This window comes from Malaclemys terrapin, chromosome 2 (assembly GCF_027887155.1).
Source record: "Malaclemys terrapin pileata isolate rMalTer1 chromosome 2, rMalTer1.hap1, whole genome shotgun sequence".
Lineage (NCBI taxonomy): Eukaryota > Metazoa > Chordata > Testudines > Emydidae > Malaclemys > Malaclemys terrapin.
The window spans coordinates 210,931,859-211,003,759 of record NC_071506.1 but is presented as its reverse complement, the minus strand read 5'-3'; the positions used below and the strand labels follow the sequence as shown (position 1 = coordinate 211,003,759).

At 44.0% G+C, this 71,901-nt stretch overlaps 2 protein-coding genes and 1 non-coding gene across 3 annotated transcripts; 1 reads left to right on the top strand and 2 right to left on the bottom strand.

The window, feature by feature from the left end:
* Positions 1 to 22,821: 22,821 nt before the first annotated feature.
* RPL14 (ribosomal protein L14) lies at positions 22,822 to 28,465 on the bottom strand. Its single transcript, XM_054019798.1, has 6 exons — positions 28,366 to 28,465; positions 27,250 to 27,351; positions 25,125 to 25,219; positions 24,159 to 24,258; positions 23,649 to 23,702; positions 22,822 to 22,923 (listed from the first exon to the last, which is right to left on the bottom strand). Exons 1-6 carry the CDS (start codon positions 28,366 to 28,368, stop codon positions 22,861 to 22,863), a joined length of 417 nt encoding a protein of 138 aa, XP_053875773.1. The 5' UTR covers positions 28,369 to 28,465; the 3' UTR covers positions 22,822 to 22,860.
* Positions 28,466 to 34,107: 5,642 nt separating this feature from the next.
* On the bottom strand, positions 34,108 to 71,277 carry ENTPD3 (ectonucleoside triphosphate diphosphohydrolase 3). The gene is made up of 11 exons (XM_054016651.1): positions 71,188 to 71,277; positions 70,298 to 70,348; positions 66,018 to 66,145; positions 59,023 to 59,140; positions 53,251 to 53,401; positions 51,861 to 52,020; positions 48,137 to 48,367; positions 46,852 to 47,127; positions 46,637 to 46,747; positions 37,796 to 37,933; positions 34,108 to 35,136 (listed from the first exon to the last, which is right to left on the bottom strand). Exons 2-11 carry the CDS (start codon positions 70,335 to 70,337, stop codon positions 34,903 to 34,905), a joined length of 1,587 nt encoding a protein of 528 aa, XP_053872626.1. The 5' UTR covers positions 70,338 to 70,348; positions 71,188 to 71,277; the 3' UTR covers positions 34,108 to 34,902.
* On the top strand, positions 35,349 to 35,419 carry TRNAG-GCC (transfer RNA glycine (anticodon GCC)). The gene has a single exon. It is a non-coding gene; the product is annotated as a tRNA-Gly (tRNA).
* Positions 71,278 to 71,901: the final 624 nt, after the last annotated feature.

Genomic DNA, 71,901 nt, shown 5'->3' with positions numbered 1-71,901 from the left:
CCAAAGTCCTCACTCGCTTTCCTTTGGTGTGGCAGGGGAAATTAGTTATAACAACCCTTGTAAAGGGAGCACTTTACATCACCGCCTTGCATCTAACCAGCAAGCAGGGGAGCTGGAACAAAGACTCCACCCTTCGCAGCCCCTCTCTGTCCACGTGCTCACGGGGGCGGGGGAGTCACTTGGTGAGCAGGACCTGTGCTCTACAACAATTCTGCCTCAAGGTTTATTTAGGTCTGAGTGTGTGTGGAGGGCGGGGCACACCCACTCCCCGGCTTTCCCAAGTAATTTATGAGCATTTGGAAGATGATCTATTTCCTGAGCTATATCCGGCCTGCCTGGAAACTGCAATGGAGGAAGACACAGATGTAGCAATCCTTTAATTTATAAGATAACCCACCAGGGATTTGTGTCTGCATGGAGTGAGGGTGTGATGCTGCCATCGACAGGTGGGTTTAGAAATGGGACTGAAATTAAATTTTTCCCTTCGAAGCCCTTTATTGACTGATTTCACATCCTTATGAAAGAGTCCAATAGAATATACTAGAGCGTGATATTCTTCCTATAGTGTTCTAAACCAACCAGCAGAATTCTATAGCGGGGTAGAATTCTCTATCAAACTCTATAGGGAGGTTTAAATTTTATACAGGAAGGATGACCCCTGTTCAATACTGTATAAAACTCTGTTGCTGGCATCCATAGCCAATTCTGTAGGAGTTTTCCATAAACTATACCAAACTTAAGCAAAAGAACTGTGCTCATCCACACATTTCTCATTACTGACTTCCTGAGCAGCCAGTTCAAATGAGGAGAGAAAACATTCACCAAAGTGGCAATGAGATGGTGGGAGGTGAGGAGCAGATCTGCTTTTCCCTCCTTGTGGTTGGTGACAGGAGGACAATCCAAAGGCAGATTATTGTAAGTAAGGGTTAGCCAAGCAGACAGGAACCTTGCTAAAGCTTAGGGCACACTGTTCTCTCACAAAAGGTGCTGTACCAAATTAGCAGGAGCACACGGTCAGCATTCCAAACCCAGCTTCGAACGTTAAAATCAGAAAGCAAAATATCTAGGCGGGAACTTTTCAACAGCACAAAGTGGAGTTAGGCTCCCAAGCCCCATTGATTTTCCATGAAAGCTGAGCACCTAGCTTTCCTTTGCGCCTTTGCTAACCTGAGACCCAGGTCACACAGCAAGTCTGTGGCGGAGTCAGGAACTAGACCGCAAATATCCCGGGCCTGACTCCCAATTGCCCTGCCCCTTGTGAAGTTGTTAAAAACCAGTGCAAAGCAGGTGTACAATGCTGTTTTACCCCCCCCCTTTGCACTGATGTAAATGTCTAAACAAGATGTAGGACAACAGAGAATCAGGCCTCCTGAGTCCCAGACCTAGTCCCCACTTCCAGGAGAGCCAGCATAGCCGTACTGGCAAACTTCTCCTGTGGTATATAGACACAGCTTATACCAGAAAAAAAAAAAAAACACTTTTGCCGCTATAGCTTATACCAGTTCCCTGAACAAAATAAGCTAGCCTGGCAAAGGAACTTTTATGCAGTGTTTCTGTACTACAGCTTTTGCTGGTATAGCAATAGCACCAAAAATCACTCCTATCCCACGTGGCTATATTGGAAAAACTTCTAGTGTAGACCCAACCCCAATCTGTTTCATGCCACAGGCTCATCCCTCCTCTCTGGCACTTAACCTCGCCATAAAGGAAAAGCTATAAAGAAAAAGGAGAAATATATTGTCGATTTTTTCACACTACACTTTGTTGGTCTGTTTCTTTCACTGTGAAGTTGAATCAGTTAATTGCCTTGGGTGGCTAAGGCAGTTAATGGGTGGCATAGACTTCAAAGAAACCTACAGAGAACAGAGAGTCATTTTTGCTTCTAGGAGAAGAAAAGTTGAATTATTCTTTTTCATTTGGAAATATGTGAGGTTATAATGAGTTTGGGGGCCTACGAATGCAGCTTCCCACATCCACCAAGGTAATTATAAGCTTGAATGGATTTTTGAGGCCTGAACCCTACCCATATAAATCACTGCCTATCAGCCACTGTTTACAAATTAGCTGCTTAGAAATTCTTAGAATTTCTCATTTTTTTTAGTTAGCTATGATATCTGTCTGTAATGGTCCTAGACTCCTTATTAAATCATAACTTTTGGTGCTGTATGAAAAGCCTTGCTACGGCAGCCTTTCTTAGCAGGAAAGAAGGCGAAATAAAGAGAGGGGCCTCATTTGCAAAGTTTAGTTCTGGATTCCAAACAGCCCAGTGTTTTGGGGTGTTCAGCTTCAGAGTTTGATCCATTAGCAAAATTGAGATCTGGATCTTGGTTCAGATTCTGACAACCTCCCCCCATTCCTGCCACCACTACAGTTTCGGGCAACCCCCCTCAGTGGTCCAACAACCTCTCAGACTTCCAGCTCTCCAGCCATTGCCTTTCTTGGGTGGAGACTTGTGTCTCTCTCTACCTTCCAGACTTCACAGTTTCCTGCTTTACCTGTGTTGTTCCCAGCAGAGACAGGTTGCCCGAGCACAACTGTTTGTTTTCTCTTCAGACTGATAGAGTGATTGTCAACAGTTATAAGCACTACACAGTTCTTTCAGTGCAAAATTACTTAATTCTTAAGGTAAAAGCACTACAGAAAAAATATATTAAAAACTATAAAAGAACCTACATGCATACTAATAAGCTTATTAAAGTTCACCCCAGTTCTAACATGGGCTCAGTCTGCCCCCCCCCCACTAGCCCTGCTGAACCCTAGTCTGTGAGCCCCCCAGCAGCCCCGCATGCCCCGCTTTATCTGTCCCCTCCATATGTGGCTACTAACCTGGCCCCCAGGCAGGGCACTGTGAGGAATGCAGCTTCTGCTCTCTCCCTATTGGCTATTATGGCTGGTGAGTGGCTGCCTTCTGTTCTGATGCCACAACAGCCCCTGGTGGGTGAAAGCAAGGCATAACTGTAGCACTTCTCCAGCAGAATGTTTTCTCTGTGGAGAAAAAAAATCTGTGGGGGACATGAATTCTGCATGTGCACAGTGGCACAGAATTCCCCGAGGAGTAGTGATTACAAGTTCTTCACAGTTCCAGCTACAGAGCTTTCCTTGCAGTTACGAGTTCATCACAGCTTTAGCTTAGAACAAGCACACAGTCTTATAGGGCCTCAGTTGACCCATGTCCTTTCAACCCTTCCCAAAAGATTGGGGGCCATCCATGGACCGGGGATGTTGTCCACTTGCTGGATCAGGAAGAAGGCCCTGAATCAGTTTAAAACCAGGCTGTTTATCCAAAAATCCTTTTTGTGCTGTTCCCTGAAGAATCTAGTTTGAACTAGTGTATGCACATCTCTCCAGGGGGTGGCTTCAAAGGGGCAGATAACAGAGAAAGTATGTTTGCATCTCCTTTCTACTAGAGACGGTATGTACAATGCCACAATAACACATACACAATTGCATATTTAATACAATATGTCCCAAAGGTATTAACCCTAATTCAGTAAGGTTTATCTTAATTCCATAGTTTGTTCAGGATTTTACGGGATATTGTCAGCCTTTCACAAAAATTGAGCTCTGGAGTTGGATTCAGATTCTGACCAACCCCACCACCACACAAGTTCTCTGGAGTTTTTCATGGCAGACAGGACCTGAGTTTCTAATGTAAAAAACAAAGAGGAGAAAAAACTTGATTTTTCTGTGCATGTGGCAGATTTTCTCTAGGTTTTCTTTATACACCATAAACAAACATTTTTATTTTGCCTTCATGCGTCACTTTTAACAATTATTAAGTTTCCATAAACATGCTGAAGAACTTATCCCAATTGAGATGAATGGTGTAAATTCACATTTCTCCTGATGCTATTGTTTCAGTCAGTCAGATCTGGACTCTAAAAAAGCAGCGGGGGGAGAGAACTCACATCCTGAAGGGTATCTTTACAAACAGAGGGGCTAGAATACTTTTTTTAATGAAACCTAAGATTCTGGAGAATACAGCAACATCTGTGGGAAGGCCATAAATCCTCAGCATTTGCAGCTTTTACAGGTCCCACCAGTTTCTGTTGTCCCCTGGTTATCGTTATGACTCAAACACAAACATACGGAGAAAGGGACAAAACAGAGTTATTAAGCCTTTCAGGAATACCTACTCATTCCTATAGCTCAAACCTAGAGTATATACTAAAAGTTCTGTACTGCTTTTCTGACCACAAAATAGTCTTTGCAGGGCACAAGCTGTGACAATTTCAATGAGTATGATTTTTTAAAAGAACAAGATTTTAAATATCTGTCTCAATCACATTGCAAAATTTTCCTCCTGTGAGTGGGCTACTTTAGAAACCACCTTAAAGTTCATCCAGAAGTGATTCTCGCCCATCCAGACCCTATGTGTGTGATGTTTTCTGCCATATTGGGAAACCAGTTTTGAAATGGTTGCCTCGTGTATGATTTTGTAGGCAGCACAATTAAGCTATATAACTCTCTGTACCCTTCCCCATGCTACCCTCTGTGCCAGGAATGCCCTCTCCACACCAGTGCATCAAGCTATTTTTCTAAGTCCCCAGCCCCTTATTAGTCACTTATTTCACAATGCCCCAAAAAGTGAACAGAATATGAATTGTTATTCCTCTAGGTTTATTCCTCTAGTGTGTCCTGTCGCCACTTCTGTCATTTAGATTGTGCTTTCTCTGGGGCAGGAGTAGAGCACTAAGCACAGCACTTACATAATAAATACAATAATCATCATTGTCACTTTGTTAACATTGTTCTTCAGCACCAGATTCGTGTCCCCATCTTTTTGCTAGAAACTGTTTTTACAAACCGTTTTTCTAACATGGCAAAAGACGTAGAGCAGGATTTTTCAGACATGCTCTATATTGGCCCATCTCTGCTCCCATTGAAGTCAAAGTGACTTTAAGGGCCAGTGCTGAGTGCTTTTGAAAATCCCACCTGTAGCCTCAGAGTAAGACTCAGGGAATCTGGTTTTGTTCCAGGGATGTATTTTGTATGTATTTCTTATGCAGATTCATCATTAGGGGTGAAAAATCACCCCTATGGAGAGGTCTTATACACAATTCAAGTCCCAATTTAGCCCTATTTCGAGTGTGCATTGCACAGGTCAAGTTCAACTACATTTGAGCTCATTGCGAACGTTACAGTATGTTGGCATTCCAGGCTATACTTCAGCTTGACATTGATGGTCTCGTTGCTAGAGCGTATTTGTCAAAGGCTTTTAGGGCCTGAGGGCCACAGCACTTAACCCAGATAAGGCAGCTGCTATGAGAGAAAGATTTTGACAGCATGAGCTCTCACCTCCCCAAGGCACTGACTGAAGATATTAACTTGCCCAAGTGGGAGTCCTAAATCTTTCACCCTCTCTTTTGTTCACAGCTGCCTGACCTATTTGTGTAGTAATTGTGGGCCGGTTCATACCCCCATGCAGGAATACCGTCAGTAAATCTTCTTCTCACGCTTCTTTGGGAAAAGGGAGGGAAAGTTCCATTCTCCCTCTGCCCCACACACAGCCCCTCCCTCCCTAGAAGAAAGCAAGGTCTGTCCCACAGAGGCATCCCTGAGTAGGCCTGCTCCCTTCACACATAGGTGATCGAACTAGGGGTGCCGGGGGAGCTGTCGCACTCCCTGGCTTGAAGCTGTTTCCATCCTATATAGGGTTTACAGTTTGGTTCAATGTCTCTCAGCACCCCCACGATACAAATTGTTCCAGCGCCCCTGCCTCCACAGCAGCACTGGCCCTGCTCCCTGAAAGCCTGGCTCCATTAGAGTCACATGCCAGGGGCTCCCTTTAAAAAGCAAGGGGTTCCTCGTGACAGGAGAGTGGAAATGTAATCAAATCTCTGGCTCCCCATGTCCTGCGGAGCAGGGCACATACCAGTTTTCAACTGCGGAAGCCAATGGACTCTGACAGCCATCTCCTCAGCAGGCATCAATCAGTAGTTCCACTGAAGTCAATGGATCTGTGCTAGTTTGCACCAGTTGAGGATATGACCCTGAATGAGGCAAAATGCTTTCTCTTATTCGATGTACACCTTAGACCAGGGGTCTCAAACTCAATTTACTTAAGGGCCAGTGCCAGTACTCAAATCCAACCAGCGGGCCAATGTCACTCATGCCGCCCAGAACCTGCCCCCCCAAAAAACTCCACCCCCCACCTGCCTAAGGTTCTGGGACGGAGTGTGAGTGGGGGAGGAGGTCTGGGGTAGGAGATTGGGGTGCAGGCTCTTGGAGGGAGTTTGGGTGCAGAGGGATGAGAGATTGGGGTCTGGGAGGGAGTTTGGGTGGGGGTGGGGATTGGGTGCAGGCTCTGGGAGGGAGTTTGGGGGCAGGAGGGGATGTGTGGGAAGGGAGTGCAGGCTCTGGGAGGGAGTTTGGGGGCTGTGGGGGTGTGGGAAGGGGAAGAGGGTGCAGGATCTGGGAGGGACTTTGGGGGCAGGAGGGGGTATGTGGGGATGGGGTGTGGGTGCAGGCTCTTGGAGAGGGTTGGGGGTGCGGCGCTTACCTGGAGCTCCAAGGCAGGCCGAGCCGGGGGGGGCGCTCGGGGCAGGGGCAGTGCACGGAGGCACAGCCACACCCCCCAGCCACAGGGAGGAGCTGGTAGCCACTGGAGCAAGCAGGCAGACGCCGCTCAGCTCCGCTGCACTGCCGGGGCCCCTGAAGGGAGAGCACCCGGGTGAGCAGGTGGGGCCAAGGGAGAGACCCAGCCCCAAAACTGCTGGAGCCCCGCAGGCCACATTAGGGAGGCTTGCGAGCCACAGATGGCCCGCGGGCCAGGAGTTTGAGACCCCTGCCTTAGACGATGCCCTGGAATGAGGCCAGGCTTCACAGGAAACAGCTATAGCTACGGGCTCCATAAGGTACTATCTACAACTATGTTAAAGCATGGTTCATGCACAGCTGCAGCCAGACTAATTTATAACATCATTTGGCCAGCTAGTGCACTAAATTGGGTTTGGATAGGCCCATACAGGGTTAAAAAACAGGCTGTAGTTCAAGCAGCGATCTAGGCTAATATGTTTTAAACAATGCTCCCGCCACACCCTTCCACTTGGCCATGTCCACAGCAACCAGCCCAAGTGTGTCATCATAGCCCATTTGAGCTCGGGTTGCCAACTTCGTAATATTTAAAAAACGGACACTTGAACAGGAGTGCTGGAACCTCCCCTGCCTTGAGCCCCTTCCTCCCCCTCCCCTCCACCCCCCCGAGAACCTGCCCCTTCCTCCCAGGCTTCATCCCTGTTCCACCTCTTCCCCTGAGGCCCCGGTCCTGCCCTGTCCCTTCCCCCAAGGCCCTGCCCAAGATTAGCTCCTCTTTCCCCCTCCCTCCGTCGCTCATGCTTTGCCCCTTTCCTCCCCTCCCTGTGTGGGTCAGGAGGGACTCGCCTGCAGAACCGGGGCTGGGAGCTGCAGCTGCCCGATGCAGGTAGGAGGTGGCCCTGGTTGCATAGGGGCTGGCATGGGTGATGACTCCGTGCCTCCCCGCCTCCAGTGACCAGACTTCGGGTGACCGGTCAATAGATCTGGGCACCTGGCCACCCTAATTTGGGCCACAACTAGTCTTAAAAAGGGCTCTAGGGCAGCTGTTAAATAAAGACCATTAGTTGGCCTATTTAGGCAAAGCCTATTGATGAATGAATGCAGTCCTGTTTCCTTGCATGTCAAACCTTGGCCTCTACGGGTATGTCTACACTGCAGTTGGGAGAGGTGTCAGCTCAAACTAGTGCACTGAAAATAGCGGTGTGGCCATTGCCCAGGCCCACCAGACCTCCATGGGTCTGACCTGGGGTGATTAGCCCGAGCCACTACCAGCAGTGCCACAATGGCCACACTGCTTTTTTTAAGCATGCTAGCTGGAGCTGAGCTATGACACGTTTGTCTAACCATGCTAGGAATCACTCCTCCCAGCTGCTGTGTAGGCATACCCTAAGTGCCAGTACTGGTATTCATATAGCTTTGCAGTTACTGGAGCTGGAGGTGAGGACAAGGAGCTGACACAGATTTTGAAATATTAGGAGAGACAGAGAGCAGGCCTGGGTGTGCTATATATTAGTGTCAGGAATGGCAGAGGTCCATAAGTCTATAAGCAAGGAGACTATACACACAAATGTATTCCTGTTATGTCTCCTAGTTCTATGAGAAAATATAAACGCAATAGCAAGAATAAAGGAAAGATAACTTATGAGGGGGCAGAATCAACTGCACAGTGTAACTTTTAAAGGAGGCCATTCCTTTCTAAGAATTACTGTACTAACACTTCATTTTCTTTACCATACTGTGTCTAGACCCCTTGAGAAAATTAATGTGAAAGACGCATGACTATGGAATGCTAAGTCTTCTGTAATATGTTGAATACCAGTGGATTTGAATAGATGGTGTGACCCGGTGTGCCTAGGGCAGCCCTGACTAGAAATGCCAAGGTCAAGGCAGGCTGCAAAAGGGAGAGCAGATACTCCCAAGACTGGAGGGCAACATTGAAGTTAAACTCTCCAACCAGTTACAAACTGTGCTTCTGGTCCCCCACACTGGTTATCAAGAAGCAAAAAAGAAATCACACAGCCCCGTTTATTGCATTCCAGTTCTCTGGCTCCCAGTAAGCACATAGGTCCAGCACAGTGAGAAGTTATTTAAAAAACTCTGCTCAAATATACAAAATGTTCTCCTGACCCCCAAACGGTGAGCCACGTTACAAGGTCAGTATAGGTTTGCATCTTACCCAAAATACCACACTACCAGCCAATCCTTTATAATAAACTTTAGTTTGACACACTAAAGAAAAAAGAAAGAACAAGAAGCAAGATGGTAAAGCAATAACATACATACAAAGACTTCAAAGTCCATATACCAGGTTCTTAGCAGTTTTGGTGAATTTGCTGGCTTGAAAGTCCCTCTGGAACACATCCACAGCTTGGATGGGTCATTCAGTCCTCTGTTTAGAGTTTCATTTGTAGAAAGGTTCCTCCAGAAGTAAGAAGCAGGAATGAAGACAAGATTTGAACTTGAAGACAAGAAGCAGGATTGAAGACCAAATGGAGAAGATGCAGCTGCTTTTTATAGTATTTTGCCATGCAGCTTGAATTTCCTTTGTTCCAAACACAAGCTCTCCTACACATGGCATGGAAAAACCTTTGCGTTCGGTCCATAGGCATGCCCCTACATGCCTGGCTGAGTCATAAGATGTAGTCCCCAGCCCTTTCAATGGGTTCATTGTACAGTTGATGTCCTTTGGTGGGCAATCAAGCAGGCCTGGTGCTGATGCCATTCTGTCTGGGGGGTGTCACCCAGATACAACACAAGTTTGGAAATACAGATATACATACATATCTATAACTTATAATAAAAAGGTGATACACACATATAAACAATATTAACATACTTGGCAAATTATAACATTTTTGCAGATGCCTTACACGGCATATCTGGCACAACTCATTGCAATTTTACAATATTCATAATATCCTAAAGTGTCTCCCAGATTCCATACAGCATCACAGATGGCACAGTGGTTTTCATTGGCTTCATACCCTGCCTCTCTAGAAGGTGAGAGTGACCTACTGGTCTCAAAGGCCTTTTACATTTCAGAGACACCGCGCTGCCGCTAAATGCTTGTGTGTGTACAAGGACAGACTAGAAGGTGTGAGCGGTGGAAAGTTCACTTCTGATGCAATAGACCCGCTGCCAAGTAAACACCAGGCAAGAACACACTTTCAATGCATCTCAACAAGTCTCCAGCTCCAATCAGTGAGATTGTACATAACCGAGGAAAAATAAACACCCTTCAATAACATTTTAACTACAAAAGGGAGAAACAAAACTAAGTGATCTATTTCTTTTAGAAATCCTGGTATGGAAGGGGGCTATTAGCATAAGCTAAGGTTTTGACCTCAGAGCTGCTATATTTTACATGTTAGCACTAGAAAAATGAGGGCAAAAAAACCTCCCTGTCAGCACTGTGGCAGGACAGAAAAAAATATAGGCACTGACACAACTGTACAGCGGTACTTAATCCCAAAGATCTGATCAGGTCTAGAAAAAATCTTATAAACATATAGACTCATGAATGCCTCCTGACAACTTGGCTGTTATAGGAGTGAGGAGTGGTGGCTAGAGGTTAGAGGGGTGAACTGTGATATAGAGGAGAGCTGTGTAAATATCTGATTTTTTATTTCACTGGCAGTTCCAAGAATATCAGGAAAAAAAATGTCAGTTTGGGTCAAACCAAAACCAAACCTATTCAGAATTTTCAGCTTAAGAAAAAAGTTGAAAAAAAATTTCATTTCAGTTCAAACAAAATGTGTCATTTGGGCTGATGTTTAATAAAAGCAAATGAAATACAGGGGTTCTCACACTGAGAGTCGGCACCCCCTCAGGGGGTCATCAGCTGTCAGCCTCCACGCCAAACCCCGCTTTGCAGCCAGCATTTCTAGTGGTGTTAAATATATTAAAAAGTGTTTTTAATTTATAAGAGGGGTTGCATTCAGAGGCTTGCTATGTGAAAGGGGTCACCAGTACAAAAGTTTGAGAACTAGTGGGCTAGAATCACAAAAGTGGAGGAGGATGTGGTGATGGTGGTAGTCAGAGGGCACACACCTGGGATGTGGGATAAATAATTATATGGTCACTGGAGCAGGAACTGGAACCCAGGTGTCCGCCTCTTACAGGAGTGCCCTAACAACCAAGCAATAGCACAATCTCATGCTCTCTCTTTGGCCTAGTGACTATTCAAGTATGTATTACAAAGTGGAATAGCTTCAGCAGGTGAGACAGAGTGCCCCACCCCAGAATATCCTGTAGCCTGATGGTCAAGACACTGCACTACAGTGCAGAGACCTGCATTCAAGTCCCTGCCCCAGAATGGCGAGTCAAACCTGGGTCTCCCACAGCCCAGGGGAGTCTGCTAACAGCTGGACTATTGGATTGGGGGGGAGGAGCCACCAGCACCATTTTTTGAATTCCGTTGTGAATATAGCCCAAGAAATAAAAATGTTTCATTTTGATATTTCCAATTTTTTCTTTTTTGTTTTGTTTCAACCCAAACAATTAGAAGTCAACATAAGTCACACAATGTTGCAATCGACCCAAATCTGCATTTTTTCCCCCTGTGAAATAGTTTTGGCTGAATAATTTTGTCCAGCTCTACTCCTGAGTGCCAATCCTGGCTTTTCCAATAGCTTAAATGGCGTGGAAGCAAGTTCTCTCTTCTTCCCTGGCCTCCTCTGTAAAATAATGTTTTCTCACCACCACCTCACAGGTGTCTTGTCAGTAAAACACTGTCAGAGCCTCGCTGCAAGGCACTACGCAAGTGCAGGGTTATTATTAGTACTGTACTTGCCAGCAGCCCTAAAATGCTGCTGTTGCGGGGATGGCGAAATCTAGCAAAATCCGGCGCCAAGAACTCTTGTGATCACTCGGTCATTCCTATATTTGGATCTGGGTTCCCAAACAAGTGACCTACAAACTATTAGTCCTCTGACAAGAAACTTTAAACTGCATGATTAGAAGATAGCAGGAGTGTTATCAACAAAGGAAGATGGGCTGACTGAGAAACCTAACTGATGCTTTGTCAGGGGTCTTGAGGGCTCCTGACAGTCAGGAGTTTAGCAGGTTCTTTCACTAACTTTTCACAATTGACCCCCAATCTGATGTGTGGCCCAAATGATTTCAGTTTGGTGGCTGCCTCCTCCAAGACTGTCCCTTCCTTAAGCTTCTTCCGAAAATCTCCCACCATTGCCGGAGCTCTGAGAAGCTGCCCTGGTGCTAGCAATGGTGGGAGTTCTATCATAGTCCACTCACCGGCATGGTTACCAACACATTGCCTAAATCTGAGCAAGCCTGGGTGGCAGAGAGGTATAAGTGTCAGTGGCTGGTCTACACTAGCTCTCCCACCATTGCTAGCACCAGGGGAGAGTCCCAAAGCTAAAGTAACGGTGGGAGATTTCCAGAAAAAAGCTCAATCCAGAGAAGGCCCTAGGCCCAGATCCCCAAAGATATTTAGGCACCTAATTCCGTAGATGCTATTTAACTACACATGGCATGCACTGCTGATGCAGAATGGCTACTGTGGCTGAGGGATTGCAGCAGAAACCTTTGGGATCCTCTGGCATAAAGTTATACTGGGGCCCAGTCTTGCAAAGTGCTCAGCTCCTCACATGATCAAGCCCTCACAGTACAATCTGATGCAGTTTTCACTCCCAGCTCAGGAAGAGCCCCAGCTGAAGTGGCAGATTTTCTGCAAAATGGGGTTGAGATGCATTGGGGAAGCTGAGCCAATGAAACTTAAAGGTGAACTGCAGAGTTTAATGAAAGGTTTGTGCTCATTGTGTGCTTCTTATCATGAATAAAGAGGCCTGAAAGGGATTTTAGTCTGAAGTTGTTTTTCCTGGGTTGTTGCTGTTGTTGTTTTAACCTTAGAAATATAAGAAATGTCAAATCTGGTCTTCCCTGATTTTTCTGGAGAACTCCTTAGAGGTCTCAGACAAGAACTGTAAGCTTTTTTCAGCCCTTAATTCAACTGTCTAACAAAAGCATATCAACTCCCAACTGCTTCTCGGGCATTTGAATTACATTTTTAAAATGTTTTTAACATTCTTCTAAAAATGATTTCCCCTTTCTACCAATATTATGTCACTTACTTCATTTTGCTGTTGTCATAAACCCACCAATTATTTAGCCATCCACAGAGTTTTCCAGCATAAGCGAATACCTGAATTTATAATGTAAAAGACAAGCAGGAAAAATAAACAAAAACCTAAAAAAATTTTGAGGGCTCCTTTTTCTCCCTCCTCCCCCAGAAAAACACCCAAGAATCTAGTTTTCCCTTCCTTCCAAGATTACCTTTGAACAGCACCTCGCTGCAAAATGACTGATTCTAACTTGTTCTATTATTCACTCACTTTTATAGGCATGTGACTTATCAAACACTTTTTTGAATGTCTTGGCTGGCAATGTGCTATGAGAAGTAGTTTGTATTCAGATGTTGCGGTATCCCACTGGATGCTTTAAGGTAAGCCTCCTAGTGTAATCTCAGAGATCATATCCTTTTATATTATTTAAATATAAACAATATTGCTTTTTCAAAGCATCTAACATTTTCATCTAAGCTGAATTTCCCCCTGAGACCTGCATCACCCGTGCCTTTATCAATACCATGGAGCAGCAGAACCGCTTCTGGCCCTATCCAGCTCTCAAAGAGAAGCCTGAAGCACATGTCTAGACAATCGTTTATCTCTACCAGCTGTGATGGCAACAATCAATAGCTCAGCTCCTCTTCCACATCAATAGTAAGCAATTAAAGCACAAAAATAGTAACTAGATAAAGCCACAAAAAATACTTTCATACCACAAGGCCATTGGGGAACTGTCTAATAGAATCTTCTATATGAAAATTAGGTCACTGTGTCCTATGAAGAAGGAATTTACTCCATGCTGCGTATAAAAGCATAACTCTGAAGTTGGTAATTAGCACAAAGGGCTAATTTCAGATAAAAGAGCATTACAGAGCTACTTCCGCCTGCAAGCAATGCTTTGAAAGCTTTGTTAAAAAAATAGTTACAAAGATTTGGCAGGGGGATTGTGGCTGTTACAGTATTTGCATTGCCAGGCTGGCACCGGAATCCTGAAACTGACATGAAGCAAGTGATTCAATAAAAGATCGAGTTTTTCATGTATTTACTAGTGTCTCTATCAATAGTTGAATGTTAGGGCTCAACCATGTAGGGGACAAGTGGGGCAAAGCTCCTACTGACATCACTATGAAGTTACAGTTGTCAAGGCTTCTTCAGCCTCCAACGATTAAACCTTTTTTGTGTGCATGCGTGTGTGTGTGTGTAAGGAAGATAAGTAGTATTACAGAAGGACTGCCAAATAATAAATGAATTTAGAACCTATATACCCATATATTTGTGCTGTGATAAAATACTACCATAAATGCAAATATTCTAGGGTAGCCAGGAATGCAATACAGAATCAAGTAAAATCAGTAGTTTAAGTTCAGAGGTATGAAGATCCCAATGCAAGCCCCAAATGTCTGAGCAAGAGATGATGTAGTGCAAATATTCAGACTCAAGCCCAGCCCAATGCCAAGAGTAGAGGAGCTGGTTGGGAAATTTTCAGCAAAATGGCTTTTCGTCAAAACTGACTTTTTGCAGGAAAGGACGAGTTTCAATGAAACCTTCATCAGGAAGGTTTCTCATGTCCAGGCCAGAGTTTTTGATCAGAGAAAGACAGCCTGACTCACCACAGAATATCCAATATCCCAGTGCTTCGGGCACTCTGCTGGGAGATCCAGGTTCAAATCCCTCCTACAAGATAGCTTGAGTGAGACTGACTCTATAGGCTGGTGGTCATAGCACTCAGCTAGGATGTGTAAACCCAAGGTCAAGTCCTTGCTCCAAATCTCCCACAACTCAGGTGAATCCTCTAACCACCAGGCTAGTCTCTCTCTCCCATACATACTTTTTGCAAAAAAATAACAAAAGGTCTTGATTTCGCTCAGGAAAATGTGATGTAGTCTCAAAAATTTTCACAGGACAGGAAAACCATTTCCCTTCCAGCTGTAGTCAAGAGCCCTCCTCTTATTTTGAAAATATTATCAACAGAAACCAAAAGGACAAAGGAACAGGAATTGTAACCTAAGGACCCATAATCAGAGCCAAGACCACTGCCTACCCATTACCTTACTCTGCTTACTTAATAGCGGTCTCCAGGAAATATTTTTGCTTGCAAGTTCTACTCCGCTCACATGCTAATTGAGCTGGGAACAGCAGTTAGGCCTTTTCATCTGCTAAAGGAGAACGGAGGAAATCTCAGAGACTATAAGAAAAAATTATAGAAACATACAGGTCTTAAAATATTGGCCAGCACCTACTAGCTCGAGGTAGACAAGAAAAACAAGGGTGGGCTGGGAGCTTCATCAGCAAAGTACAGCGCCAATGTCCTTGTGAGAAGCCTGTTCTATTTCCACACACTGCTGAGATGAGGGAAGGTGATAAGATTTCTACCAGGTCCCTGGATTCTTTTTGGGAGCACTATATTTCTTATCAACCTCCCGCAGCATCCTGTCCTGGAGGAGCTGTCCATGGAGCCATCTTTAGATGAGGTTACTAAGGCCATTAAGCAGCTGTCTGCTGGCAAGTCTCCAGAACCTGGCAGCATTCCACCTGAAGTGTACAAATATGGAGATGCCCATCTAGTCAGGAAACTCACCAGCCTTTTCAGGACTACATGGGAACAGGAGTATAAGAACGCTTTCATAGTCCATCTGTCCAAAGGTGAAGCATATCCAGCTATGACAACCATTGCGGAATCTCACTGCTGTGTTTAGCAGGGAAGATCCTTGCACAGGTTCTCATCAGGCTTGTCTCTCACCAAGTGGACTCGGGGTATCCAGGTCCCAGCGAGACTTTCGTGCTGGGCGTGGCACCATAGACATGATTTTTGCAGCCCAACAAACTCAAAAGAAGGCTTGTGAACAGAACAAGGACCTGCACATGGCGTTTGTTGACCTGACCCAGGTCTTTGACACAGTGAATTGTGAGGGCTTATGGAAACTGCTTCATAAATTTGGTTGCTGAGAGAAGAGGATTGCTATCATCTGCTTGTTTCACAATGTCATGATGGCCAGGGTGATAGTGTGCAGTGACTCAACAGAAGCCTTCCCTGGCACTAAACAAGGATGCAAGATGGCTCCAGTGCTCTTTGCCATTGTCTTTCAGCCAGGCTCTTGTTTGCATTCCAGGGCTTTATGAGAGCTGTACACATGCAGTTTAGATCAGATGGGGGTCTATTCAATCTACTGCAACTACTGGGCCTGCACCAGAGTCATTGAACATTTATTAAGAGAGCTCCTATTTGGTGACCCACTCTGCCCTCATTGCACATGTGCTCAAGGACATTCGGCTTATCATGAACCACTTTGCCTAGGCCTCAAAATGCTTCAGCTTTGCAGTCAGCTCATGTACTAGCCAGCCCCAGACCATCAGTATCATGAGCACCACAAGCACATCCTCACAGTTGACAGTACACCTCTCAACTCAGTCAGGAAAATCTGCTACCTGGGTAGCATACTTTCCAGCAATGCTATGTTGGAGTATGAGATCATACAGCACATGGCAGTAGTCAGCTTGGCATTTGACAAGCTCACCCACAGGCTCTGGAGGAAGCTGCCTGGGTCCTGGCCACCGGTCTGGGGGGGTGTGTGTGTCTGCATTTTAATTTAATTTTAAATGAAGCGTCTTAAACATCTTAAAAACCTTATTTACTTTACATACAACAATAGTTTAGTTATATATTATAGACTTATAGAACGAGACCTTCTAAAAATGTTAAAATGTATTACCGGCACGTGAAACCTTAAATTAGAGTGAATAAATGAAGACTTGGCACACCACTTCTGAAAAGTTGTCGACCCCTGCTTTATAGTGTGCATACATTGTATTTTATGTATTTTAGAAACAAGATTTTAACAAGCGGAATGTTATCAAAACCACACTGTTCCTCTGTGCAGAGACTTCCTGCAGGTATATTTCACTGAAAATTACATTTACTACCCAAACACAGGGAAAAATGGATTTTTGTTGAAGTTTCATTTAAATATAATTGTCTGAGGTAGAAGACTACAGCAGTAGTAATTCATTTAGTCCACTGCAAACTAGATTTAGACAAGTGAAACTGGCAGATGTTAAGAATGAACTCAGGCTAGATTTTAGTGTAATCTAGAGACAAAAGACTTGAGAGTCCCATTTTCACCCCCTTCACTATTCATTCCTGAGGATTTTTTATTTTAGGACTTTGCTGTTAGCAGCGGTTATAGAAGTAGCCCAAAGTGCCTGCAGACACTGGAGTCTGGTGGCACCTTAAAGACTAACAGATTTATTTGGGCATACGCTTTTGTGGGTAAAAACCTCACTTCTTCAGATGTTAGTCTTTAAGGTGCCACCAGACTCATAGTCTGTATCTACAAAAACAACAAACACGGCTCCCCCCTGATACTTGCAGACACTGATGCGCCCTGAGAGTTGTTTCTCTTTCAGAGGCCATGTTTACTTGTTTTGTGAAAATATCTAACAGTAGTCTGACAGCCTTACTGGATAATTTCAAGTCCACCTGCTTCTCAGTTTCTTACAACCCAACTCTCTCTACTAAACAAGAAACTGCTTCCCCATTTGCCTTGCAAACTACCTTCTATTTTGCAACAAAAGTGAAATATACATCATTTGAGAATATGCTTGCAAATTAGTTTATTTCATGGAAACAAAGGATTGTTTTTCACTGTTTTGCAAATTGAATCCAGCATATTTGCCTACATCAGATGTTGATGAAAAAGACTAGATGCTGTCAGACTGCAATACCTTTTAATTAGTTAAACAGCACCATCTTGTGGCAGGCTCTAGAAACTAAATTCTGTTTGGATTTTCAGGTTTCAGAGTAGCATATATGTGTTGAATTTTTGTAACTGCATTTATCACCGTAGGAATAGGCAGATTAAAAGAAACGTTCTCAACAGCTTCCGCTGTCATATTCATGCAGGAGCAGTGCTTTGACATTGAAAGCACTTTAGTGTTTATACATAGTTAAGAGTTTATATCCTGTCATTTAGCTTTAAACAACAGAGTAGAAATTTAACAAGCTACAAAATGTTATTTCCATTCCCTCCAAATGTTCAGTAGTGCAGCCAACACACCTGCATGACAGAATTTGCGTTTTACAGAAAGGCAGGGTATTGCTAGAAAAACAGCAATAGCTACTGAAAGCGTCAAAAGTGGTAAAGCATTAATTTTTCTAATAGCGACGAACGCGGCTTGAAGTGCAAATGCTAGTAGTACTTAGCACTGCACAAAGGCCGGTACAACCACTGTACAAAAATGGATAAGGTTTGAGCCTGGGCTTCAGTTTATTTTCTATTAGCTATGAATGAAAATGAAGGCTGGATTCTTCATTCCCCTGCTGTCAACTCACTGAAGACACCGTCAACAGCAAAGGTATTACAAGTCTAAGGGTATGTTCACATGGCCAAAAGAGACCTATGGAGGATAGCCTCAGAGCCCAGGCAACTGACTCAGGCTCCTAGGAATTGCAGCATAGGGGTAAAAATAGCAGCATAATCGTTCGGGCGCAGGCTGGAGCCCGGACTCTGAAATCTGGCCAGTGTGGAGGGTCTCAGAGGCTGGGCTCCAGCCTGAGCCCAAACATTTACTATTTATAACCCCACAGCACAATCCCAAATCAGTTCACCGGGGCTCAGACTCGCTGCTGCAGTTTTTTGGGGAGGGTCTTTTTGGTTTTGCAAGTTGAGGTGTACACTAAGTACCTTATCTAAGGTACTTTATGGCCCCCATTACCATAGTGCCTCACAATCTTTAATGTATCCATCCTCAACATTCCTGGAAGGTAGGAAAGTGCTGTATCACCATTTTACAGCTATGGAACAGAGTCAGAGACCCAGGGCTGGTCTACACTTAAAAATTAGTTCAACTTAGCTAGGTCACTCAGGGCTGTGAAAAATTTCACATCCTGTGCAACGTAGTTAGGCTGACCTAATCCTTAATGTAGAGGCAGCTAGTTGACAGAAGAATTATTCTGTCCACCTAGCTACTGCCTCTCCGAGAGGTGCATGAATCTACGTAGATGGAAAAACCCCTTCCATGGACATAGGAAGCATCTATGCCACTACACTACCATAGTTGTGATGCCACAGTGGGCCTTAGTGAAGGTCACCCATGAAGTCTGATGGAACAAGAAACTGAATCTGGGTCTCAAGTTCCAATCTAGCACTCTACCCACTGGACCACCCTTTCTCCCATTGTCACAGCAGCTTTGCCACAGTAGAGTTAACAGCAGGTATTTCCACATTAGAATCGGTCTTTGGAAAACATTGATGGCTGTTCCTATTAAAATACCAGTGAAGAGCTAATGGGAAAAAATTAAAGCAACGTTGTGAATTGAAGAATTGTGCAAAACGTAGCCCTATGTTCCAGTATAACCACTGAACAAATCCTAGGGGTTGTGATTTGGGTATATGCTAATTGTTACACATGTCCTGGATGGTTACAGAATAGCTAATAACCTAGATTCACAGATTCATAGACTTAAGGTCAGAAGGGACCATTATGATCATCTAGTCTGACCTCCTGCACAATGCAGGCCACAGAATCTCACCCACCCACTCCTGGAACAAATCCCTAACCTATGTCTGAGTTATTGAAGTCCTCAAATCGTGGTTTAAAGACCTCAAGGTGCAGAGAATCCTCCAGCAAGTGACTTGTGCCCCATGCTGCAGAGGAAGGCGAAAAACCTCCAGGGCCTCTGCCAATCTTCCCTGGAGGAAAATTCCTTCCCGACCCCAAATATGGTGATCAGTTAAACCCTGAGCATGTGGGCAAGACTCACCAGCCAGCACCCAGGAAAGAATTCTCTGTAGTAACTCAGATCCCACCCCATCAAACATCCCATCACAGACCATTGGGCATATTTACCTAATAATCAAAGATGAATTAATTGCCAAAATTAGGCAATTCCATCATACCATCCCCTCCATAAACTTATCAAGCTTAGTCTTGAAGCCAGATATGTCTTTTGCCCCCACTACTCCCCTTGGAAGGCTGTTCCAGAACTTCACTCCTCTAATGGTTAGAAACCTTCATCTAATTTCAAGTCTAAACTTCCTAGTGTCCAGTTTATATCCATTTGTTCTTGTGTCCACATTGGTACTAAGCTTAAATAATTCCTCTCCCACCCTGATATTTATCCCTCTGATATATTTATAAAGAGCAATCTTATCTCCCCTCAGCCTTCTTTTGGTTAGGCTAAACAAGCCAAGCTCTTTCAGTCTCCTTTCATAAGACAGGTTTTCCATTCCTCGGATCATCCTAGTAGCCCTTCTCTGTACCTGTTCCAGTTTGAATTCATTCTTCTTAAACAGAGGTTCCCAAACTTATTTGGCCTACTGCCCCCTTTTCAGAAAAAAAATTACTCAGCGCCCCCCTGGAAATCTACCTTCTTTAAGCGAACAAACAGAAAGATGCAGTGACAAATTTGCGTTCTTTTATGTATCTATATTTCTACCTACGTCCTACAATATAGTAAAGAAAGATGTGTTATTAGAATATCGCCCACGACATCAGGTATACAGTGGTTTTTGCATAAGACGACAAAAGACAACCAAACTAAAATACTAATGAAACTAATAAACTGGGTTTTGTTCTTTGCTCAGCATTAGATATATGTATTTGATATTGAATTGTCAAATATCAAACTAAATTTATCAAGAAATAATTAAAAATAATCAATATGCAATTAAAAATCAGTTAATAGTTTTAACTTAGTTTGCCCTTATTTAAATAATTGTTCCTTATTAACACATGCCTTATTTACCACTTAACACAGATGATTTGATAGATATAAATAAATGTTAATAGTTTTTTTTTGTTAATAGTTAACAGTTTTTTTACGATTTCATTCCCCCGTTTAATATTGTAATAAAATATGACAAATATATTGACTGTACACTTCAAATAGTACTGTACCGCCACAAGCCTGCTACGATTTTATTAGTAAGCACTAGAGACACAGAAATGTACGGTAGATATGTAAGAAAATGTATAAAAATACTCACGTGTAAATTGCTGTTTTATTGAAACAACAATAATACAATTTGCTTTGTATGTGATCCGTAATCCGTAAAGATCGAAGGTATCGAATATGAATAAAAATTTTTAAATACTTATTGCACTATTATTAACTGCTTTTTACGCAAGTCAGGAACAATCTAAATTAGATTTCATACATGTTGCCTATTTATAGTATTGTATTGTAAACAAGTCATTACACGCACATATTCCTGCCAATGCATGCTGGACTTCCTGACAATGCGCGACACGCTTGCCTGCCAACACTTGCTTGTTAAGAGCTGTTGGCGGACTTGACACCTGATCGGTTATAATTTGTGAATTTATTTGGAAAATAATCACTATAACTTTAACTCTATGTTACACAACAGATGAAACATGTGCAAACGTTTTTTCAAAATTTTCTTATATTCTCTTTATGCTTCCACCGCCCCATTTTTATTCAACGCCCCCCAATTGCACCCAAGGCGACTACTGCCCCCCTGGATCGTTCCAGCGCCCCCCAGGGGACGGTATTGCCCATTTTGGGAACCTCTGTTCTTAAACATGGGAGACCAGAACTGCACACAGTATTCCAGATGAGGTCTCACCAGTGCCTTGTATAACAGTACTAACACCTCCTTATCTTTACTGGAAATACCTCGCCTGATGCATCCTAAAACCGCATTAGCTTTTTTAACGGCCATATCACATTGGCGGCTCATAGTCATTCTGTGATCAACCAATACTCCAAGGTCCTTCTCCTCCTCTGTTACTTCCAACTGATGTGTCCCCAATTTATAACCAAAATTGGTGTTATTAATCCCTAAATGCATGACCTTGCACTTTTCACTATTAAATTTCATCCTATTACTATTACTCCAGTTTACAAGGTCATCCAGATCTTCCTGTATGATATCCCGGTCCTTCTCTGTGTTAGCAATACCTCCCAGCTTTGTGTCATCTGCAAACTTTATTAGCACGTTTCCACTTTTTATGCCAAGGTCAGCAATAAAAAGATTAAATAAGATTGGTCCCAAAACCGATCCCTGAGGAACTCCACTAGTAACCTCCTTCCAGCCTGACAGTTCACCTTTCAGTATGAACCTGGGAGATAGTTTTTAATTGTGCCTCTGCAGCTGTCAATCTTTCCCATTGATGACTTAGTAAGCTCTGATAAACTGCTACTGTTGCAGTAGACCAAATAGATGTCTTCAGTATGCATTTCAATTACCATTAAAATGGACAAAACACAAAAATCATTTACCTGATTTTTTTTTTTTTAATAAATTACAACAGGGAAAAGTCAATTCTTCAATAGATAGGCAATTTCATTCCTCCCCACAGTCCTTAGTTTCTCTTGTTTGTACATGTTTCTACATCGATCGGAGAGAAAAAATTAAGATTAAGAAAATGGTCCTCTAAAACAAATAGCCTAGTGGACAATTGTAGTAACAGAAAATACATTTAACTTTAAGCAACTAGATTTTAAGTTAGTGTCTCTTTAAATAGTTTCCAGAAGTTGTTTACCTAATAACATGATTTTATTCAGTATAAAATTCTTCCCACACAGGACAAGTGTTTATCTGGTCACTAGACATTCCTAGAATTCTGAAGTATTTGAGGCCAGAGCTACACCTTTTAGGAGAGTAGTGGAAGTAAATTTTGAAGTATGACGTATTTTAGAATAGAATTTAACCATGAATATTTCTTATTTGTCTGAGCCTTTAAAAAGAATGCAAAAACATTAGCACTTACACAGGTTTTACATTCTGCAGGGGAGGGGTTGTCTCTTGCTTCATAGAGACAACTATTCACACTTTAACCAACACCCTGGATATGTACAAAAAGATAGTTCTCTACTCCAATAATCCTGTGTTTTAAGTATGATTTTTTTGTAAAGTATCTTCATCAATGCTACATTTTTTCCATAGCAAATTGCTATAAAATATATTTGAGGATTTTAACAACTATTTACTATTAACTTGGGTATGCAACATAATAGGTACTGTAATCCAGAAGCACATGAAAAGTGAGCAGCAGTAACTAACTCATTTCTCATTGCTGGTTTAGGGCCTGCTCTCGTGATGTGTTGAGCACTGCCAACTCATAGCAATGTAAATTGCTCAGGCAGTTACTTATTGTTGTGTAAGACCCTAAGTGATATCTATACACATTACCTTAATATTTGTAAATATTACAACACAAAGACAGACACTAATTGTATATTAAACTGGAACTTTATTTGATTACTGACAGTTTATGCTTTTTTTGAAGATTGCTTCTGGAGCTTCTTTACTTCATGCTTGATGATCCTGTTCCTCTGTAAATTAAAGAAATAATTTTGTAATATTAAGTCTAATAAGAGCAGCAAATGAACACAATCTATAGACATCTGTGCTACTCATGACTTTCTGGGTTTTCAAATTCTCCCCTTTTTAGCATAATCACACTTTGTTCGGCAGATGTAGGTTTTACTGAAATCGCAGAAAGATATCACATGCACTATATATAGTGGTGTGACATATTTCAGACACTTCGATGGCCCAAGTGGCAAAGGACTGCTGTCAGACTGGTAGCCTAGTTGTAGTGCCCTGCTACAAGTCTGAGTGAGACTCCTACTCAGTTTATTTTTTCCACAGTTTGGCAGCATTGCTTTGGCTCTCAGAAAAAGAGGGAAAGTAGTGTTTCATATTGTCAACAGCAATCCCTCAAAGGATCAATGAACTTTGGAGACAACTTCAGTTCTCAACTGCAGAGATGTCTGGTACATAGCCTGGAAGACTAGCATGGAGCTAAGGGAGAGAAATATAGACTGAACTTGAATTAAGTGTTTAAAAATAAAAATAGCGATGAACAAGCATCAGCTAACTCAAAGGGCAAATTTATATTGCTTCTCTAGTTTTCTGCAAGTCTGAGTCCAAAATGAACAGAAAAATTAGTATAAGGAATTATGTATTTGAATCTGATTCAGCATAAAGAGCTAGATTTGCCTTTAAAACAACACAAATCAACTATCCAAAGACAGCTATACATTTAACCACTTACCATTTTCTTTGCCTTCATGACCTTGTAGCGATCAAAGTCTGTCATCTTGGCTTTCTGTTGAAGAAAATTTGCACTTCAGTTAAAAGTTAACTAAAATCTTCAGTGTTTAATTCCTTAAAACAGTTAAATGTAACATTGCAAAAATAAATATATTTTGTGCTTTTCAGCCAGACAACGCAAAAGAACTTTGCAAACCACCACTAAAATGAATTTACAAATCAGCGTACATGCCATTTATCTCCATAGCTGGGAACTGTCTGATGATGCAGAGAATAGACAAAAAACATTTTGTAGAGATAGCAAAGCAGAAAAATAGATGATTAAATTTAGTGGTAAAACCATTTGGTTTTCAACACCACAATTTACATTACAACTTGACAACCCATGTTTTCTCTGCCTTTAGTCTTACTCTGCAACATTAATCTCAATTTTTCTACTAGATTATATCTGACAACTTTAGTAACATGCTAAGTGCAGAGTATTTTGTATCACACTGCAGATCAAACATACCTTTTCTCTGGCTTCAATCTTCTTTGCCCACCTTGTACCTGTCCATTTTTCATTAATATTTTCTTTCTCCCAGGCAACTCGCACATGCTTCTGACGAGCACTGCATTTAAACAATGTCATATATCAACATTATTTGCATTATCATCATACACAAATCAGCTCCTTCAGTGCTGCTCCAGCTTTCAATTTTAAATAAGTGAAATCAAATACCAAGTAGACAAGTTACATCTTTAGTACATGTCAAAGGTGTTAAACACAGAGCAAATTTAATCAAAGTCCTGTAAAAGTAAACTAAAACTTCCTTCTTGTGTTGGCAGTTAGGATTGAAGGGAGGGGCAATCTAGATACACTGGGATACCATTCTCTTGGCATTCATCTAAAATGGTTAGTAAAAAACAGAAGTTATGAGTTCAAAGTTATGGAAGCTTTATCAGCATAGTAGGTCTCATAGTACTACTCAGTAGTGATTGTGGCTTAGTGATTTTATAGATCACAGAAGCTGGAGAGAAAAGACTTGGAATTCAATCCACCTACAAAGAGGGTACATAGTTCTTCAAATAAAGAACATATTGAATACTTCCACTTCGAATATGTAGCCATAGCCTATTGTTTAGGAGACAACACATGAAGTTATACATTACTGTAATTCATTTATAACTTTTCCTTGTAAGTAATATGGGCTAGTATCTGCCTCAGTCAAATCTGCTACTTGTCAATCACACTGTCAATACTCATAGCAATGAATCCAATACATTTAACCATGATCATATGGTCTGCTACGTCTTAACAGCACACACATCATTAAATCACTTAGTACATTATGAAAGATGATTAGTTCTGAAATTTAGACTTTGAGGATAACTTAAGAAAACACCTATACATCCATATGATCTTTTCTAAAATTTAGAAACAGACAATGTAAATTAGCTTCACAAGTTTAAACAGCCAAAAGGAAAGACAACTCACCTGTGTGGGAATTTGAGTACAAAATCAGTTAGCTGCATGCACTTGAAGGGCATAGCCTGCCTTCTTACACCACTGCAGGGGCCGTCAACTAGAGCCTAGAACAAGAGTGATTGAATGGATTCACTAACATTTTTCCAATATACTATGACAGACTACAGTTAATGAAGAAAGTGTTACAAACTGGAGGAGTGCACTATGCATTCGGAACACTGGAGAACATAACAAGAGTGGAGTACACTACCCAAACTCTATGGCAAGATCAACTGGTATTTATTTAAAGCATTGTTTCCCCAACACAGAAGACCCAGGGAGACGCATGTTCTCACACAGGTGCAACTAAAGGTGCAGAAAACTTCTGTGCAACTTCCCCCTCCCTAATGCAAGTAGGAATAGCTCATATATATAGGACAACAGGCTCAGTCAGATGAGCAGGGAAACTCAGAAAGCAAAACGTTAACGAAAATGAGTACAAATAAGAGACAGGGAGAAAAAAAAAAAAGAACAGAAACTGTGATGAGATGAGTTTGGAGGTAGTGTCCCTCTGTCAATAACAAGAATCCAATACAGGTATTCAGCTCCTTTTAGAAAGATATGAACGCAAGAATGGCCATACAGGCCCAGACCAATGGTCCATCTAGCCCAGTATCCTGTCTTCCAACAGTGGCCAATGCCAGGTACGTCAAAGGGAATGAACAGAACAGGGCAATTTATCGAGTGATCCATCCCATCCGTCAGAAGCTGACAGAAACTAGGGACACCCAGAGCATGGGGTTGCAGCCCTGACCGTCTTGGCAAATAGCCATTGATACTTTCCATGGAAAGTATCTAGAGTTTTTTTTTTTTTAAACCCAGTTATACTTTTGACCTTCACAACAACTCCTGCCAACGAGTTCTACAGGTTGACTGTACATTGTGTGAAGAAGCATGTTCTTATGATGCATACCCCTAATCATTTTTGTTGCCTTTTGATTACTTTTTCCAATTCTAATATATCATTTTTGAGATGGGGCGACCAGAACTTCATTGTATTCAAGGTGTGGGTGTATCATGGATTTATATAGTGACATGATATTTACTGTCTTATTAGCTATCCCTTTCCTTGTGGTTCCTAACATTGTTAGCTTTTTTGACTGCCACTGCACACTGAGTGGATGTTTTCAGAGAACTATCCACAATGATTCCAAGGTCTCTTTCCTGAGTGGTAACAGCTAATTTAGACCCCATCATTTTGTATGTATAGTTAGGTAGCCCACGAAAGCTTATGATCTAATAAATTTGTTAGTCTCTAAGGTGCCACAAGTACTCCTGTTCTTTTTACGGATACAGACTAACACGGCTGCTACTCTGAAACCAGTTAGGATTATGTTTTCCAATATGCATTGCTTTGTATTTATCATTCAATTTCATCTGTTATTTTGTAGCCCAGTTTTGAGACCCCTTTGTAACTCCTCACAGTCTGCTTTGCACTTAACTATCCCACTACAGATCCCTGGGAGACACCACTATTTACCTCTCTCCATGCTGAAAACTATCCATTTATTCCTATCCTTTGTTTCCTGTTTTTTAACCAGTTACTGATCCACTAGAGCAGGGGTCAGCAACCTTTCAGAACTGGTGTGCCGAGTCTTCGTTTATTCTGATTTAAGATTTCGTGTGCCAGTAATACATTTTAACGTTTTTAGAAGGTCTCTTTCTATAAGTCAATAATATATAACTAAACTATTGTTGTATGTTAAGTAAATAAGGTTTTTAAAATGTTTAAGAAGCTTCATTTAAATTTAAATTAAAATGTAGAGCCCCCCAGACCGGTGGCCAGGACCCGGGCAGTGTGAGTGCCACTGAAAATCAGCTTGCCATAGGTTGTCTACCCCTGCATTAGAGGACCTTCCTTCTTATCCTTACTATTGATCCTACAAGGGGAAACAAGATTTTTCATACAAAGATTAATTGTAAAGCCTGCAGTGCACATGAGTATTTGTATTCCATTTTCCTTAACATTGTAAGCCCCTTGGAAAAACTGATATATGGAAAACTGAAGTATTTTAATATTGTAAACAAAAAATACCTTTAAAATAGAGGATGAAAGAATTGGGGAAAGGAAAAGACTACAGATCTCTGAGCTTACCCTGTTCTGGTCAATAACATCCACAATTGCCACCAGCTTGCCAGCATGTGGTCCAAAGGAGATATAGGCAACTCGGCCAATCTCAACATAACGTTTGAACACCTGGAAGAAATGTTTTACTGAAATTAAGAGTCTGAATAAAAGTAATATGACCAAAACCAGGAATTGCTATCTACAAAACCTTCAATTGCAGGGGCTGTTTTGCCCCATGGCCTGGGATAGGAGATCGAGTACTTTCAGACCAGTTTCAGTTTAGATTTCAGAATCTGCAGCTATTCCTTCTTGTCTTGTGTTTCTATTGTACATCCCATTTGAAAATCCTTCTTGTCAGAGATAGGCTCAGGTAAGAGAGGTCCCTACAGGAGAAGGGAAACCAGGGGACAGCCAAACGTCGCCCACAATTTCACTTGCATTTCGGTCAGGAGTCAATGGTACTCCAAGAAAACTGCATGCCCCATTCCCCTGCCCGGCTAGGAAGGGAATCTATATTATCCCTAGGGATGGGAGGCAAGCACTGGTCTGGGCGGGGGTAGGACCAGCTCGGCGGCAGGCACCACACGAAGGGTCGGGGGTGGAATATGCCCCTCAGAGCTCACGGCTGGATGTGCGGGGGGGAGGGAGGTATCTGGCTATAAGCTCAGTGCTGACGGTGCCGGTACGAGGTGGCGCGGGAGACGCACGCTCGCTCCCCGTATTACGGGAGGGGGGGAGGGGTAGGACGGACCCATTTCAGCTGGGGGGGGGGGGGGAGGTTTGTGCAAACTCTGGCAACGGCAGCCCGGCCCGGCGCGTTCACCCGCCCACCGGCCCCGCCTGCCAAGCGATGGGCCCCGCCAATGGACCGGCGCTTTGGGCTCCCCTCGGTGGTGGGGAGGGGGCAGCAGGCACCAGTGGAGACGTGGCCGAGCCCCGCGCCGCAGAACACGTTCCCGGAGCGGGGTGGCCCCCGCCCTGCCCTGCCCCGGGGGCTCCCGCCCGGTCCCCGCGCCCCGGCCCCGCTCCGGTCATTGGGAGGAGGCGGCTCAGCGCCCTGCCGGGGCTCGCTCCCGCCGCGCCGGGCTGGCGGGGGGGGGGATTCCCGGGCTGGTGGCGGAGGCCGCGGCCGCACGCACTCACCATGATGGCCGCCCGCGAGCAGAAAGGAGCGAGCGGCTTCCGCTGCGCCCGGACACCGCTTCCGATCCCCTACTGCGCATGCCCCCACGCTGGAGAAGGTGGGCGCAAGCTCGCGTTCCAGATGCGCATGCTCCTGCGAGGGGGGAAGAAAGGAGGGGGGAGAGTTGCCTTACTAAGTGCGCATGCGCGCCAGGCAGTTCCGCTGGGTATCGAAGGGAATCGTTTCTGCCCCTCCTCCCAATAGACATGCGTGCCAAACGACCGCGGTGGGCGGGTCAAGATTTTTACCTCATCCTTTGTACGCATGCGTGACAAGCATGCCGGGCAGGGAAGGGGTGAGACTGTGGCCTCACCAATGCTCATGCGTAGTCTCGGGAGTGTCTCCCTCGCTCCCCTACTGTAATGCGCATGCGTGAGAGGCCGTCGGCCTGGAAGCTGTGTGCGCGCGCCCTGCCGCCGAGCGGAACGGAGGGCGCGCGGGTCCGGCCGGGCCTGCGCTGCAGTTCGCAGAGCGGGGTGCGCACAGAGCTGGTGCAGCGCATGCCCTGTAGTGATGCTGTACGGCACAGCCTGTACCAGCCCATGCATTTGCTGCACACGGGTAATGCGCGTTTTAAATGCCGTTGGCTTCTGTGGGGTTTTCCCTTTGCAATGCGAGAGGATAATTGATCTTATTAGTGTCTTTGCTTTCATTCACCACTTAGCTCAGCATGGAGTCAGTCCTGCCGAGAAACTGTCTGGTGCTTAGAAGAGAAAAGATTCCAAGCCAGATCCAGAGTAGAAACAGAAGTTACCCAAAATCACAACCTCCTTTCTAATCCAATAAGTTTGTACACTTGCTCAGCTCTGTGAATGGTAAGAATAACGATGACCAAGGTACTCCCAACACTGTAGCTCACAATGCATCAGTAGTGATGTTTGCCTTCCTTTCTGTAATTCCAGGAGGGTCTCTGGACCAAGGTACTATTTGTGAAGTTACGTGTGGAAGGAAGGCTGAGGAAAGCCACAATGGAGATATCCCATCTCCTAGAACTGGAAGGGACCTTGGAAGGTCATCAAGTCCAGCCCCCTGCCTTCACTAGCAGGACCAAGTACTGATTTTGCCCCAGATCCCCAAGTGGCCCCCTCAAGGATTGAACTCACAACCCTGGGTTTAGCAGGCCAATGCTCAAACCACTGAGCTATCCCTCCCCCCAATGGAGAAGTACTGAATCTTTCTATTGTAAAACAAAGTTTTTATAGAGCAGCCATACCTCAAGCCAAAGACTGAAAAAGGTGAGGACATTCTACAGGGCTTCCAGAGGGATAATGACATTGGCCATCTAAATCGTGCAAACTTGGCTGAGAATCAGAAGGGAGCGGGGTCTGGGGCTTGCCCCACTCTGCGCGGCTCCCAGAAGCAGTGGCATGTCCCCCCTCTGGCTCCTATGCGTAGAAGCAGCCAAGGGGCTCCGCACGCTAGCACCGCCCCTGCAGCTCCCATTGGCCGGGAACCGGGAACCAATGGGAGCTGCAGGGGTGCGGCGCCTGCAGCCGGGGCAGCGCGCAAAGCCGCCTGGCTGCCCCTCTGCGTAGGAGCCAGATAGGGGACAAGCCACTGCTTCTGGGAGCTGCTTGAGGTAAGTGCCGCCTGGAGCCTGCACTCCTGACCTCCTGCTGCACCCCAGCCCCCTACCCCAGCCCTGATCCCCCTCCCGCCCTCTGAACCCCTCAGTCCCAGTCCAAAGCACCCTCCTGCACTCCCAACTCCTCATCCCTAGCCCCATCCCAGAGCCCTCACCCCCAGCCAGAGCCCTCACTCCCCCACACACACCCCAGCCCGGAGTGCTCCCGCACCCTGAACTCCTCATTTCTGGCCCCACCTGAGCCTGCACCTCCAGCTGGAACCCTCATCCCCTCCCGCACCCCAGCTCCAAATTTTGTGCACATTCATGACCCACCATACAATTTCCATACCCAGATGTGGCCCTCCGGCCAAAAAGTTTGCCCACCCCTGAGATAAGGAGAATGTAGGAGTTTTCCTAAGAAAGGCTTGGTCTTTTAGTCACACTTTCACCTTTAGATTGGAGTTGCTCAAACTTGACAGCACCAGTGGGTGTCTTCACAACTTGGTAGGAAATTGAGGGCTGCACCTAATTTGCATAAATGTAAGTTCCACATATCTGTATTTACACCTTCCTTGACAGAGGAATATAGTGCTTACTATTGAGTTCATGAATTGCTAACACTCAGAAGAATACCAAACTTGGGTTATGGCCTGTTAAAATTCAGTATTTGAAATGGGATTTAACTCTGTATCAAAGACACGAGATATGAATAGCCATTTAGGTGACCCATGTTATAGGGGTTCCATTTATAGCCATTGAATCAGTACCAGCAGGGGCCCTTGACTATACTATACATACTATTATTGTGCCATTACAAATAATGGGATACCATTGGATGTGTGGATGTAAAGCACAGAAAGGGTTAATTATTCCCCGTTATTCAGATTTTTTTAAAAATTAGCCTTACCTCAGTCCTTTGTAAATTTAGCTGAGAAGGTGGTTGTGTGTGTTAACTTTCCCTCCTGTTACTTCCCAAAAGAAAAAAATATTCAAAAGTACTGATGAAGTAAGCATGGGTGCCACCCATTAGCATGGGACCATCTTACTAGATGTCATCATAGGCCATTTCCCAACCGGGGAATTTTCAGCTTGACTTTCAGGTTCAATTTTGTTGCTGATTTTACCCTCTTCCCCTAATTCTTTAAAAATTAGAGATAGAAGAATCATGGTTCATTCCCCTACTGTCTGTCTGTGGTAGGACACCCCTCCTAGATGCTACATGGGGAACACACGCAGATTCAATTATCCCCCATCTTAGCGGGTGTTGCAGGGCATCTTTCTTATGGTCCAGTGCTCAACCCTCCGGCCAAGGCCTCTGAAGACTCAGCTCCTCTTAGGGTCCCAGGCAAAACAACAAGACAGTCTGCAGTAAGTGAATGGGGTCAAATAGAAGAAAAGAAAAAGCTGTCTGTAGCTCCCGCCAGGGTATGGACCTCTCTTATTTCAGAGGGGCCCTTGGACTAGTATCTCTATCCACTGGAGTTCCAGTGTAAAGTATCAGGCCTCTTTCCCCTTCTGCTCAGGGGTACTGCACCCTCCTCTGCAGGCTGTCAGCCCTCTCTTCAGGGCTGGAACAGATCAACAGTCTGCCCAAGTCTGGGTTCCCTTCCTTTTAACGCCTCCTCCAGTCCTGGCATGATTTGCAGGCACACAGGAGTGGGGCCATTCCAGCCCACAGCAGCTCCTTAGCCCCTTCCATGCTAGTACAGGGTATATATACCCCGTCACACCTATCAGTGTAGGGTTATTCTCTGTATTGCATGTCAGAGCTTTGTCCTGTCTAGTTCTAGGCACCTTTTCAACTTCAAGAATGAATTCGCAGTGAGTTGAAATCACTTGCATTGACATCTCCAATTCATTTCTCACGTGTTTCTCCTATGCAGCTAGTTTTTAAGTACTTCTCCCTGACAGGTGTTGCTTTCTGTGAAAGTCTTTTTGTCTCAGGCAGCTCTTTTTCTACTCTCCCTTTCTCTGGTCAGCATCCTTGTAGGTTGGAAATGTATTTGTTTCATTTTTTCTTCTTTGGCATGTACATTTGGAGTCAAGAGGTGAACCTGAAACAAAGCCTTAGGTGTAAATGTGCCTGAACTTTAAGGGGGCTTGGAATCTGATTCAAAACATAACCATTCTTAAAAAATGAAAGTTATATCAAAACCACAGCTCTGACCCCTGACAAAATTTGTGAATTCAAAGTGGGTCTCTAATGCTGAATTATGTGATATGGGGGATGATTTTCAAAAATACAAATGGCAGGCACCTAACTTGCACGGAAAGTCAATAGGAGTTAGGGGCTTAATAATCATTTGTGCCTTTGAAAATCACTGGGCTTATCTCTGCTACTCAGTTTTTAACCACTCGAGGGATATCTCCTGAAGACTTTGCACTGAGAAACCAAGCTTTTGGGGTACTGAGCCCCAATTCCCAGTATTTCACAAGATCACTTCAACTTGCCAATTTTCCATCTCTTTGGAAGATAATTTCAAACATCTTGATGTTTCTATCCTGCTAATGTTATCTACCATGACCAAGAAATAGGCATTGGTCAAGGAACCAGAGAAAATGTGCTCTTAGTTAGTTTGTCTCTTTTTAATCAAGAAAATATTTGGACCCTTTTATTTCAATAAAAAGTTGCTAAAATCCCTTTAAACGCATCAGGCAGGTTTTTAACAGGATTTAATTTGTAGTGTCTAAATAAAACCTTAGAAATAAAGGAGAAAATTGAAAATATGAGCAAGGAGTGAGAAAGTTACCCACCGAGCCCCTCGCATAGCGCTTGCTGAAGAACTTGTCACTGCTGGGAGTATGGGGGCAATACACTGCAGTGAGGATGTGTTCCAGCTGGTGTCTTTAGGGGAGCAGGATCCAGCCAGGGCATGGGACTACAGTGACTCATAGATATGTGGGAGGAGCTGCACCTTTCTCTTCTACAGCTCCCACTCTAGGCCCCATGCAGTGCAAACATGATTTCTCTTTCATGCTCTGGCTGCCACCCCCCCATCCCACTCATCCTCCCTCCATGGCTCCACATGGTGCTGTTGTATGATGAGCACATGGAACCAGAAGGGGAGTTAATGGGAATGTGGGGTGAGCTGAGGGCACCTGAGGATGCATGGGGAGGTTTTGCCAGTTTTTAGGTGGGAGGCCTGTCTTGGAGGGGTGGAGTTGTATATGAAGCCTGGGGTAGAGGAGCCAAGTGGCTTGGTGTTGAGGCATTGGGCTAGCAGGGTCCTACAGCACAGCTGCCTCAGCTCTCCAGTGCATAGCTGCAGCACTAAGACAGCAGTTAATACACTGTTACCTCAATACCAGGGCAAATACTTGCTACCTGTGCCCTCTCACCTGTCCTATAGCCCCCCTGCCCTTTCTGATATCTTCACTCCTGCCTCCCCTCACTGCGTCTAGGGTGGTGGGCAACATTGAGGGGATGGGAAAGTAAAGGAGTAGGTAGGGGGCTAGAATGAGCAGGGATGAGGAGAGGTCAGGTGGATCATTTTGGGTGTGCAGAAAGTGTTTTGGGTTGGAGGCCTGGGTCAGAGGGAACTGGTGCTGGGTTTTCAGAGGTCAGCTCTCTGGAGCACCAAAGCACCTGCACATTGAGAAACTCTTGATGAGATGATATCTCAGTGCAGACATCTGGTTGCTCCTTGGCACCCCAGATAGCTGAACAGAAGTGTTGAAGGAGCTGAGTGTCTGTGTTGAGGCACTGGCACTTGAAGGACTGCCCACAGCACTGCTGCCTCAGATAGTAGGATCCACTCCAGCCCCCATCCATACATTCCTGATTCCTCTGTACACAAGCCTCTTCTCTTCCAGGCCTATGCATCCCTGCAAATCCACCACCCCATTTCCCCAAAGACTTGCTTACCCTGCTAGACACCCCACATCTCTGCCCATGCCCCATTGCCATGTTTCTCCCACAGAGTCTAGCCCCCTATCCTGTTAACACTGAATGAGAGGAATAACTCGGTGTGTTAATGTTTCAGAAGGGGCCTATGGCTTAGATATTATCTGAATATGAAGTCTGTGGTTGTTTAGGACCCAAACAAGTGTATGGACAACCAGTCAACATTTTGGTAAGGGAGCCCTTTTAAATGTTTCTTTTGTAAAAGTTAGTAAAAAATGACAAAATTCAATTGCTCTCTGGAGAGTCAGTCTGGCACACTTGGAGACTCCGTTTAATTATTAAAGTACAAAACAGAGGAAGTTCAGGCTTGCTTTCAGGACAAATCTTGAAGCAACCTTTATTACAAAGTTGCTGAATGTCAAAATGTATAGCAATATGCAATCATGGGCTTGGGTTTTTATTAATAACTAAATGAGAAGGGAGTTGTTCAATAATTTAGTGATCAACTTTACATGGTAGCCTAAATCTTCTGTCATGTTCTATGTGGTAATGAAAATCATTGTTTTTTTGTTTTCCTTCTGAGTGCACCTCGCAGTTACAACCCATAGATAGTGGCCAATGACCTTACCCGTTTCAGAAATGAGTTTTTCTTTTAGCTTCAGTTCGACAGATGAGTATTGCCACTATCTTCCTTTAGCCTATGGTTTTGTCCTTGTGCTTGTATCTTGGAACTACTGACCAGGTAAGTCTAAAGGAGACTTTTATGCCACAATAACCTGTAGTGAATGGTGGTTCTTTCCCCCCTCTCCCCCAAATGCTTAACAAACAATACAGTTTACTGACAAGTTGCCTGTTACACTATAACACCATAAGTCTATAGCAACGAGTGCTGAGACCTCTCTTGAGAGATCCAATCCATTATAAATACCAGTTCCTTGATTTCTGTTCTCCACTCTACTTATGTTTCTGGCCTTTTTCCCTTTTTTTTTAATAAATATATTTATTTATTTCTCCCTTGGTTTTCTAAAATGCAGTTCTTCAAAGAACATTTCAAGTTTTTGTCTTCTGCTGTCACTGAGAGTCTGTTCATTCTGTAGCAAGTACGTGGTCCATATGATTGATATTCTTTCGCATGCGTGATACAACACACAAGTAAACAACAAAGATGAGACACAGCAATGCCACGGCTGTGAAGAAAAAGAGGAGACCAGCAAACAAAAAAGGGTTCACAGGTAGCTGGATCAGCTGGCTTTCTGCTGGGATCATGTTGGTGAGGTTCAGCATGTAACCAAGAGACCATGCTATACTGCTGTTACCAACCTGAAATGCGAAAAAGAAAAAATTCATATCAACTTTTTTGTTAAAGGCCAGAGAACCCAAAAGCTGCAGCACAGCTGACACTGGCAACTGTTCTAAAAATACTGGAGGCAAGGCCTTAGCAAAGGCTTGCAAGGATTTTTAAGAGAACAGGTACTTTCCTAAATCTTTCAACATTACATAGAGGGACGAAAGAGGAATCCTGTAAAGCAGTAGCATTGGTGGTTCAGTGGTAGAATTCTTGCCTGCCACGCGGGAGCCCTGGTTTCAATTCCTGGCCAATGCACAGCTTGAGCCTTTGGGGGAGGGATAGCTCAGTGGTTTAAGCATTGGCCTACTAAACCCAGGGTTGTGAGTTCAATCCTTGAGAGGGCCACTTAGGAATCTGGGGCAAAATCAAAATTGGTCCTGCTAGTGAAGGAAGGGGGCTGGACTTGATGACCTTTCAAGGTCTCTTCCAGTTCTAGGAGATGGGATATCTCCATTAATATATAATATTAATAAAGTTACACATGATTTTTTTGCTATCTCAGTTTCTATATCATTTGGCTTAAACAATTGAGATAAAAAGACATCAGATTGATTCCCACACTGAGAATGAGTAGAGTATGGTTCTATCTCATCTATTTTATCTTAATCTATCCTATTTAAAATGTGTGTGACCAATCACTATAAGTATCTTAGTGTGAAGTACAATTTAAGATATCAGCAAACATAACAATCATAGAACTGGACTCTACTTTCACCATCCTAGTGTTTGGCTACTTATACCTGAATTAAACACACACACACACACACACACACACACACACACACACACACACACACACACACACACACTTTAACTCTGAATTTTCAAAAGACAGCCTCTTATAAAATGGCACCCACAAAAAAAGGCCAAGAGAAAGCCCCAAATCAGTCACTCTTATTAATATTAACTCTCATTCTAGTGCAATATTGTTGATTGCTGTAGCTCCTCGGTATTTATAAAGTCATTGACCCCCTTCTTTTTGCCCAACACAGGAGAAAGGGGGATTGTTTGCAGGCAACTGGTGAAATTAGGCGGATTGGTTGGAGACTGTAGGAGTGGGCTGTTTGTCATCCCTTTGCCTGTCAGGTTTGGGCCCTGGCAGCACTCCTAGAAATAACTGTTCTTTGTCATTTAGAAACATGTCCATTTAAATAAGTACTTTGTGTTTCACTTGGATCAGTACTTTCTGTGCTGCTGGCCTGGGGGGAACAATCATAAGTGAAATTCACCGTTATGCTGAGGACCAATACAAGGCTTATGCAACAGAGACGTTCTGGTTAAAGACCTCAAAATAACCCTCGTGCTGGCCTTTTGCATAGGAGTTAATTTACCTACTGCAAACACTTCGAGATCTTCTGGTAGCTGGCCCCTACATGGTAAAGCAAGGAAGGCAGCGTAATTATTTCCTTCTCTATACTGATGGATTTGCTCAAATGATGGAGCTCTGCTATTTAGAAAAATCTTGCTCAGAATTTCTTGATGTCTTGTTCTCAAGTGCAGTAAGAGGATTACTCTTATTGTACAGTATCTGCACTCCTCTTCATTTTGTGTTACCTCATATTGTAATGGGCCAGTCCTAACCCATTTGAAAGCTCCATGAAGAGTTTACAAATCTTATTGAAACAAGTTGCAGAAATAAGACTTGTAGTGGGAAGGACGGGATCACAGCATAGCTGAGTCTAATTACTCAGAGGAAACACTGCTGTAACTGTCACCGAATCTAAATGGCAGTGGGTGCAAAAAGTTTGTTTACACTCCTGTCCTCTACACTTCATTAAAAGTAATAAAACCTACGAGTCAATCACCCCAGCAACCCTAAGAAACAAGACAATGTAGATGCCTGCTTTTCGGTGCCCTCATTTAGGCCCCAGTCCTGCCATTTGATTTTTATGGGCAGATCCTGGTACCTGTAGAGAGTCCTGTTGATTTCAGTGGGATTCCATCTGGGTAGATCATTACACATTGGGCCAAACTCTGCTCTGTTACATCCTGTGAGCGGACATCTTTCTCAAACTGCTCTACAGACAGAGTACATAAAGTCGAAACTCGCACCCACCACCCTGGAGTTTGGCTGTTAATGAAGAAGAGTAATAAGATAAAGATTATCTGAAATCATCTCCCCACTAGGCTTAGCTACTCATACGGTCCCTCCTTCAGGACTGCTCAGATCATGCCTTACATCTTCTCTCCCCAGATAGCCAGTCCCACTTCCCCTATCCAGGTGGTAACAAATTATCTCCCACACAGTGAGTCAACAGAACTCACTTGGTTGTGGCAAGGTGTTTCAGGCAAATATTGCCATCTTATTACACACCACTGTGCAGCCCAAGTGACTTCAGTGGATTTGCACAGGCATAATAGAGAGCAGAATTTTTTCATCTCACTCTTTAATAGTCTAAAGAATCTAGGATCACTGAATCATATTGTCACCACCAGAATCATTAGGAGTTGGCATTGGAGCTAAAGACACAGCCCTTACTTAGCTTTAAATATCTAAAAATCTTCTACAGAAGCTGCCCACAATCAGTATGTATTTGCAAGGTAAAATGTCCTTCTGTCACCATTTTCCAAATTCTTCTTCATGTTATAATAATAATAAATAATAATAAAAATTAATTAATTAATACTCACTTCTTTTTGGAAATGTATCTGGGGCCAAGTCTCCGTGTTAAATTTATATCCATGTACAAGCAGGTAATAGAGGTAGTTTGCTGAAAAGCAGTAGGATCTAGCATATGCTTCTTCAAACTTAGGCAGCATAAATGGAAGCTGACAAAAATAAATAGGATCAACACGTAAATTAAAATGCCAAAAAATTCTTTTAACTAAGGACTCACATAAAGTACACTTCCCAATCTAATTAGCACTTACTAGCTGTTTTCAGAAGCATCCTAAGAAAAATATTATTGTAGGCAAATAGACATGGTGATTTAATTGGAAAGGACTGTGCTGTTGATGTATTTTGTACTGTAAACAATAATTAAAAATAAAAATTGCATGAAAGATTGAAATTGTTAGTCTACATCAGGGGTAGGCAACCTATGGCACGCATGCCGAAGGTGGCACGCGAGCTGATTTTCAGTGGCACTCACACTGCCTGGGTCCTGGCCACCGGTCCAGGGGGCTCTGCATTTTAATTTAATTTTAAATGAAGCTTCTTAAACATTTTAAAAATTGTATTTACTTTACATACAACAATAGTTTAGTTCTATATTATAGACTTATAGAAAGAGACCTTCTAAAAGCGTTAAAATGTATTACTGGCATGTGAAACCTTAAATTAGAGTGAATAAATGAAGACTCGGCACACCACTTCTGAAAGGTTGCCTACCCCGGTCTACATTTTCTATCTGATCTGGTAGCATATCTAAAATTGTGGTAATAAATTTCAGGGGCAAGGTCTTCAAGAAGATTGCACAGTCATCCTAAGTGTGACAACAAGTGATCAGATCATAAGGACATAAAATTATAGTTTGGCACGCTAGCAGAGAACACAGGGTCAGTTTATGGACTCAGCTACCTCAGTGTAAATCTGAAATAACACCATTGAGGTCACTCAGGTTACTCTGGATTGACACTGATGTAGCTAAAATCAGAATATCGTCTGCAGGATATGCTGATGCAGTACAGAAGTACGGATTTGACAAGAGGTTCGTTCGGAGAAAGTATGGCTGCTTGACACAAAAAGTCCTGTAAGTCAAATACTGTGCATATCAGTGGGGTGTTTTTGGTGATCATTTTGGAGTGGGATGCTCTCTCAAGGTATCCAGTGTGGTAACAGTTTGAGTACAAAGTTATGCATGAAGAGTTATGATCCCCCACTTCATTTAACAGTGACAAGGGTGATGGTGAGGGCCAGAGGGGCTATGAGGACGGTGAGGTGACCTGAAGGGTACAACCACAGCAACCCATTAAAAAAAACAAAAAAACCCCACCACCACCACAAAAAAAACAACACTTTAAAACCAGAGGAAAAATACCAAGCAATACAAAGCACAGAGCACTGCAGTCTGAAATAGCAATATGACAGATGGCAGAGTGCCACTTTGGGGCCTAGCATAGCTTTACTGCAGGTTTCAAATTTAAGGACCACTCTAAATTATGCTCATTCTCCTGGTGACCTCGATGAACAATAAATCTGCCTCCAGGCCCAATCTTGCTCCCATCTGAGTTAATGGAAATGTTGCCATTGACTTAATCTCGAGTAGGATGAAGTACAAAGTGTACAAAGTACACTTAGTACAAAGAGAAGTCTAGTTGTTCTGGATGTATTGCATTGAATCCTTACATCAAGGCCTGGTCTACACTACGACTTTAATTCGGATTTATCAGCTTTAATTCGAATTAACCCTGTAACCGTCCACACAATGACGCCATTTAATTTGATGTAAAGGGCCCTTTAAATCGATTTCTGTACTCCACCCCAACGAGCGGAGTAGCGCCAAAATCGATTTTAGCAATTCGAATTAGGGTTAGTGTGGCCGCAATTCGATGGTATTGGCCTCCGGGAGCTATCCCACAGTGCATCATTGTGACCGCTCTGGCCAGCAATCCGAACTCGGATGCACTGGCCAGGTAGACAGGAAAAGCCCCGCGAACATTTGAACTTCATTTCCTGTTTGCCCAGCGTGGAGAGCACAGGTGACCACAGATACCTCATCAGCACAGGTAACCATGCAGGCTGATAATCGAAAAAGAGCACCAGCATGGACCGTGAGGGAGGTACTGGATCTGATCGCTGTATGGGGAGAGGATTCAGTGCTTGCAGAACTTCGTTCTAAAAGACGAAATGCAAAAACTTTTGAAAAAATTTCCAAGGGCATGATGGAGAGAGGCCACAATAGGGACTCTGAGCAGTGCCGCGTGAAGGTCAAGGAGCTCAGACAAGCCTATCAAAAAACAAAGGAGGCAAACGGTCGCTCCGGGTCAGAGCCGCGGACATGCCGCTACTACGCCGAGCTGCATGCAATTCTAGGGGGGGCTGCCACCACTACCCCACCTTTGTTCGTGGATTCTGGGTCGGGGATAGTCTCGACGCCTGAGGATTCTGCCGATGGGGTAGAGGAGGAGGAGGAGGAGGAGGATGAGCTTGCAGAGAGCACACAGCACTCCATTCTCCCCAACAGCCAGGATCTTTTTATCACCCTGACTGAAGTACCCTCCCAAGCCTCCCAAGCCAGTACCCAAGACTCTGACCCCATGGAAGGGACCTCAGGTGAGTTTACCTTTTAAAATATAAAACTTGTTTTAAAAGCAAACGGTTTTTAATGATTACTTTGCCTGACTTTGCATTCGCGGTCAGTTCAGCTACTGGAAAAGTCTGTAGCTACTGGAAAAGTCTGTTAACGTGTCTGGGGATGGAGCGGAAATCCTCCAGGGACATCTCCATGAAGCTCTCCTGGAGGTACTCCGAAAGCCTTGCCAGAAGGTTTCTGGGCAGTGCATCCTTATTCCCTCCTCCATGGTAGGACACTTGACCACGCCATGCTTGCAGCAAGTAATCTGGTATCATTGCCTGACAAAGCCTGGCAGCGTATGGTCCCGGTGTTTGCTGGCATTCAAGCAACATCCGTTCTTTATCTTGTTGTGTAATCCTCAGGAGAGTGATATCACTCCTGGTAACCTGGTTGAAATACGGGAACTTAATTAAGGGGACAGAGGTGGCCGTTCCTACTGGGCTGTTTGCCTGTGGCGGAAAATAAATCCTTCCCTGCAGTTAGCCAAGCGCAGATGGGAAATTGGCCCTGAAGTTTTCCGCGTTTGGCTAGCAGGGATCTTCCCTGTTACCAGCCACGCGGTGGGGGGAGGGTACCGTGATCATCCCAGAGAATTCATGGCGAGGGGGGGGGTCGGCGGCGGGGGGGGGGGGTAGTTTGGTGCCTGCAGGGATCTTCCCTGATACCAGCCATGCGGTGGGGGGAGGGGTACCGTGATCATCCCAGAGAATTCATGGCGGGGGGGGGTTAGTTTGTTTTCTGGTGCTGCTGAATGTTAACAGAAAAACCGCAGCACTCTACTTGCCTGAAGGGGCCCAGACAAGCCCCCCCACACTGCCCCCCCCAACTGGCTGAGATTGGCCAGGCTTCTGCAGCACTCTACAGGCTATGCTTGGTATGTGGGAAAGGAGGGTGCAGAAGCTGTAAAACAATGGCTTACCATGGCCGCATGCAAGCCGAATTCTGTTGCCCAGACCTGTGATCTCTAGCAGCAAAGCCACAAGCACTCAGCATTAAGAGGCAAAATGCGACCTTGCACAGAAATCACATGTGCTATGTAATGTGAACAGTGTTGGTCACCGTGAAAGAGTATAAGCATTGTTCTGCAAAATGTAGCTTTTAAAACAATTCTCTCTTTTTTCCCCTCCCTACAGCAGCTGCAAATTCCTCAAGCCTCCCTCCTCCATCCCGAAGGTTATCACAGATAAGGCGTCGTAAGAAGAAGACGCGGGAGGACATGTTTTCTGAAATTATGCAATCCAGCAGGAGTGACAGAGCTCATCTGAATGAGTGGAAGGAAACAGTTTCAAAGTATAGGAAAGAAGTCAGTGAACGTGAGGAGAGGAGGGACCAACGTGAGGAGAGGAGGGACCAACGTGAGGAGAGGAGAGACGATCGAGATGAGAGATGGCGGCAGGAAGACCAGAGGATGAAGGATGCAACGCTGGGGCTGCTCCGGCGTCTGGTGGAGGTTCAGGAACGGCTGCTGGAAAACAGACTGCCGCTTCAGCCCCTGTTCCACCCTCCCCCCTCCCCATGTTCCGTATCCTCCTCACCCAGACGTGTAAGAACGTGGGGGGGGAGGCTCCGTACACCTTCCCATTCCACCCCAGTAGACAGCCCAAGCAAAAGGCTGTCATTTTTTTAACCTTTTCTTTGTGGCTTTTTCCTTCCCAGCAATCCTCCTCCCAAATACCACCCGGGTTCCCTCCCTCTTTTTCTAATCTATTAATAAAGAATAAATGATTTTTAAATGATAGTGACTTTATTTGGTTTGAAAGAAAGCTGGGGGAAGGGGCAGGGTGGGTTCCTTACAGAAAATCAGTCAGTAAAGGGGGAGGGTTTTCATGAAGGAGAAACAAACAGATATTTCACACGGTAGCCTGGCCAGCCATGAAACTGGTTTTCAAAGCTTCTCTGATGCACAGCGCTTCATGGTGTGATCTTCTAATCGCCCTGGTGTCTGGCTGCGCGTAATCAGCAGCCAGGCGATTTGCCTCAGCCTCCCACCCCGCCATAAAGGTCTCCCCCTTACTTTCACAGAGATTGTGGAGCACACAGCAAGCAGAAATAACAATGGGGAGATTTCTTTGGCTGAGGTCAGAGCGAGTCAATAATGAACGCCAGCGACCTTTTAAACGGCCAAATGCACATTCTACCACCATTCTGCACTTGCTTAGCCTGTAGTTAAACAGCTCCTGACTCCTGTCCAGGCTGCCTGTGTATGGCTTCATAAGCCATGGCATTAAGGGGTAGGCTGGGTCCCCAAGAATAACTATGGGCATTTCAACATCCCCAACGGTTATTTTCTGGTCCAGAAAGTAAGTCCCTTGCTGCAGCCCTTTAAACAGAGTAGTGTTCCTGAAGACGCGAGCGTCATGAACCCTTCCCGCCCAGCCCGCGTTGATGTTGGTGAAACGTCCCTTGTGATCCACAAGTGCTTGCAGCACCATTGAAAAGTACCCCTTGCGGTTTATGTACTCGGTGGCTTGGTGCTCCGGTGCCAAGATAGGGATATGGGTTCCGTCTATTGCCCCACCACAGTTAGGGAATCCCATTGCAGCAAAACCATCCACTATAGCCTGCACATTTCCCAGAGTCACTAACTTTCGTAGCAGCACCTGAGTGATTGCTTTGGCTACTTGTATCACAGCAGCCCCCACCGTAGATTTGCCCACTCCAAATTGATTCCCGACTGACCGGTAGCTGTCTGGCGTTGCAAGCTTCCACAGGGCTATCGCCACGCGCTTCTCAACTGTGAGGGCTGCTCTCATCTTGGTATTCTGGCGTTTCAGGGCAGGAGACAGCAAGTCACAAAGTTCCATGAAAGTGCCCTTACGCATGCGAAAGTTCCGCAGCCACTGGGAATCGTCCCAGACCTGCAACACTATGCGGTCCCACCAGTCTGTGCTTGTTTCCCTTGCCCAGAATCGGCGTTCCATGGATAGAATCTGCCCCATTAACAACATGATCTCCAAAGCACCGGGGCCTGTGGTTTCACTGAATTCTGTGTCCGTGTCCGTGTCCATGTCCTCATCATGCTTGTCGCTGCGCTGCCGCCGCCGCTGCCTCCTCGCCTCGTTTTTCTGGTCCTGGCTGAGCATAAACTCCACGAGAACGCGCGAGGTGTTTGCAATATTCATGAGTGCTGTCTTGACCTCAGCGGGCTCCATGCTTGCCGTGGTATGGAGTCTGCAGTGTTCACCCACCCAGGAAAAAAGGCGCGAAAATGGTTGTCTGCCGTCCGTTGCTTTCATGCAGGGAGGGAGGAAGTGAGGCTGTACCCAGAACCACCTGCGACGATGTTTTTTGTCCCATCAGGCACTGGGATCTTAACCCACAATCCCAATGGGCGCAGGAGACTGCGGGAACTATGGGATAGCTATGGAATTGCTACCCACAGTGCAACGGTGCAGAAATCGACGCTAGCCCCGGTACTTGGACGCACACCACCGAATTACTGTGCTAGTGTGGCCGCACTCATTTCGACTTTATACAACCTGTTTCTCAAATCCGAATTATCTAAATTCGGATTAATCCCGTAGTGTAGACATACCCTAAGATAATGGCTCTTAGTAAGCAAACTTTCTCTCCTCTCCTCAAAACATACAAGCAAAAAAACCCCTTGTAATACTGAGGCTCTCCCTGTCTCAAGGGCTCTTCTTGGATATTACAAATCATAAAGGACATAAGTAATTTCTAATGATTCCATTGCAATAGGTAGGTACACTAATAAGCATCAGTTTTCCTTCCCTACAACTACCAGCAACAAAGAGCAGACACCTATGTGACATTTGGGGACCAACCCAGACCAGCAAGTGGTTCTGTCACTGCCTTCCCTGTAACGTGTGGTGCCCTTATGCAGCTTTGGTTCAGACCCCTGACACCAGTAGCCCACACGCACAAGGTCTCACCCTGGCTTTCACCAGCCTGGTTACTCCTTGCACAGTGACACCAGCAGCCCTTCCAGTCCCAGGTTTCCCCAAATTCATCCTCCCCAAGTTCTTAACTACCAGGCACTCAGACTTTTCCCCTTTGGTTCAACATCCCAAAAGTGTGAAACCAGCCCCCCAGACACCAGTTTACTATGACACACACTCTCACTCTCTCTCTCTTTCCCACCCCCTCCCCCTGCACACATACACAGTTTGTATACCAGTTTGCATACAGTTTGCTTGTGGTAAAAATAAATGAAAGATTTGTTTAACAGAAAAGCCACAGATTCAAAGATGAAATAGCAAGGGAGAGCAAACATGTATAAGTTACATAGTAAAAAAACAAAGACAGAACCTCAGGCTTTATACTTTCACATTAGAGAAAAATCACTTTTCTAATAAAAGTTATTTTGCCTGTGAACAGTTTTCCAGCATGTCCCCTAGCCAGAGGAAAGATCCAGCATTTCACAGACAGCACCTGCACCAAGTGACTGTCCCTCAGTTTCTGGACACCTTTCACTTCAACCCCCTTCCATTTTAGAAGACTTTCAGGTTTTTTTCCTTCAGTCGCTATAGATATTCAAAAAGTGGGGGAAATCCCCAATTGTCTAAATGTCTTTCCATTAACTCTAATGGTCCACCATAGTTTTTTCCTGAGCTGGACCAATAGATGGGTTCTTAAAACTGGTCTCCTCTGGTTAGGGAGGTAGCCCCTTCTCACCGGATTGCTTCCCTGCCCGGAGGTGAGGTTGGAGTTACACCACAGTTACAATGATAATTGCACACGCACACACGGAATACAAAGCTCAGAATGACCATCGAGTTCAGAACACTACAAGCTTTCATAAAAGACCTTACTCAATATATTTGTGTAATACAACAACACTGGCAACAATCAGTTGATTTAACTGCTTATTTTTTGTGTTTTAAATCTTCTGTTGTCCCCTGGGGTGTCTGGACCATGATTGTCACAACTGAATTAAAAAGCAAATACTGAAACACATTCTATGTTGTACTTATTTCATAGAATATCAGGGTTGGAAGGGACCTCAGGAGATCATCTAGTCCAACCCCCTGCTCAAAGCAGGACCAATCCCCGTATAGAACTAATATTGTAGTTTTGTGCCAGGGAGAGGCTTCAATTAGGCTACATCTATACTTAGAGCTGGGGGTGTGATTCGCTAAGAAGAGAGTAGCTGCAACACTGGTAGCATGGGCAGTGGCAAGTGGCAGCATGGACTGGCCACCTGGAGTACATGGACTGGCTGCCCCGAGTATATATCCATGGGATCCAAGTGGGTTTGAACACAGGGCAGCTAGCCTGTGCCACTGCTCACTGCAGCCCACGCTACTGCAGCTACACTACAACTTTTAGCCTGCTAGCTCGATGAGAGCTAGTGTGAGTATGTCTACTCGAGCTGGGAATCACATGCCAAGCTGCACCTGTAGATGTAGCATTCAAACTTTCACCTTGAAGTTGTAAATTGGTCGTGTGTGATCACCGATTCCGTAACCACTGAGCTGACATTCAATATACAAGTTCAGCAAAAAAGGGTCTTCCTGAAAATGTCTTCATTTGTAGACCAATGACTGTAAAGATCTACAAAAAGAACAGGAGTACTTGTGGCACCTTAGAGACTAACAAATTTATTAGAGCATAAGCTTTCGTGAACTACAGCGTGGGCTGTAGTTCACGAAAGCTTATGCTCTAAGAAATTTGTTAGTCTCTAAGGTGCCACAAGTACTCCTGTTCTTTTTGCGGATACAGACTAACACGGCTGCTACTCTGAAACCTGTAAAGATCTAGATTGTTCAGTACAAGAGTTTTTCCTGGAGAACTGGGCCTGATTCTTATTTATAGTAAGGCTCTTTTACACCACTTACCCACTTTAAGGCCTCTCTATGTTGCCAGAACAGTATAAAGGATCCTGAGTATAGATGAGAGTCAAGCCCTTTGTTTCTTTCTGGCAAAAATATGCTCCATTTGCTGTGATGTGACATGACAGGTGCACAAGACTCACAGAATGAAATAGAAAACATTTGCGTTGTGCCTAGTTCCTTGTTTCACTACAAGTAGGAAACTCAACCCAGGATCATGGAAAAGTTTCATGAACCTGGGCCATGGTTTAAGTACCCTAGGATTATTTTATAGTTTGGAGTGAACTTGAAACTCATGGGAAAGGAAGGCAAGAATTCATATGAACCTTTTAAAAATGTATTCACATGAATCCCTGTGAACAGAGGTGGTTCAGTTTCCCATAGTTCTGTGTGACATGCTCCTTGATCTTTTCCCTTTCCAAATGCAGAAAATTCATACTGACCTGACTCCAGTTCTGTGAGCAGAAAAACCACATACTTGAATTAAAAGCAGCTAGGGGAAAGCGTCCAGTTAAATTCAAAGCATTGGCTGTATAGTAGAATCCTGAAAAGGCCTATAAATAAAACCAGATGAAAGGCACTTTATTCTCAAGATCCTATATAAATCAGAGGTAGGGAAGAAATGCTGCAAAAAGGAACACTGTGCTTGCAGACTTACCACAAACTTCCCTTTAAGCTTTGGCTGATAGACTCCATTGAATGAACAGTCTTCCCCCTTGTCATTGCAAGCAGTGAAGTTAAACAATAAGGACACCTTCTCTTGGCACAGAGCTGGGTCTCCAGTTCCCCTGAAATTTATGAGTTGGCCTGGGTTGTAATTTGTTGGCCTTAGAGATACTGTGCAAAGGCTTCCATGCAAACTTTTCATTGTTAAAACAGTTTCATAGTTCTGGGGATAGCATGGATTATCAACCTTGGTCTTGTTTCTTGAATTCTGAGGGAAACAGTAATTTTTTTTGTCTTAACAGGAAAGCTTTTAATTTCAATTAATAGTATTTTAACCATATATGTTTATATTCTCCCCTTCTCCTCTCTGCCGTAACAAGAGTATTGAATATAGTATGGTCTAATGATCATTATCATACAAAGCAAATCCTATCTCACAGAATGCACTTGTGAAATAAAACAAAGATTCACATGTCTAGTTTAATTGCTTAGCAGACTATTTCTTGGCAGAGGGAACAAAGTAGACGTACAGGTTAAGTTTTAACAATGGATCCATTCTCATTATACAAAACAGCTGAATGGCCTGACTCCTAGGGCAGTGGTTCTCAACCAGGGGTACACATACCCCTGGGGATACGCAGAGGTCTTCCAGGGGGTACATCAACTCATCTAGATATTTGCCTAGTTTTACAACAGGCTACATAAAATGCACTAGCGAAGTCAGTACAAATTGAAATTTCATACAGTGACTTGTTTATACTGCTCTATATATACACACTATACACTGAAATGTAAGTACAATATGTATATTTCAATTGATTTATTTTATAATTATATGGTAAAAAATGAGAATGTCAGCAATTTTTCAGTAATAGTGTGCGGTGACACTTTTGTATTTTTATTTCTGATTTTGTAAGCAAATAGTTCTTAGGTGAATCTTGGGGGTACACAAGACAAATCAGACTCCTGAAAGGGGTACAGGAATCTGGAAAGGTTGAGCACCACTGTCCTAAGGGGCCAAGGCATTAACTGAAAAAATAATTAAACACAATTACAAAACTATCCTCAAAAAGAGACATTAAAAGAAAAGAAAAATAAGCGATACTCAGTTTGGCTAAATGTATAAAATGAACCCAATATGTTTTGTACAGCAATTAACATAATGGGGCCCTAACTGAGGCCTCTAAGCCGTACTGCAATAAGAACTTACGGCAGAAGAGAGAACATGTTCAGAGAGTTACTGAATACAAACCAAACAACATAGTTCCTGAATGTACCTGCACTAGTGAGGCTAAGAGCCTTTTCTCTGCTTCATCTCTTCCATAACACTGGAAGCTGTGAGTATACACACTGTACTCATAGCCATACAGCTGCACCTGTAATGTGCTATTGGAGTTCTGCACACACTCCTCTGGGACAAATGATAGTTGAGTGGAGGCTCCTCCTAGATCAAGCGCACCCGTAGTCTCTGCTCCATGAGGATGGACCCATCTCCTCCAAAGGGTTTTCTAAAAATTAAACAGGTAGGTTTGAAATGTCATCTGCTTCTTCGAGCTCTTTCACTCATTAAATTACTTTTAAATCTAGAATATATCTGTAATAGTGTAATACAGCACTCAGGAAAAGCTCACTTGTGTGTAAAGCATTGTCTCATGAAGTTTTGTAGTTTAGGGTGATATTTTTTTCACAAAGGGAAATGAAGCTGAAGAATGAAGGAAAGGTCCAGCACAACTAAAACTCAGAGAGAGATGGCTTAGTGTTCAGATCACAGGTCAGGCAGCCGCTAATCCTGGTTCTGAAACTGCCTCTGTATATGAACTTGGGCAAATCACTTAATCTTTCTGCATCTGTAAAATGGAGAGAATATTCACCTCTCTTTCTGACAGAGGCAGTCTGAAAGTAACACTTTACAAACAGTAAGTAAAGTATTAATAAAAAAGAAGTGAAATATTAAAAGGTCTGAGATGGCTACAGTGCGAAGAATAAAGAGACAGGCCAGAAGTGAATGAAGAACAGAGCTGGTAGAGCTGGCAGCAGGAAATTTTTAATCAAAACACTTTTTTTAAAATGAAAAATGCCATTTTCATCAAAATTGAAACATTTTTTGGGAAAAAACCACAACATTTTCACAAAATTCAGTTTAGAAAACGAGTGTTTCAATACTGTCAAAATATGTCCAGTTTCGACTTTTCAGAAGGAAAGTTTTGCCTTTTTTATTTTGAAACAACTTTTCAAAATTAAATTTGTTGTTTTTTACATGAAAAACATTCAAAGTTTAAAAGGGTAGAAACGGGGACCAAATGTTTACATTTTATCACAGGTTTTTGATCAACCCCAAACTTTTTAATTTCATCGCAATTTTTTTTAATTTGAATTTTGTTTGTTCAATTTCTGAATGGAAATTTTTTTGAAACGGGAATTCGCTGTGAAACAGAAAATTGGGTTTCTGCCCAGTAGTAGAAAGCCAGCTCCTCAGCTGAATGCTCTGTGGAAGTCAACAGAGCTATTGCAATTTACACCAGCTGAGGATCTGCCTGAGAGCTTCTATGAAGGTTTTTATATTTTAAAAATAATTCTCTTGTTGGAGTCTGTTTTTGAAGTTTTTTTGTTGTAATATTGCGACTTTTAGGTCTGTAATCGAGTGACCAGAGAGGTTGAAGTGTTCTCCGACTGGTTTTTGAATGTTATAATTCTTGACGTCTGATTTGTGTCCATTAATTCTTTTGAGTAGAGACTGTCCGGTTTGGCCAATGTACATGGCAGAGGGGCATTGCTGGCACATGATGGCATAGATCACATTGGTAGATGTGCAGGTGAACGAGCCACTGATAGAGTGGCTGATGTGATTAGGACCTAATTATAACATTCAAAAACCAGTTGGAGAACACTTCAGTCTCCCTGGCCATTCAATTACAGACCTAAAGTCGCAATATTACAACAAAAAAACTTCAAAAACAGACTCCAACGAGAGACTGCTGAATTGGAATTAATTTGCAAATTGGACACCATTAAGTTAGGCTTGAACAAAGACTGGGAGTGGATGGGCCATTACACAAAGTAAAACTATTTCACCATGCTTATTCCCCACCCCCCAGACAGTTCCTCATATCTCCTTGTCAATTGCTGGAAATGAGCCATTTTCATTACGACTACAAACAGTTTTTTTTTCTCTCCTGCTGATAAAAGCTCAACTTAACTGATCACTCTCCTTATAGTGTGTATAGTAACATCCATTGTTTCATATTCTCTGTGTATAATATATCTTCCTACTGTATTTTCCACTGCATGCATCTGATGAAGTAGGCTGTAGCCCACGAAAGCTTATGCTCAAATAAATTTGTTAGTCTCTAAGGTGCCACAAGTACTCCTATTCTTTTTGCGGATACAGACTAACATAGCTGTTACTCTGAAATATGTCAATTAAGTGTGGGATTTTTACAAAGATAGTTAACTGATACAACCCCTAGTATGAATGCAGCTATACTAGTATAAAGTTGCCACATATCAGTCTAGATTATCCCCTTTCCTACACAGGAATAGCTATACTGCTATAATCATCTATACCAGAGGTGGGCAAACTTTTTGGCCCGACGGCCACATCTGGGTATGGAAATTCTATGGTGGGCCATGAATGCTCATGAAATTGGTGATTAGGGTGCAGGCTCTGGCTTGGGGTGCAGGCTCTGGGGGGGGGGAGGCAGAAATGAGGAGTTCAGGGTTGGGGAGAGGGCTCCGGGCTGGGGCAGAGGGTTGGGGTGTAGAGGGGGAGATGAGGGCTCCAGCTGGGAGTGCAGACTCTGGGGTGGGGCTGGGGATGAGGAGTTTGGGGTGCAGGAGGGTGCTCTGGGCTGGGACTGAGGGGTTTGGAGGGTGGGAGGGGGATCAGGGCTGGGGAAGGAGGTTGGGGTGCAGGAGGGGGTCAGGGTGTAGGCTTTGGACAGTGCTTACCTGAAGCATCTCCCAAAAGTAGTAGCATGTCCCCCCTCTGGCTCCTATGTGGAGGCGCGGCCAGGTTGCTTAGCACGCTGCCCTGTCTGCACGTGCTGCCCCTGCAGCTCCCATTGGCCGTGGTTCCCGGCCAATTGGATCTCCAGGGGCAGTGCTTGAGGCGGGGGAAGCATGCAGAGCCCCCTGACTGCCCCTACACATAGGAGCCAGAGGGGGAACATTCTGCTGCTTCCGGGAGCCACGCAGAATAGGGCAAGCCCCTGACCCTCCTCCCCAGCTGGAGCGCCAGAGCAGGGCAAGCCCCGGACCCTGCTCCCCGGCGAGAGCTCGAGGGCTGAATTAAAATGTCTGGAGGGCCAGATGTGGCCCCCGGGCCATAGTTTGCCCACCCCTGATCTATACTGTGGTATAACTGCATCCACACTAAGGGGGTTGTACTACTTTAGCTGTGCCGATATAGATAGAATGGTACAAATAAAAGCATTAGGATGGAAGATAAAATCCAAGATGTGGCTGACAAAATCCAGGAAGCATGACTTTGCTACTTGGACATACACAGAGGATCTGGTGAAGATAGCCTGGCAAGAGAGGGTGGCAGGAAAGAAACCCTTGGGAAAGCTGAGGAAGCGATAGATGGATTGGATTAAAGAAGATGATAAGCAGGTGGACCTTAGGGCTGCCTGGGACAGACAAAGCTGGAGAATGCTTGCACAACAATCCAGACCCAGTTGATCGGATATGGGGAAGAAGAAGAAGTACAATTTTGTGTTTAGACTAAGCATTAGATTTTCCATTTAGACAGGAATCTTCTTTCTGTATCTTGTTAAGAGTTTTACCTTGACCATCAACATGCCTTTTAATTATTTCCATTGTTCCTAGTTAGGATAAAAAACTCGATTCATTTTATTCTCTTTCTATAGCAAAAGCTTGTCAGTAATCTACTTTTGGTGGAAATGCGGAGCCAAGGGCTACTCTGTTTTAACATGCATCTCCTCCAAAACTTGTGATTCATAAGCAACAGTATAAAATAAAACATGCATTTTTTCCACACACCTCCAAGAAACTGCCCATTAAATAGTTGGCTGTAATCCATCCATACACCCCTTCCTCTTGCCCAGTTATGATTTGAGCACCCCTAAATTCAAAGGGCTGGGATCTGAAGTAGTTTTGAATGCTCCCAAGGACTTCATTGGCTGCCGTTTCGTTTTTCAACCTAAGCAATTCACAAAACACAAAATGCTGAGCATCTGGAAAGACAAGCTGACCTTTATTCTTTTATCCACCTAGTGACTAAAGGAATGCCCATGATTTCCTACTGACAATCTGAGTCCATTTTGGTCTGGAGGGACAGCCTTTAACAAGGAACCTCTGAGTTAGATTACAGCCAGCTTTAGCAAGCACAGCTGGCCTAAAACAACTCTGAAGGTTGTAGAGCATTAGCTGTGGGCATGTCTTAAGCCGACATTTCTGCAGTAGCTCTGATCAACCCAGCCTGCTCAAAATAGAAGCGTAACGGTAGTGGGCTAGCTGCCCCAAATACAATCCCATCTGAGACCCAAGGTACCTACTGGGATGGCTAACCTTTCCCAGCACTATGGCCACACTTCTATTTTTAGCACACTAGCTCAATCAGAGCTGGTGCAGGTATGTCCACTTGAGCTGGAAATTACATTTTCCAGTTCCAGGGTAGATGTATCTGGTGTCCAACAGTTGCCATGTTTACACTGCAGGCACCTAGGTATTTTGTTCCTCATATAAGATTGTATTTAGTGAACTGAGTGCTTATGTGAAAGGTGCTGGCTTAATTGTTACAGAGACTTTATCCCTCTCTTTAGCCACAGAGCCAGGTGCAGCACAGGAAACCTTGTGGGGAAATTTGTATTGCTAATGTGCCTCAGCCCTGTTCTGGAGGGCTCATCTCCAGTGGTAACAGGGTAGAGTCTCCAAGCCCATTCAAGCTATAATTGAAACTGAGAACAAAAAAGCCAGCTGGTGCCGGTCTCAAAAGCCCCATGCATAGATATGGAGCAACCACTTAGCATCATGCTCACACTTAGTGTAACTCCTTGTCTCCAGCTGAGTTACACCAACTATGAATTTGGGCTTCCTACCCTCAGATATGTCCACACAGTTCTCATTTACACAGTGGGATTTGACCCCACGTGCTGAGGACAGAAATTAGGACCTCACATTGCTGTAGTGCAAAGCAAGCAAATACTTGCTTTCAAACAGTACAACTATATGGTAAAAAAAAAAGCAGATCTGTTTAAAAATTAGACCAAAAGTTCCAAACCTTTAATTTTACTAGCTGAGTTGGATTTCCTTTTGAGACAGATCAGAATTCCTGGTGAACACAGAGTTGTCTAACACATTTTTCCATATCAGTTTCACATGCTGCTGTTCTATTTATATATATTAAACGTACTGGGCTTTTTTGCCATACCTCAGTAGTCGCATTCCAGCTGTAGCTCCCAGATACGTTGGGGTATTTTTATGCAAGTGAGATGGAATTTTCTCCTTTACTTTACTCATGCAGTTGTCAATGGGTTTGACAATCTCTTGAGGGTTATTCCCATAGCTGGATATGCCCGGGCCTAAAAAAGAGCAAGTGGCTGATTTCATTTGTCTTGCCTCCTAGCATCAGAAGAAACAGCTTTTTTGGCCATTTAATATTCCATTTTGAAAAGATGTTTAACCTTTAAACAAGGACTTAATTTAAAAACCTTAACGATTAAAAAGAATATTAATGAACATGCCTTGGAGTTTTTTATACAGGGCAGCACTCTTGACATATGACTCACCCCCCAACACTGCCATCCTTTCAACTGTACATAAGTGCAAATTGACAACAGTGCCACATTAATGCGAAAAATATATTACATGTGTCAGGCACTGCAGAAAAATCCACCTACTGGGTGGAAAAAAACCTCCTGGATCTCCAAAATTATAGAAAACTCCATCCCCGTGTGTCCTAAATCACGTGGACTACACCTAACAAACTGGCATATGTCAGACCAGATCAGGAAGTAGCATCCTACTGGAAGCAAAATAATGAATTGTGAGCTGCAATTTGACCTTTGACTGGACTTAGTGGCAGCATGGTCCAGTGGAGAGGGACCTGGACTGGGAATCAAGCAACCAGGGGTCTATTCATCTACCAATGACCTGCTAAATGACTTTGGACAAGTCATTTTCCTTTATTTGCCTCAGTCTACCTATCTGTAAAATGGAGAATAATTCTACTTTATTCAGTGCTTTGAGCATCACAACTGAAGTGCACTTGGGGAATGCTTATTATTCCCCCGAGAAAGCTGGCAAGAGAGCAACATATAGATTTTGGCACTCAATTACCTAAGAGGCTCATGATCAAATCCAGATCCCAAGGTAGACATGCTAGCTCAGGAACCATCTGGAATAAGGATGTAACCCTACAGCTCTGGTCCTTAGGCGCAATGGAACTATCAGTTACAAATATGAGACTAGTAGCAGCAAGTGACTTAGCCTTCTAAGTGGCTGGCCCCCAGCTGTGCGACTCCATCCCATCAGAGTAAAGAAAGACCACAGACCGGATTGCTTCTAGGATGAAATGCAAGCCTCTTCATGATAGCTTTCCAATAGCAGCAATAATTAATCAGAATAATAAAAAGGAAAACAAAAACTGCCCATAAAGCAAAGAAAATAACAAACCTCGACCCCATCTTTGGGGAGTGGGGGGAGGTGGACAGGAGACCAAGAAGAGAGATCATCTATTATTAATTATTATTATTATTATTATTATTACAGTGTACACCTGATTCTCCAAAACCTAGTTATCTGAACCTCCACATTATCCGAATCCCTTCCTTGTCATTGCTGGGGACAAGAGAGAAGAGACCCTCAGCTGCGGGGCAGGCCACCTTGCCGCTGTATAGCTCCCGTGGCAGTGGAGGGAGACCTCTGCCACCCCGCTGTTGTGGGTGAGAGTGAGTAGGGTGTGACTGTGGAGCTCCAGGGGGCCGGTGACAACTGATTCCTGCAGGTGCCAGGTGCAGGGGAGGCTGCAGTTCTGGTGGGGCAGAGCAGAGTCCTGGCCAGGGGTCTCCGCTTTGCCCTACTAGGAAGGCAGCCTGCCCCTGCAACTTTGCACCTGCAACATTTGAAAGGGCAGGCGTGTCAGCGCAGGGAGCCCTCTGCAGCCCTGCTGTGCTGGGAGCAAGTGAACGGGGCCATGAGAGTGAAGCAGCAGAGGGCTCACGGCGCTGCCGCTCCTGCCCTCCCAATTATCCAAATGAAATCTGTGCCCCCCATGCTATTCAGGAGGATACATGAATGCATATGGGTGAGCAGCACATCAATATCTGGAAGGTGCTCATACAAGGCAGTGATCACTGCGTTGTAGCCAGAGTAGAGCCACTGTATAAAGGAATATGGACTGGGTCAGCACTAGGGTGGGCTGCCCAATTGCCACAGGGCTGATGGGAGAAGAATGCAGTGGAGAGCAGATCTCCTCCTATTCCACCACCTCCCCACCTCTGGAGGAGCCCTGGCCCAGAAGTGTGCATGCAGCGCAGCTGGTGGAGGATTGGGAAAAAGGGAAAAGCATGCTGCTGGTTACCGCTCTCCCTCTCCACACTGTCACCCTACAGACATGCTGTCTGGCTCCCTTTCACACATAGTATCACAGGGACTAGCACACATTTGGCTACTGTAGTTTGAGGCACCTTTCTATGGATTCACACAATACCCCTGTACAGAGTCACCTGGCCCCTTAGGTTCTATAATTCTCTTGTCTCTCTTGGGTGAAAAAATCAAACAATTAAAACCAACTTTAAAAGTGCTTCCTCTTGTGTTTTTAGGGCAGCAGAATGGCTCAGCTTCACGATGCAGCTTTCTCACACCAAAAACCCTAAGGGCAACATTCTTAATTAGCCAAGACATGAGATGTCAACGTGCGGCTGCTGTGCAGTGCCGGCAGCATGCCACTCCTGCACGTATAAGGACATAGCACATGGCAGGTCCCGGTGCAGTTCTTCCATATTTTGTTCCTCGTGTAAGCTTAGATTTCTCTACATTTTTTTTTTTAAATTGTTGGGGCATGTGTATATAGTGTTAAAGATAGAAAGACTGGTAGTGCTAGAAACCAGTGCTTTCTATTCATCCACCAGCCACTACAGACAGCTACACCCTAAATATCCATTTCCAGACAAAAGCCAGGATATAGGATTTTGCATAATCCTCACTGACCCATGTTCTGGAGAAAGAAGGAAAGGAAAAGTCACCTGTGGAGGTTAGTGCTGATATCATGGATCAGCAAATGTCTGAGGGAGAGATGATTAGTCTCTGTCCATTGTTATAAAACTGATTTTTAATATCCTCTCTCCCCAGTACACCTAACTTTGCTAAAATTAAACCAATACTCCCCCAAAATCCCATGTGTTGTCCTGAGCCAGGGGATAATTTCCTTGAAATGTTGTGGGAGTAATCAGACAAAGCATTTTACAGATAAGACTGAATGAAAAAAATTCAAAGGTTTATACTTTTATGGACGTTTCCTAACATTTGTGGGAATATTAGAGCTCAGAAATGGTTTGGCAGAGAAACACTGCATTTGATTATTCCTTAACCTTGGGCTAGATTGTGGCAGTCCCCTTGCTCACATAAATGAGCAGTTACTCACACAAGTGAGCGTATTAGAGTCTGATCCCCAGCTCAAAGAAGTCAATGGAAAGACGTCCATTGACTTCAGTGATCTTTAGCTTAGGCCCTTAATGAATTAATACTAATAGGCCTTCAATGGGATTATCTGTGTGAGTAACTGTTCATCCACGTGAGGAACAGAAGCCAAGGGATCGCAATCTAGCCCAGGAAAAAAATAAAAGAATGATGCTGGTCACTTTTCTTTCTAATCTTCCTCCAGCTCTCTCATTTTCCTTTCTTCGTGTCACCTGCACGGACTCCTATTCCTGCTCCTATTTCTGTATTATCCCTGTAGCACAATACGACTGGGAAGAATACCTGCCTGTACCACAGCAAGAGCACTAGAAGAGTTTGTGCATGTGAAGAAATTGTTTATGGGTTTATACCCAACAGCTGAAATCGGACTTTACACAAGCCATAGCCCAGGCACGCACACGGGCTTTACATGTGCTTGGATTAAAGACTGACAAAACGATTAAAAAAAAAAAAATCAGATCCACCCTCCTCCACATGCACAGACAACACAAAAACACAGTTTGAAGCAGATTAAAAACTAGCTTAAGTGGGTGTAAAAGTGCTTTTTCTCTGGGGTCTGCTCTTGAGAGGTACAGAGTATCCTCAATGGGAGCTGAGGGTTCCCAGCACGTGGCAAAATCAGGCCTTTAAAGAGCCTTGGAACGTGTGGAGAGCTTTTCTTTTCTCAGATGATGGAATGAATTTCCGGGATCATTAATGAGTGGCTGACAGCACTGGCTGGATGAAATAAGGTGTACATTTTCTGACTGCATACAAGCCATACATTTTTAACAGTGAGAGTAATTAACCATTGAACAAATTACCAAGCTTGGGTCATGGTGGATTCTCCATCACGGACAATTTTTAAATTAAAATTGGATTTAAAAGATATGCTGAGGAATTATTTTGGGGAAGTGTGTTATACAGGGGGTCGGACTAGAGGATCATCAGGGTCTCTTCTGGGCTTGGAATCTAGGAATCTTCCTCATGCAGCTTTGCAAACACACCAAAGCGCTAACCTGCAACAGCCCTGCTATTCCACTCCTGGGACTCTCCTGAACACATCATGCTAGTTTTATGCTTAACTTGATGGCTCTGTAATATATAGAAATGTCCACTAGGTGAGACACCTAGCCAAATTTTAACCTAGAAAAAAAGTAAAGGGAATGTGTGACTTTTGTGACTGGTGAAGAACAGAGTTTTTCACTTCAAGACCATATGTTAAACTGACCCAGATTAGCAGTGTTCGAAAGTTATCTGCTGGCTGTTCAGTGACCTATGTGAAATGATTTCAGTCCAGTTCCTAGTGGATTAACATCCATGTCACAAAACCATAATCACAACTGGTGCCATCCTTGGCAGTTTCAGCAGTGAGGCCCAGGAATCCATGAGCATAGACACTGAACTCTCCTCTCGTCACTAGAGGCTCTCTTCAATCAAGAGATTGATGGAGCCGGGCATGGGGGAGGGCAGAAGCGGGAGAAAGTTTGCACCTATGCTTCCCATGCTCTTCTATCTATTCTTTAGACAGAGGACTTTAGTCTCCAGTATTCTCAGTCTAGTCTCATTCACAAGCACTGAAGTCACTTATAACAAACATGTAAATAAAACATTAAAAAAAAAAAAGTAACCCAGATTTCCAGAAAAGAAAAGCAAATAATACACCAACCTGCTAGCACAGCTGGGGCCCTATGTTGCTCCCACTGAAATCAACAGCAAAACTCCAATAGAAGTTGAGCCCCTAATCCTTTCAGAGGATTTTTATTTTAATTATTTTTACATTAAACAGCTTTTTCAAAGAACAGCTCAAGACACTAGAAGCACTAGACCAGGGGTAGACAACCTATGGCACACGTGCCGAAGGCAGCACACGAGCTGATTTTCAGTGACACTCACGCTACCCGGGTCCTGGCCACCAGTCTGGGGGGCTCTGCATTTTAATTTAATTTTAAATGAAGCTTCTTAAACATTTTAAAAACCTTATTTATTTTATATACAAAATAGTTTAGTTATATATTATAGACTTATAGAAAGAGACCTTCTAAAAACATTAAAATGTATTACTGACACACGAAACCTTAAATCACAGTGAATAAATGAAGACTCGGCACGCCACTTCTGAAAGGTTGCCGACCCCCGCACTAGGTATTAAAGGGTCAGATTGACTGGTACGATCTGGTCCCTCTGTGCCATTCAGGCAGTACAAAGAGGCTATATTCTGGCCCTAAATGGTCTCCAGAACATTTCTCACAAGAACTCTGATGACGTAAGCCCAGTGGAAGCAGTTCCTGCTCCAGCTGTCCCACCCCACCATGGTGAAAGGGTCATGCTGGGGAAGGAGGAAGCACGTGAGCGGAAAATCCCTGAAGGATCATTGCTCCACTACACAGATCCTCCTCTGTCATAAGTAAAAGCAGCCCACAGGCTACACTAACTACCGCCAGGACCCGGCAGGCTCTGAATAAGGGATCAGTAACTTTTTTGGCATCAAACTGCTATTTCCAAATCTCCATTTGAGCCTCACCTTTCACACTGCACTTGAAGGTTTGGCTTACTACTCCTGTATCATTTTCTTTTTCTGCTGGCCATTCATACATGTAGACTGTAGTCCGAGATGATCCGGCGTCAAGCACTATCCCATACTGAAAAAAAAAAGGGGTTACAATTTAAAATCCAAAATTTCTCAGCCTTTTGTTTTTTTAAAAAACTAACACAAGGTTTTCGGCACTGGTCATTGTGCCACACATTTACTTATACACCAAAGGAATGCTTTTGACATGTACTAGAGTGATATTAACTGAAAACATCAGGTACTTGGACAATCTGCCTGAGTCAGGCCGCAGTCTGTGAATGATTCCTAATGAAAAACTGGCTCATAGTATAGCAAACAAACATGCCACAACTTGGCTATTTTGGTTGCAACTACAATTTCCAGAAGGAGCAGCATGTTACAGAGGCTGACAAGCAGGGCCGGCTTTAGGAAGTGCAGAGCCCGATTCGAACAGTTTCGACGGGGCCCCGGCAGGGAACACATAAAAAAAAACACGCGGGGCTTGTACTCACCCAGCCGTGCTCCTAGTCTTTGGCGGCGGGTCCTTCACTCACTCCGGGTCTTCGGCGGCACTGAAGGACCCCGCCAAAGACCCGGAGCGCCTCCAGGTGAGTAAAAATTAAAAAGGCGCCTCTAGCCAGGGAAGGGATTCTCTGCCACTTGCCCCCCAATCTGGGCGGCCCTGCCACTGGGTGCGGGGCCCTCTTAGGTGCGGGGCCCGATTCGGGGGAATTGGTGGAATTGGCCTAAAGCCGGCCCTGCTGACAAGCGAAGTGCCATATCAGGCAAACTTCTGCTTTCCCCTGCAGCCATCATAGCCGCAAATCGCCTCTTTTGATTTACCAAACATTGTCAACTTCCAGGAGACTAACTAGCAGACAAAGTCATCCTTGCTTGATTTGTAGACTGGAAACATTTACAGCAAATGGAATATTTAACTTGAATGTAGCATGGTCCCCTGGCATTTCTTTAGATCCATTGTTTAGCACAACCCCATTATTTTAATGGAGAGCATTAGGTGACTGCTCCAGTTTACCAGAAGGCTGTATGAGGAATGTGCTTCCTCTGTGCTCACACAAGCAGGTTACAGAATTGGGGAAATATATCTATTTGCGCTCAATCTAAATTACTCTAAAAATGCAGCCGTTATGAGAGGTAATATAATAACATACTTTGGTGTGTGGATTTCTTTAAGGAGACTCAGATGCTTCATGTATCTTGTCAACTGTATGTTACTGCCTTAGCAATCAGCATGAACATGGTCTGACTTTAAGTGCTAATGTATAATTGTGCAGTGCAACTAGAAACCTGGAGAAGTCCTGCCTGACAGTATCACGAACAGAACACAATCATTATGGTTTCTTTCAGAATACAATCCAAATGTACACAGGACACCAATTAATTCCTTCTTCTGGATGCAGACTCATACCTGCTGCAAAGCCAGTAACGTCAATAGCATCACACTAAGGATGAATGTGTCATTGCATATTTAAATGGTTACACAACATGTACATTTGAATATCTCTCGCATCACAGTGATATCTAAGCAAATAGGATTTCCCTTCCCTTGGGCTTACTCTTTGCCAGGTATTATTATTTTACTTATATTACAGTCCTATCTAGAGACCCCCTCTGAAATTAGGGCCCCACTGTGCCAGACAACGTACACTTATAGTAAGACAGTCCCTGCCTAAAAGATCTTACATAGTCTAACTATACAAGACAGATGGGAGAGAGGAAGTATCATTAACTCCATTCACAGAGGACGTCACTGAACTGCAGAGAAATTAAGTGACTTGCCCAAGGTTATACATGAAATCTGTGGCAGAGCTGGGCACTGAATGCAGATTTCCCCTGTCCTAGTCTGCTGCCTTAACCACCAGATCATTCTTCATCCCCATATGTCCATCAATGGCTATTAGCAAGGATGGCCCAGGATGGTGTCCCTAGCCTCTGTTTGTCAGAAGCTGGGAATGGGCAACAGGGGATGGATCACTTGATGATTACCTGTTCTGTTCATTCCCTCTGGGTCACCTGGCATAGGCCACTATCAGAAGACAGGATACTGGGCTAGATGGACCTTTGGTCTGACCCAGTATAGTCGTTCTTACGGAAAAATTGCCTATCACTAGAACAACATAATTTGAATCAAAGGTCAAAAAAGACCAGAGCAGCCAAAAAAAAAAAAAATCATAGTTTTTTTCCCTCTCTCTTTTTTATTGGCATTTTCACCCATAAATTTTCCATCAACTCTAATCATGACCTTTCTTTAATATTCAGCAAAAATCTATTCAGTATACTATATTGTAGGATTAGTAAGAGAGGGTGGACAGGCAAAAAAAAAAAAAATCAACCAAATGAAAGGGAGCTGGAACTCTGCTGCTGTCTAGTGGAAATGAGAAAGATGAAAAGAGATGGTGTGAAGAAAAAAAAAAAAATCACAGAAGTGTAGAACTGGAAGGGAGGTCCAGTCCCCTGCACTCAAGGCAGGACTATGTAATAACTATACCATTCCTGACAGATGTTTGTTTAACCCGTTCTTAAAAACCTCCAATGAGAGATTGGCCCCCCAAAAGTGGATACAATACTTCACTGAGGCCTAATCAGCATGGAGTAGAGCAGAAGAATTACTTTTCGTGTCTTGCTTACAACACTCCTGCTGATACATCACAGAATGTTTGCTTTTTTTTTTTTTTTTTTTTTTTTTTTTTTTTTTGCAACAGTGTTACACCATTGACTCATATTTAGCTTGTGATCCACTATGACCATCAGATCCCTTTCCACAGTATTCCTTCCTAGGCAGCCATTTCCCATTTTTTATATGTGCAACTGATTGTTCCTTCCTAAGTGGAGTACTTTGCATTTGTCCTTATTGAATTTCATCCTATTTACTTCAGACCATTTCTCCAGTTCATTTGGAATTTTAATCCTATCCTTCAAAGCACTTGCAATCCCTCCCAGCTTGGTATCGTCTGCAAAGTTTATAAGTGTGCTCTCTGTGCCATTATCTAAATCATTGATGAAGATATTGAACAGAACCAGAACTGATCCCTGCAGGACCCCGCTCAGTATGGCCTTCCAGCTTGACTGTGAACCACTGATAACTACTCTCTGGGAACGGTTTCCAACCTGTTATGCACCCACCTTATAGTAGCTCCATCTAGGTTGTATTTCCCAAGTTTGTTTATGAGAAGGTCATTTAAGACAGTACCAAAAGCCTTACTAAAGTCAAGATAAACCACATCTACCACTTCCCCCATCCACAAGGTTTATTACCCTGTCAAAGAAAGCTATTAGGTCGGTTTCACATGATTTGTTCTTAACTAATCCATGCTGACTGTTACTTATCACCTTATTATATTCTAGGTGTTTGCAAGTTGATTGCTTTATTATTTGCTCTATTATCTTTCCAAGTACTGAAGTTAAACTGAAGTTGTCCCCTTGTTGCTACATTTGTAATTTCTCCATCACGCAGCTTTTACTATTAGCGGGGCACCCTCGTGTTCATTGCTCTTGTTTTCCTTTACTGACACTTGTAACAGATTCTATGGACCTGACTCCACTATCTGATCTCTTGGGTAATCACTTACTCTTGTGCAAAGTGTGTGTAAAACTCTACCATTTGGATCTGGTGCCATTTTACACCCACTGTTTGTGTGTACAAAAACAAAAAAACAAACAAACAAAAAAGTTCAAGGAACTGGTGAACCAGGTCCTGCCTCCCTAACACAGCTGACTGATCTGTTTACTTAGGCTATGTCTACACTATGGCCCTTACAGCAGCACAGCTGTACCACTCCAGCTCTGCCATTGTAAGGTCTCCCGTGTAGCCGCTCTCCTGCCGGCATAATTAAACCACCCCCAACGAGTAGCATTAGCTATGTTATCAGGAGAGCCTCTTCTGCCAACATAGCACTGTCCACACCAGCACTTTTGCTAGTGAAACTTATGTCAGTCAGGGAGGTGTTTTTTTCATATCCCTGACCGACAAAAGTTTTACCGACAAAAGTGGTAGTGTAGACAAAGCCAAAGGCCTGGTCAAACTGGAAAAAGTTGCACTGGTTTAACTCAATCAATTTTAAAATCAATCTAGTTAAACAGATGCAAACCCCTGAAGTGGACCACACTTAAACCAATTAACCCTTACTTAAATCGGATTAGCTTAATTTGGTAATTTACCAATGCAAGCTAAACTGGTAACAGCAAGGGTTGAACAGGTTTAAATGCATCCACATTAGAGGCTTGCTCCAGTTTAACAGTATGGATTAGTTAAATCAGAGCAACTATAGACAAGGCTCTCTGGAACTAATCAGTTTGTGCCCATAAAAAAAAAATAATAATAATAATAATAATAATACTCTGTTTATATTATATTGCCACTTTCAAAAGACATTTAGAAAACAAAGAAAAGCATGTGCTAGATGAAAACAAAAAATATTATGATACCAGAGACAGAATAGGAAACATTAGCCTTTGAGCAAAATGCTTCTTGTAAGTACCAGAGCTTGCTAGGTGTCAAAGCTAGGGTTGTTTACAGGTTTCAGAGTAGCAGCCGTGTTAGTCTGTATCCGCAAAAAGAACAGGAGTACTTGTGGCACCTTAGAGACTAACAAATTTATTTGAGCATAAGCTTTCGTGGGCTACAGCCCACTTCTTCGGATGACTGAACTTATTTCCAAGTCATTTAACTGCAGGATATTTGTCCCTCCCTTGATCGTTACTGTCATTTCACAATGTTTGGATGAGTCACAAGCCTTTTCAGTGCCTGAGCCTGTGTGCATAGACTAGTTCTTCCTTCATGAACTACTAGGATGGAAAACTAAAGCCTCAGATCTTCTGACAGGCATGAAACAAATACTTAATTGGGCAAAAAAACATAACGGGACACAGGTTGTATAAGACAACTTGCCTGTAGTTATTGTAAAAGCATGATGCCGATGGCTGAGTGCTGTCAATGCACTGGGGAAGTACCACTATGCGATCACACAGGCTTCAGAGGGTCACATTATAATGCTTGTTTTAGTTTAATGGAGAGTAGTTTGAAAGAAAAGAGACACTTCTGAGGAGAAAACATTTTTCCTCCAACTGTTTCCATATTTAATTATTATAACTAAGGCCTTGGTTACACTGGCGCTTTACTGCGCTGCAACTTTCTCACTCAGGGATGTGAAAAAACACCCCCCTGAGCGCAGCAAGTTACAGCGCTGTAAAGTGCCAGTGTAAACAGTGCCCCAGCGCTGGGAGCCGTGCTCCCAGTGCTGTAAGCTAATCCCCTCGGGGAGGTGGAGTACCTGGAGAGCTCTCTCCCAGTGCTGGCGCCGCGACCACACTCGCACTTCAAAGCGCTGCCGCGGGAGCGCTCCCGCGGCAGCACTTTGGAGTTTCAAGTGTAGCCACGGCCTAAGTCCAAACTTTAGGACGCTGTGGTTTCCAACCACTGGCACATTAACATAAGTACTGCAGGCTTCTGTGACTGTTTACAGTCCCTCTTCTCTACCGAAGAGCCCAATTCTGCAAGACTCTTTCCTGAGAGACACAGCCTCCTCCAAACCAAACGAAGCCCACAACATCTAGGGTTGCCAACTTTCGGATTGCAGAAAGCTGAACATGCGGCCAATGGGAACTGCAGAGCTGGCACTCGGGGCGGGGGCAGTGCACGGAGCCTCCCTGGCCGCCCCTGCGCCTAGGGGCCGCAGGGACATGCCGGACGCTTCCAGGAGCCATGCAGAGCCAGGCAGGCAGGGAGCCTGACTTAGCCCTGCTGCGCCACCAACCGGACTTTTAATGATGCTGACCGGAGCTGCCAGCTTCCCTTTTCGACTGGGCGTTCCAGTCGAAAACCGGACACCTGGCAACCCTATTAATGACGTGTAGACTAATGGTTGGGAACCCCTGAACCCTTACCCTTTAGGGTCCTCAAGGAAATCCAAGCCCATAGCAGTTGTCACAGAAACAGCCACTGCTACTCCACTGACACACACAGCTGGTTCTCTGAGACTGTTAAAAATGGGAAGCAAATCCATCATTTCAAAAACAACTTATGAGGGTCATAGCTGAATTCGGAAGTGGCGCAAAGAGAGTAGAGCGGGACAGGGAATCTGTGGGTTGCAACTACCACCCTGTACCCACTATCAAAGGGAGCAGCTGGCGAGGACTCTAAAGCACCAAAGGGGGTGTTTTCCTTAAACCCATTAGTAGCTTTAGTAGAGGAAACAGAACTCAGGGGACCTGAACTGAGAACTTCTCAGGGAGGTGATTTTCCATTTTGTTTTAAAGATGTATGAATCTAGCATTTTGAAGTCTGCACATACATCCTTTTAATGATCTGGAATCAGAAAACAGACTTTCAACTTATTTCCCAAAGCATTTCAGTTCACCTTTTCAGATTTTCCCTACTCTTTCATGTAGGTATTAATAGAAGGAAGGATAATAGAGCTAACAAGTTCTAACCAGTGTGATGGATATGTAATTACACACTTAGGGCCAAAATTCTGCCTTTAGATACACGTGTGCACCTCACAGGGATCATATCTGAGGGCAGAATTCAGCCCCTAGGAATATGATTCAAATGCAGATCATTTCTTGAATCAAAGCCATTTTATAATAATTACTATAAAACATCAATCTGGACTGACAAAGAGAACTTTTTCTTCTTCCTTGCAATTCAGACTTAGCAGAAGCATTGTCTAGAGTACAAGGTTAGGCATAAAGAATTCTTATGCCACCTTTGCCTCTGGCTTGGTGTATCACCTTGAGCAATTCACTTATTCTCTCAGCTTCAGTTCCCCCATCTATAAAATAGAGACCATAATGCTTAGCTTACAGGGGCATTGGGAGACTTTAACTAACTCTTGCCTGTAAAACATTTTGAGATTATCAGGTGAAATGCACTGTAGAACACACAGTATTATTATTTAATAGAACATTTTAGTCGATTGTTCTGTTTCCTTATACCCTTTAAAACTTACCTTCAGTCCTGGAGAAAGGATCTCTTTGTGGTTGATCTGAACAAGTGTAACAGCAATAACAACAACTATGCTTAGAAGCAGAAATACCAAAGTGATAATGGTTGACGTTTTGGAGAGCACCTTGAAACCTAAAGTGAAAAGGGAAAATGCATGTAAAGGAGTGCAGGGATCATCGCTAAGTCAAAAGGCCACACCCTGCAGCCCATACTCGGGCAAAACTCCCAGTAAAATCACAATGGGAGTTTTGCGTAAGTACGAGCTGCAGGATTTGCCACTAGGCGAGTCTACTCTATTCGGGACCTGGCTGGAAGATGTATTTTGCCACCATTAATCCATCCCTGTAACAGAAAGTCTCACTGCAGTAGGTGAGTATCACATGTCGCACTGTCTAAAACAAGCCAGAGACGAGTTAAGCATTGTATAACAGACATTTTCTAACTAGGTGCTGATGTGTCAGTGAAACACAGGGTATGTGTATGTGCATGTAAATACAGAAAGTATTATCATTGTGTGGTGCCCAAAGTTATGCTGGATGCTTTACACACTAGTAAAAAGACAAGGTTTCTGCCCTGAAGAGTTTACGAACCAAACCTAAGCGTATATGTGCAAATTAACCCTAACGTTAAGTGTAGCTGTTTTGTGCATTGAAGGCAATGCTCTTTCCAGGCTCCATTGGAAATGTTCACTAAGGAGTTCAAGGAGGAGGATTTGTTCTGGTTTTTCATTTTAATTTCTACTAACCCTTTAACTCTGCGTGCAGAGGCGGCCCTCGCTGGGCAACCCTCACCCATTTCAGTGCCATGAGGCAGCAACCTCATCCTTCCCCTGTGGAAGGCTCTTGCAGAACCAGGGATCCATATGGGATGAAGGAGTGGAAAGGGCAGGCTGGAAGGGAGTGGGCAGACTGCAAACAGGGCTGGGGGTGGTAAGGAAGCTGCATCGTTCTCCCTGCACAAAAGAGATCAGGAAGGAAAGCTGGGAGGTTCACTTCTTCTAGGAGCCCACTCTGTGGTGGGGAACTCCCTTAAAGAGGTGGCTCCCAGAGGCAGGCAGCCACAGGAGACCCTGAGCTGGTGTAGAGATAGAAGGCCTTTGCGTGGATGGCCATGTGCCCAATTGATCCCAGGACATCCATGGAGCTTGATGGCCAGAACCTCACTTTCTTCTGCAGGGTGGGGGAAAGGAATTCCCACCCCCAACTACTAATGGAAGAAAGCAAAGGAAACCCCATGGGGTGAGGTGGAAAAAAAAGAGTATCACCATGTAGGGGTACAATTCGACCCTGTGAAAAGGCCCTGGACACTAAAGTTCTCTAACCACAAAACAGGTACAACTCAGACACAGCAACAGTGCAAGCTTCCCACGCTGCCCAAGCGTCTCACATTGACCCCAACCAATATTCCTCCTTCCTGAGAACATATACTCCTGTTGTGCTCATTACAAAATAAACAAACACTTGTCTCAACACCGAAGACAGAGAATTAAAACTCTGGGAAACTTGTGTGCTAGTTTTTCCCCCTTGATTTTTTTTCTTGAAAATACCTTTACATAAGCAGTAGGTGCAGCCCGTCGTGCATGTTAGATCATGCAAGTTTGAAGGGGCTCTGCTCAAAGGAAAGATCTTAGCAATTATGTACTACTATATCGCAAATGTTAGAAGTATTATACAGCCGGGTCCTGCTCGTGGACTTAAGTGGGACTGCTCACCCAAGTAATACAAACAAGATTTTGGCTGCAAGGGCTGCACAGGGAAACAGGCTTGGCTACCGCAGTGTTGTTAGCATGGCCAGACTGGCAATTCTGGAGCTCTAAAATCTTCTGGTGCGACATGATAGACGGGGGGGAAAGGGTGGAGAGTTGAAAGATACTTAGAGGTCTAAAGGGTCTAAGGAAGACAAGAATTTAGGGGAATATTGCAGCTATGGCAAATTGAAATGGCATGTGAGAAGGGCAGATTCTGCTTTTGAATTTCCAATATTTGTATGTTTTCCTGTGTCCGTGTTCTGTCTGCCAGTGACTTATCAAGAGAAACGTCTTTAGGATTCTGTCACGCCATGTAGGTACAGCCAGGCACTGGGAGCAGCACCATCCCCAGGAGAGCACACCTGCCACTTCAGTCCTTCAGGAAATACAGTCTACTCCTGCTATTACGCAGGGTCCACTGCCATAACACAGTGTGGACCGTGGCCAGGACCACAGCACTGTCTTCTCATGCCCCCTTTGGGACAATCTGCGCTCTAGGGGTGCATACAGGGATCAGTCCCTGTAAGCCCCCCGATTGCAGGGACAGCATACTTACAAGCCCCGTACAGTACATGCAAATGATAGAGAAGTCTCCTTAGACCCTATTCCCCACACCAAGCACTCACTCAGAGGCATGTCAGTGAATGGAAACTAACATGCTCAATATTTTGTGCACTCATCTAAGTTCTGAAGTTTCTTTATAATGACACTCTTACAACCTCTATATTTTAAGGGTTAGCCTCTCACGTCAACACCCCAGTTAATTTTCACTAATACTAATCATAATGAGATTTCTGCATGAAAATCATTAAGCTACCACCAATTACAATAATAGTGGATTTCCAGACGAAACTGTATATTGCTTTATTGTCCTGAGGGATTCTGAAATTCAAGAAAGAGTACTGTATGGGAAACATGGGAGTGACAGGACAAAATCCTATTTTTATATCTAAAATATCTGTTATTACCTAAAGGTCAGTTACCTTAGAACCTATGCTTAAGAGCCATTAAAAAAGCCAGTTCTAACAATCCATCTGGGACTGAGAGCTGCTGGGATAAGACATTTGCCTTTGTAACAAATCCTTCTCCTTGTGTATTTTGCAGATTTGTAAGCTTTCCATGATCACAAAATAGCATACAATTTATTTTATTTATTTATTTTTGCTGCCCCAAGCAAAAATAAATAAAAGGTGCTCGGACTGTGCCGCCCCAAGAATGGACGGAATGCCGCCCCTTAGCATGTGCCGCCCAAGGCACGTGCTTCCTCCGCTGGTGCCTGGAGCCAGCCCTGCAATTGAAAGTTGGGTGAGAGCTAGATTTCTATTTACTCCTCAATAAATATATTTTCTTCATGGATCAAAGGATTGACCTGTAGAAGTGGAAGAGACTAAGAGCATTTACTCTTTGATAATGACAAGACAAATTAGTCAATATTTGTACAGAACTCTGAAGGTGTCAAACCCTATTAAAAAGTGCAAATCGATATTTAATTATTATTCTTATTACTTCAGAGCACCTACTATGACTGTTGAAATATTGTTGTTCTGCTATAGTCTTTTCAGCATGGAGCAATGCACTCTAATGCCTATATATTTCAGGGAATCACAAATTTCTATGGGCCAAATCCTGGTCCTATTGAAGTCAATAGTAAAAATTTCAATGACTTTCCTGGTACCAAGATTTGACCCTATCTGAAAGGATTTCATTTTTCAGAAATCTCTTCAATGGGAAGAGTATTATGCGAATGAACATCATTTGTGACATTCCTCTTTTAATCTAGTGTCACTCCCAGATAAGACAATTTAATTAGAGCATAATTTATAAATCTAGGCACATTTGTTAGAAGTACACCTTACATTTCATGCCCCGGTGCAGTTAGCTAAACATTTTAATTATATGGTAGCTGGACTGTGCAAGATTCTAGAAGACTTCATGTCAGTGGAACAGATGCACAAGGCCATATTCTGCTCGCTGTTACAGCCAGGAAACCCCCGTGACATTACACACACACACACACACACACACACACACAGCAAGAGAACAAAATTCATCCCAGTTACTGAAGTTGCAAGAGGGATTAACTTGGCCTGTTGACTTCCACAGGACTGCATAAATGTAAGTGAGAGCAGAATTTGGCTCAGTCTAGTGGATTTTAGGCAAAGAGCCAACAACATCATTTAAAAAGATGTTGATGAAATATTAAAGTGCCATTGTTCTTCATTACTAAAAACAATAACATTCTGGCACAAGTGATAAAATAAATACTGGCAACTTCCAGTCCCTACTAAATTAAATATAATGGACCACACAGGAACACATTTGAAAGAAAGAACACTTTCTCATTTCCTATAGCTTACTGTAGATAAAAATAATCACTTTCTGCAAAGGAAAGTTGGCTCAGTGACTAAACCTCTTCATGCTACTGAAATATGAAGGTTAAATATACATCTATATAAATGTAAACATATATTATAGGTTGAGATTCATTTCTATGATTGACTTGAAACAGCTATTGCCAACCTATTTTAGGTACTGACCTGTTTGCTGACAGGGCTGGTGGGAAAGTACTGTAAACATCTTTTTGCAAACTGCATAATGGGAGAAATATACATATTTTTATCATTTAAAAAAATAAGAACATGTGATCTCAAAATGAAAGTTTAGTCACAAGATGCAGGGATGGGACTACCAATAACATTAGGATACAGAATTTTAGAATGCCTTAGCTTTTGTTTGCAAAACATTTTATAGGCCTGTATTCCATTTAGGGTAGTACAGCAGGTAAAAAGAAAATAGTTTCCCAGGGGGGAAAAAATCCACAGGCCATATACTTGTGGCTGAATCTTTAGACCTTCTCCAGGTTCCCATCCCTAAATACAGCATTACTGGCTAGAACCTTATTAGGAAAGGTTCAAGTGTATAAGTCATGTAAAACAAACAAACAGTTAAAGTGCGCAAGTGTCATTCTACCAAAAATGAGGAAGCTAAAAAAAAAGTCCAAGCATATGAGCATCTCTCTCGCTACACACACACTTTTGATTCTGCCAGCTTATCTCCAGCTGTGATCACTGAACACAATAAGCAGCTCTCAGAACGATGCACCTATGTTTGTAATGACACCCACAGCATCATTAGCCAAGATCATAAATGGAGCTTTTCTTTAATAAACCTACCTACCAGAACCTTTCTGAGATGGTTTCCCACTCCTTGGCCGGCCCCTTGCTCTGCCATAACCTCTGTTCTCCCATGCCTACGCACTCTGCACCTTATAAACACACACTATCTAATGGTCCAAAAAGTCTCTTCCCCCCAACTACAATGTGGGAGCCAACACACACACACACCTGTCCCCGGGAGCGCGCTCTCACACATATACGCACCTGTCCGGTGAGAACACGGCCACCCCACATCTCCCACCGCCCCTTACCGTTCCCCGCAGCTGCTGGGGTGACAGTGTGGCCGGGGCAGGCAGGCTCCCGTTGCACAGCTCAGGCTCCCTGGTGGCTTTGCCGGCAGGGGCTGGACCCTGGGAAACACCCCGGCCCGCTCGGAGCGCGGGCAGCGGCTGGGAACGGGGAAAGGCGAGCGCACTGCCCGCGCGCGGCGCAGAGGAGCTCAGTGGAGAGGCGGCAGCCGGCGCTATAAAGCCAGGGGTGCCGGCTGGCTCCTCCCCTGAGGAGCTGCCACAGCCGGGAGCCTCGGGGTGGCTCGCACGTTGCCCTCCCTTGCGCAAGACAGAGCCGGGAGGGGGATCCTCGTCCTACTCCCACCGATCAGCCGCGGATCGGCTCACCTGAGCCCTGCCCCTTGCAGGCGGGAAGCTGCTGGGCGGCGCAGCCAGCATCACGCCCCGGCCTGGCGGGTGCCCCCCAGGGGCTGGTTGCTGGCCGCCGAGCGGCACAGCTCTCCCGCCGCGCCCTCTCCCTTTTGTTTTGCTCACACACTGCAGCGAGGTTAATTGAGGCTTCGAGAGATGCGGCACCCTCCCGGCAGGGGAACCCTCTCCCGCCCTCTGCGGGCTCCCACCCACTCCGCCGCCTTGTAATTTCGGGACTGTGACCGCGGTGGGGCTGTGCCCTGCACGCACGGGCTGAGCCAAGAGGTGGCTCCGAATTCCGCCGGTTCCCAATTCCCTAGGAAC

What these genes read in the sequence shown, in the direction of transcription:
- RPL14 (XM_054019798.1), bottom strand. An exon ending in GTACTCAAATTCCCACACAG is followed by an intron (nt 24,259 to 25,124) that starts GTGAGTTGTCTT and finishes GTTTAAATGCAG; the next exon opens with TGCTCGTCAGAAGCATGTGC. An exon ending in AGATTGAAGCCAGAGAAAAG is followed by an intron (nt 23,703 to 24,158) that starts GTATGTTTGATC and finishes TTTCTTCAACAG; the next exon opens with AAAGCCAAGATGACAGACTT.
- ENTPD3 (XM_054016651.1), bottom strand. Translation starts at nt 70,337, where the DNA reads ATGTTTACAGTACTTTCCCACCAGCCCTGTCAGCAAACAG. An exon ending in TCCTTTCTCCAGGACTGAAG is followed by an intron (nt 59,141 to 66,017) that starts GTAAGTTTTAAA and finishes TTTTTTTTTCAG; the next exon opens with TATGGGATAGTGCTTGACGC. An exon ending in CTTCAAGTGCAGTGTGAAAG is followed by an intron (nt 53,402 to 59,022) that starts GTGAGGCTCAAA and finishes GCTCTTTTTTAG; the next exon opens with GCCCGGGCATATCCAGCTAT.